Raw genomic sequence first — 72,089 nt, forward strand, 5'->3', positions numbered from 1 at the left:
TTGAAAAGAACAGAAACAGAGGAGTAATTTTATTTTCCAGAACAGAGATAGCTGTTAGAAAAGAGTGCAAGATTTAAATGAAGAGTAGACATAGATGAGCACTGGACCATCCCAGGTATTGTGGACTCTGGTGAGGACGTTTTGCCTTATCTGAATACCCATGAAAAACCATTGTCTGTGGAAGGCAGGAAGGGGAGGTGATGGGGTTTATACTTGTTCACTTTGGTTGCAGATAGAAAACTGGAGAAAGGGCAGAGTGGAAGCAGGTCAACTCATTAGGAGGCTATTTCCCTAGTCCAGTGAGAGAGGACAGTAGGTTGACTTGGACAGGGATAGTTGAAATAGAGAAAAGTATACAGGAAATAGAGAAAACTATACAGAATTATTATATAATTGAGGAAAAAATAGACAAGATAAGAGGAAAAGGATGGTGTCAAGGACAACTTCTGACTTGTGCAGCTAGTAGATCCATTCATTGAAGCAATATTTGTTACTCAAGCTCAACTTAAATTTTATTTCCTACATGAATTTTTCCTTGACTTTCATAGAGCAAATTTAAACATTCCTACCATAAACATTTATCCATAACCTATTACTGAACTTACCACACTTATGAACTTTATGAACTTTGCAAGGCTTCTATTTTATTCTTCTTGATTTTACTGGCACCTCACATATAATAAGTGCTCGATAAGAATTTGCTGAATGAATGAATAAATGAATGAATGAATGAATGAACATCTTTTATGCTTCATATGAAGAAAAGGCTCTTATAAGGATACAGATGTTCAAAATAAGGGATATGGATAAAATCTGAGATTGTGCTAACTTTGTTTTTTCATAGTGAAATAATGGCTGCCCTGGGTTCTTAAGTAATTTTCTCAGTTTTAAATAGCTAGAAAATGTGGATTTAGACTAGGGCCTTTCTCCCACTCCTCTTGTATGAATGACCACTCCACATCCGTCCTTTGTCTTCCTGATGGTAAAGACAACCCTATCTTCTACCTGACTTCCATGGCCACTCCCCATTAGGTTGGGTCACTTTTCTACACTCAAGTATTGTGAAGGCAAGCTCTCAGCAAGGGTAGCTACCCCTTATCTATAATTGTTTACAGGTCAGTTTAATGGTTACAGAAAAATAAAGAAGAATAAAATAGACATGCTTTTAAAAGCATAATGAGTGAATTGAATTAATGAATATTACCAGGGCACTTTATTAATTACAATTTAATATAATATGACAATCACTATTAGATTGTGATGTATGTTTGACGTGGTTTTACAAATTAATTTTGAAGATATATTATGAGTATAATCTGGCAACTTTATTGCAATCTAAATTGTATTTTCTCTTCTCTCTCTTTCTTTCTCTTCATCTCCCTCCCATTTAGCAGGTCTGCAAGAAGATATCTGAAGCACAGTGACACATAAAAAGAAAGGAGTAGGAAGGTTACATACTTTCTCAAATTTGAAGTAACCTACAAATTAGTTAATTTTGTCTCCATATGTGTGTCTGTAGATATAAAAATGTTAAAAATATGCATTCCTCAATAGTGTGCCAAAGAATTCTATATGTGATATATATATATATATATATATATACACACATATATATGTATTTTTTAAGTTGGCCAAAAAACACAGAAAGTGCTATCTATTCTCTTTCTAATTTTCTTATAGCACCAAGAAAACAAACATTTCTCATTCAGATCTAATATACTCTGAGGAGGTATATGAGTACAGAAGGCAGGCCTTGCTATATAAGAGAGTAACTGATAAAGAAGTGAAAACATGTAAAATGTGTTTTGTAGCCCTTTCACAGGATATTACAATGATGAAAATAATTGACTGTGAAAATAAAAGCTATCATTTATAAAATGTTTATTACATATCTGGCACATGCACCACACCTAACAGGTGTGAGATGGTATTGTGGTTTTTAACTTGCATTTTTCTGGTGATAAGTGATATTGAGTACCTTTTCATGTACCTGTTGGCTATTTGGATGTCTTCTTTGGAAAAATGTCTATTTAGGTCCTTTCTCCCTTTTAAAATTGGTTATTTGGTTTTTGTGTTTTGTTTTTCTGTTGTTTTTGCTGTTGAGTTGTATGAGTTTTTTATATATTTTGGATATTAATCCCTTATCATATATATGATTTGCAAATATTTTCTTCTATTCAGTAGGTTGCGTTTTCATTTTGCTCATAGTTTCTTTTGCTGCACAGAAGCTTTTTAGTATGATGTAGTCCCACTTATTTATTTTTGCTTTTGCTGCTTTTGCTTTTGGTATTAGATTCAGAAAATCATAGCCAAGACCTATGTCATGGAGCTTACCACTTATGTATTCTTCTAGGAGTTTGATGGTTTCAGGTCTTACATTCAAGTCTTTAATCTGTTTTGAGTTAATTTCTTGTGTATGGTATAAAATAGGGGTTGAGTTTCATTCTCTTGCGTGTGGCTGCTCAATTTTCTTAACACCATTTATTGGAGACTGTCCTTTCCCATTGAGTATCGTTGGCTGTTTTATTGTAAATTAATTGACCATATATGCCTGGGTTTATTTCTGAGTTCTATTCTGTTCCATTGATCTATGTGTCTGTTTTTATGCCATTAGGATACTGTTTTATTACTATAGCTTTATGACATAATTTGAAACCAGGGAGTGTGATGTCTCCAGCTTTGTCCTTTCTCAAGACTCTTGGATATTCAGGGTTTTTTGTGGCTCCATACAAATTTTAGTATTATTGAATCTATTTCTTTCAAATATGCCATTGGAACTTTGATAGGGATTGCATTAAACCTTTGGATTTCTTTGGCTAGAATGGACATTTTAACAATTTTGATTCTTCCAACCCATGAGCATGGAATATCTTTCCATTTATTTGTGTCATCTTCAATTTTTTTCATTAATGTCTTGTAGTTTTTAATATACAGATTACTTTAGCTCCTTGGTTAAGTTTGCTTTTAGTTGTTCATATTTTGTATGGATAAATTCCTGATCTTATAAGGTCTGTGTTATCTGCTATGTTAACAATTGGATCTCTTTAGAGACCGGCATTTCTAAAAATCTCCGGGATTAACCTTGCTTCAAATATGGATTAACTATAGGGTTGAAAGGTTTGAAAGAAGCTGTTTTTTAAGATGGAATCCTTAAAATTAAAATGTTTCTGATATTATTAGCTGCAAAATAGATCTAGAAGGAAAATAAAATACCCCCTCCAAATTCCACTCAATGAAAAGTAGAAAGCTGCAGATAGATGTTCCAAATGGAAGTGTTTATTTTCAAAAGTATGGCTTTATTAGAAATATAAGAAGTTAAAAGTGACCAGAGAACAATAATAATGTATGTGGATATAAAAGAGTAGAGATAAAAAGTTACAAACCTAAAATTGCTTTCACTTGACTAAGAGACTTGGCAATATACTACTAAATATCTAAATTGTACTCTTCAGTTTTATTTGAAAATAAAAAAAGTTTATGAAGTTCTCAAAAAAGTTCTTTTTTTTCCCTCTGCTCTGTTCCCAAAGTCTATCCATAATGCATTCACTCCAATCTCTCCATCCAATAATAGGAAAGATTTTGACCCTCTTTCTATTAAACAAGTAATCCACTTTAACTTCAAATTTGCATTTTTAGAACTGACCTCTCTAAAGATGACTACTTTAAGTATTACTTTTCAATTGCCTTATGATAATTCATGTATGAAATGACATTCAATTGTTAAATATAATTCTTAGTCAACCATAATTGTTGACTAATTTGCATGTAGCTCACCCAGTGTTCAAGATGATGATACTTGTTATTATGCTGTATTTCTTCTAAGAAACATTTAAAAAAATATGTTCCAGTTTTCAATCAGGACACTCAAGCCCTATCGCCTTGATCATTAGTTTGAGGACAAAATGAGTAAGAACCTACTGATATCTTACCTCCCCCATGATAGGCTCATTGTCTTATTTCATTTTTCTTATGGGTAGTATTTTAATTTACAAATGGGCTTGCATTTGTCATTTCATTTGCATTTTAATTTATATTCATTTTTTTAAAGTGGGAAGCAAATCAACAACTTTGAGTTCCATTGATGTGATTGACAATATAGCAATATTCTGTTTTTATCTAGTGCCCATCTGTTTTCAGATTGTTAAGAATCAGATTAATTAAGCCTTCCTTTGATTCCTTAAATGTACATAAGGGGCAAGTTGTCTTTGAGTTTTATTTAGAGAACTGCTTGATTTCACTTTCTTGTGCAAGGTGAAAGAGAAGTAGAGAGAGACATGAACATACAGAATCAGAGAAAGAGTCTGGTGTCTCTTGCCAACACAGAATGCTATGGATTAGGCATGGGGCACTCACCACTGAGCTAAAAAGTCAGAGGAAAAGCACTCAGGAAAGAATGAACATCAAAATAACTATTTTTCATGAGAAACTGAGAATTGTTAACTTAATCTTAAAAGAGAAAAGTGGGAAATCTGTGTTTTGATTTACTTACTAGCATAATGTCCTATTTTCTTGGTTTCTGTAACTATCTAAAAAGGCCAGACCACTGCATACTTAGCAATTCTGATACCCAGATGGATACTCCTATCTCCTCTGCAACAAAATTGGATTCAGTAATACTTATAGAGCAATCACTAATAATCATCTTTTTCTTTTTGAACTTTAGTTTGGAAATAATCGGCACTTAAAGGAAGATGTATATATTGACTGGACCAATGTCTTTTCCTGGTTGTGACACAGTGTACAATTTTGTAAGATGTTATCCTTGGGGGAACTTGGTGAAGGATACATGGGATCTCTCTGTATTATTTCTTACAGCATGTGAATCTACAATTATCTCAAAATAAATTGTTTAATTAAAAAAATCGATTAGTCAACTACAAATGCATCACATGACATTAACACCAATTTTGTTTCTTTCTATTTCCCTCTAGTTCATATATGTTCACATATAGTATATGTTTACCCAGTTGCCATTGCTGTATACCATTTTATACTGTGTTTACCTTGTTTAACATTAATCAATAACCTCTTTTCCCTGTTACATATCTTTTATAATTATCACTATTATGACTGCACAGTCAGGTTGATAGGCTATAACTATCTATGTTTTTGGAGATCAAATGTCCACCTTTCATGTTCAGTAGGAGAACTCTACATATGAATGATAGCAAAATAAATTTTAAAAGAAAAGTAAATTAAAGACCTAAATCTTTTCATGGTAGGAGGAAAAAGGATGGGGAAATTTGATTGTCTAAGATCTGTAAAATCTGACAGTATGATCTTGCAACAGACTTTCTACCAAAAATGCCATAGTTTATATCCTTATTTATAAATTTAATAGAAATAAAAAGAATTTGTACGTGATGAGTACGTGGAAGCTCATTGTACTCTTGTCTACTTTTGTATATGTTTAACATTTCCAGTATTAAGGTTTTTTTTTAATTTGATGATAGAAGATTTTGCCAATACTCTCAGAAATAGTTTGAAATATCCCTTGGTCAGCAGACCACCATTAGCCCACACGGCACATTTGTGAAAAATTTGATGTAGTGTATTGGATGTGATCCTGAAACAGAAAGGACATTAGATAAAAACTAAGGCAATCTTTAGTTAATAACAAGGCATCAATGTTAGTCAATTAATTGTGACAAATGTACTATACTAATGTAAGACATTAATAATAAGATGAATTGTGTTTAAGGTATTCAGGAACTCTATACTATTTTGCAATTTTTCTATAAACCTAAAACTGCTCTAAAATAAAGTTTATTTAAAAAAGAAGATTAGGGCCTCCCTGGTGGCGCAGTGGTTGAGAGTCCGCCTGCCGATGCAGGGGATACGGGTTCGTGCCCCGGTCTGGGAGGATCCCATATGCCGCGGAGCGGCTGGGCCCGTGAGCCATGGCTGCTGAGCCTGCGCGTCCGGAGCCTGTGCTCCGCAACGGGAGAGGCCACAACAGTGAGAGGCCCGCATACCACAAAAAAAAAAAAAAAAAAAAAAAGAAGATTAAATTTCATGTCAGTGACATTATTAAAATTCAATAATATGTTTCATGGATAATCAAAGTTTTCACTTATGAAACTAAGCTATTACGCACCAAAGTTCACACCGTTCACTGTCTTAAATTTTAAACACACAAAAAAATTTTAGGTGGTCATATACAATGACAGAATTAAAGTAACTCACATCTTATTTCATTGCCTTTGTAACCACTGCTCAAACACAAGAATATGTAGTACCACTGGATGTGAAGGCAGAGTCTGAAGGAAGCTTAAATAATTTCAAATCTCTACTAGCTTACTATCCTAAGGAAACACATGTAGTTGGTCCTCTTTGTTTGAGTCATGGACCAACTATAACCTGGAGATCTCAGAATCACCTTCCATGTAGAATACTATATTTATTAAAAGAGAAATATTTAAAATAATAAAATAAAATAAATAAATTTATATATAGATAAACAACAAGGATCTACTGTATAGCACAGGGAACTATATTCAACATACCATAACAACCCATAATGGAAAAGAATCTGAGAAAGAATATATATATATATACATATGTATATATATATATATATGTAACTGAATCACCCTGCTATACACCTGAAACCAATACAACATTGCAAATCAACCATACTTCAACTTGAAAAAAAGAAAAAAGAAGCCAGAACTTCTAGAGTTAAATAACTTCTGAAAACATTGGAGTAGGGTAGAGTTCCTCTTTCCTACTTCAAATTATACAGAGGAGTCCTAGGTTCTTCAAAGGCATATCACAGTAATAGAAACCAAGTTGGATAACTAAGCTTCCTCTCCACTTTCATCTTGTGTATTGAGGTCCCACATAAGATTTCACCTCAAAAAAAAGTGGCTCTCTACCAAAATTGACATCTTTTCCAGTCCTATGGCTGTAACTCTGTTCCCATTCTAAGGTGCTGCATATGCCTGGGTTCAGCTCTGGATTGTCCCCTGCCATTCTAAAGCCTGCACATCTCAGCTAGTTCTTGGACCCTTCTCTCCACACGAGTCAATGTTAGCACAGTACCTCTTTATTCATTTGTTCTGCAACTACTATGTTTGCCTGAGGTTCCAGAGGAAACGGGCAAAAGGTGTGTATGGGAAGTATACTGGGGCCTGCCCTTGGGATCAACATTTGTGAGGGAGTCAAAGGTAGGATTGGGCAGAGGGAGGAATTGAACTAAGATGCTTTTGCAACAAAGGCCTCTGGAAATCCGGTGAGACACTCAGGAGATAGAATATTTCTTCCATATTCCTTGAGGCCAGGGGGTCAGACTTTTAAACCCTCACATTGTCCAGTTATTGCCCCAGGTGTGGGAGGAGACAACACATGATCTTCGGTGGGCCATTATCTTCCTCTGAGGGCAATTGTTTATCTATTTGTGTATAGTAGTTTGTATATGTTAGTCCTAAACCCCTAATTTATCTCTCTCCCCTTCCCCTATTATCCCATTAGGTAACCATAAGTTTGTTTTCTATGTCTGTGAGTCTGTTTTGTAAATAAGTTCATTTATATCATTTTTTTAGATTCCACACACAAAAATTATATATATATATATATATATATATATATATATATATATATATATACACACAACACTTAATAGTACTACAGCAACTGTTTAGAACTTACACTAAAATATTTTTTAGAGAGAGATGCATTTTATCACTTAAACTGTTTCATATTGCTGGTGTGTGAGTATCATGAAAAGTAAATCGACTTGTACTTGTTTATATTTTTGTTTTTAAATTCTAAGTGTCCTTTCTTGCCTGCACCTAGGGTATGCTGCGCCTAACACCCATTGAGGCAGACATAATTTTAGATACTGGAGTTATAGCAGTGTCCTTCCCTTATAGTGCTTACAGTCAAGTGGGAGACTCAGATGATAAATAAGTAAATAATTAAATAAAGGAGGTAACTTCATATGGTGATAAGTGCCAGGTAGAATTTACTATCACCAGAACGTCAACAGCTGTACCAGGCACTGTGCTTCCTTCTTCGTAGCAGAGCATGCAAGATGCAGGGATTTTTCTCTTACTCTACAGAGGATAGCCCAGGATATCTCTGGCCATCAGGACTTGAAAAACTTTATTGAACCCATAGGTTTCTGAATCTTCCTAGGGTTTATCTCCCACTCTCTGGAAGTGACTGTATCTTACCAGGTCTGCCAGTGTACTAGCCAGTTCTTGTTTGTTTTGTCCATTCAGCATGGTGCCGTTAAGGTAATGGATCACTGTGAGATTTGAAGGGATGACCAGGATGTCCAAGGCAAACTACGAGAAAAGGAAGAGAGTTAATGTCTCCTTGAAGTAAAACTGTAACTGAATGTTTTTGTCATATGAATGTCAATTGTTTCTGATCCTCCTTTTTGATCGTGATTAAAAAGAATGCATTAGATTGGATTAGAAGTTCAAGACATTTATTGGGGAGGACTTGGAGAAGGTTCTTTTCCTTAGAGGAAGGCCAAATGGAGTTCAAAGGCAGATGGTTCAGAATCCAGTGGTGTGGATGGATAATTAGTGTAGCAGATGTGGAAAAGGAAAGCAACAAAAGAGGGACTTTACCCTTTACCAAAGAAGCAACACTACTCTCTCCCATGGCAAGTAGAAGAAATCATAGAGAGAATAAACAGAATTTGAAGGTGACTAAGCTAGGATGTGGGCAGCTATACCAAACAGCAGGATTTTTAACCTAAATTGGCAGAGACTGTCTTGAGTGTAGCAAAGGCCCCACCTGTACAGAATTTCTTATTATACCAATTAAAGTTGTCCTTTGTAGAAACGCCAGGATCCTAAAAATAGGGAATGCCTTTCAAAGCATTTTATCAGATAGCTGATAAAAAAAATTATAGTCATTAAGTGGAAAATCAAAACTGTTTGACTTCCTTAGTCTTAGTATGTGGTTCAGCCAATTTTAAATTTATTATGGTAAGAAAGGAAGACGTTATAAGGATAGCCACTAAAGTCATTGTTTAATAGCATGATTCTGGAATTCTAGTCAAATAAATAAGAAAAAAATATAAAAAATATATAATATATAAAATATATAAGAACAAAATATCTCATTTAATAGAAATGTCCACTAAACAGCTCAAAATGATTAATGGGAAATCAATTAAAACTAAATTCAATGTAAAAATGCTCTGAACTGATATGTGAAGATTATTCTTTACATTATCTAAAGTCATAAATATAATTTGAAAAATTATATGGATATGTGTGTGTTCCTGAATGGAGAATTTCAATATTACAACTGTAGGCATTTTTTCTCAAATTGACTTATATATTCTAACTAATTCAAATTTATATTCCAGTACAGCATTTTGAAAATATTATTTTGGAATATATCTGAAAAATAAATTAACCAAGATAGCATACTGAAAATAAAAAATAATAAGATGGATTCCTATTCCTATATATTCCTGTATATTATAAAATATAATATATTCCTATATATTATAAAATATCATAAAGCCACAGTTACTTAAAAAGTATGGTTTTATTCCTTATATAGACATATAGATTAATGGATGAGACTGTATGGCCAAAAACCAGTGTCAATCATTTCTCATTTTTGGTAATGATGGTGTTCCAAATCAGTGGGAAATATATAACATCAATAAATTGTACTGTGAAACACAACTTTGTGGACTTAAGAGCAATTATTATTCAACAGCTGATGTATCTAAAATGACCAACATGTTAATATTGTAATTAATACCCTTATTCTAGGAACATCCTGCTTGCCAAGAACTGAGTGTGTTCCTGGAATGTGGGACTGTCAGATTTAAAATGGGGTCAATCCAAGGAAAATGGGGATAATTTGGTCATTATAAATGATGTCAAAGTAGGGTACTGGAGGTCATGGTGTAAAGAAGTGATGGGCTAGTTTGTGGAACTATCAGTAGAAACCCTCACAACTCCCTGTAAGAGACCTGGGGTCAGAGGGTGAATAAGCAGTTAAATCATGCAGGGTCCTGTGGGCTGAGGAAAGAATGTTGGAGTTTGCTTCAAGTGTGAATGGCCCCAGAAGGGTTTTTTTGACTGGGGGGTGGGTGGGTGGGGGTGACTCATATGCTTCCATATGGTATAAAGAATTTTTCCAGCTGTCACAGAGGGAATAGAGATGCCTCCTTCTTCCTAGACAACAGATTGGGAGGAACTACACCAAAACATTTCTATGGCTATTTTTGAGTAGTGAGAGGTATTTTGTTTTGTTTTTAGTATTACTTTTTGAGTTAAATTTACTGATATTCATTTCTACTTTAAACAAAACAATTATTTTTATTTAAAAAATAAGCTTTGTAATATGATCTGAAGAAAGAAAAAGATGATGAAAGAACACATTCCCATTTAATTAAATCTAAACGTAATAAAATGTGACTTTTAAATCAAAGTTTATAATTGACTTATGCAAACTGAAGAAAGTAAACATCCTCCCTTACATACTCTTTCTTTTTCCTGGAGGCCAACTCCAGTCTTTGATCTGGAATTTGGAGTCCATTCACCTGAACATAATGAAAAAGGACAATTTGGACTTAAGAAAAACAAAAAAATCAATTTGCCTATACCAGCAAAGAAATCTTTGCTATCTAGTTTTACTTCGAAGATTTTGAAATATATCAGTAATTCAGGGCTTAAAATGATATAGAACTGGACAGATAGCAAATTCAACTCTTCCCTACCTTGGAATTCACAAATGCTAAAGTTCTAATACAGATAAGAAAAGCAAAAATAAAACAAAATCCTTTCCCCAAGCATAAGCACAATAGTACAGCCCTTTTATTTCTATTGCTGGTGTCTTAGGCAGACTCATGAAGACTATAACAGACAAAATATTTGGAAGTGATATCATTAAACATTTAATTGAATGATGTCTTTGATATTTCTAACAATGACACTTTCTAGGGTTTAACATTGGAATATCAATAGCCATGATTCTACACTCTTTCTCTCTCTCTCTCTCTCTCTCTCTCTCTCACACACACACACACACACACACACACACAGAGCTGATTCATGAAAGTCACTACGTTGAAAAGCTTCAGTAAAAATGAACCATAAGTGTTTTCAATGTTAATGACCACCAAATTTTTCTCTTATACTATTCATGGATAATGATAGTGCCAGTGGTATCACTTGAAACTATGAAAGATAATGACTAGGTAATTACTTGTTTTTCTGCACATCCGTGTCATTACAAATTAGTGAAGTCTTCCTCAAATTGTCAGCATCCAGTCCCAATGATCTCTTAGTAAGTTTCTAAAAGCAGGAAGTTACAATGATGTGCAGTTAATGCTGACAGCAGCAAATAGACTGCTTACTGGTCTGTTTTTGTAAAGAAAATTTTCAATTAATGAAAGCCATGGGCATCAGGTTTCAAAAAGAGGAAAAAGAACTTCCCTGTAAATCTTTGATCTTTTCTGCTGCATCATGTTTTTCATGAAAGAGAGTTACACTGCTCCTGCTCAAAAAGCTTCTACAATATAATTTTGTTTTTTAAGCCAGCAAGATTAAAGTCTTGAAATCTTTATTCAAATAATGAAGCAGAAATAAAATGTTAAATTTAGATCATGTTTATAAGAGATTCACTAGATTTAAAATTAGCCAACTAGTAATAAAATAAGTGAAATAACTTATTTCATTCACTGTTTTTGAATTGATAATATCAATATTTCATAGATTGGCTTCACATGATCATTCCTTTTTGATCTTTCTCTGTCTTGTCATCATTTTATGAAACTACTGGTGTTTTTAGAGGTTTCCTTGATTCATGAAATCTCCATTCAAAAATGTTTCCAATCTTTGTTCTCTTCCTGATGGGGGATAACTTTGTAACAGAAGAGAAGGGAGACTCTGGATCTCTTCACTGTTTCTATTAGTCACGCATTTCCATGTAATCTGATGTTTCCTTTCTCACTCCATTAAAGGAAAAAAGTTGGTTCATGTCATCTACAGGATGTGGACATTCAGAAGGTCATACATAGAAATAGATTGTAGTACCATCATGAGAGAAAAGTAATGTGGAATGAAATACATCCCTGCCAAGGTATTAATGAAACACGGGCATAGTTTGGAAATGAGAAGGAAGGAAATTTCTTGGAGCACTTTGACTAGAGTTGTAAATTTTTAGAACAGAGCAATTGCACAAAACAGGCACTGTCTATGGGTTGTTGAGCTGAATTGTTAGAGGGTTTTACCGTCTCTCTATTAAATAATAGATCTATTAAGCCATCTCTTTATTAAAAAAAATCTCTTTATCAAAAGTAAAAGTAGTCTCTAGCTCTTGCCATTACAGGGCTGAATAGTAAATTTCATCCACACTGGTCTACAAACAGTAGCTTTGTTCCTCAGTCTTAAATCTTTCATATGGAGGAAAGAAGGGTAGGGTAGACGTATAGCACTCATTAAGTATGGAGTTCCTAAGGAAACAAGAAATAAATGCTTAGTAAACTCTGATTACTGATTAGATAGTTTTACTTTCTTACCTCAAATATGAGAGACTTTACAAGTGCAAATAGTTAACTTTCAATAATGGTTAAGAAAGTATGTTAGTAATATGTTAAGTAATGCTAGTAATAAAAGAGAAAACTTCAAAATTTGTGTGACTACATAATATAACATTAATTTTAAATCCCAGTAATTCACTTTGACTGCTTATAATTTTTGCTGAGATCTGTAGAATAATAACAATTACACATTACTTAAATTTCAGATTAGCTTTGTTGTAAATTTTATATTATTTAAACAGTAAATCACCTGTATAGGCTCAATATTCTTGCTTTGTCTTTCTGTAATATGATCTATTAATCCATTATGAACAATTATAAAAAAAAAACATCAGTTTGGAAAATTTCTGTGGAATGGCAATTGGGAAAAAAAAGTCTATATAATTTTTAGGGAAAAAATAAACTATGATTTAAAGCTCTGCCATTTCTATCTGTTTTCATCTGTTTAAACAAACAAACAAAATCCTGGATAACTGTTGTAACATGGGACACACAAGAGCTGGAAAAGAAAGTTTTCTTGAAATTAGTGACAAATTACAAACTGAAAGATGGACCTTTAGGCTTAGCCAAAATTTCCCAATATGCATTCTTCAGAAGACAGTCTGGGAAGAAGAACAACAATCCTGCAGCCTGTGAAATAAAAACCACATTCACAGAAAGTTAGGCAAGATGAAAAGGCAGAGGGCTATGTACCAGATGAAGGAACAAGATAAAACCCCAGAAAAACAACTAAATGAGGTGGAGATAGGCAACCTTCCAGAAAAAGAATTCAGAATAATGATAGTGAAGATGATCCAGGACCTCGGAAAAAGAATGGAGGCAAAGACCGAGAAGATGCAAGAAATGTTTAACAAAGACCTAGAAGAATTAAACAACAAACACGTATAAGAATTAAAGGACAAACAGAGATGAACAATACAATAACTGAAATGAAAAATACACTAGAAGGAGTCAAGAGCAGAATAACTGAGGCAGAAGAATGGATAAGTGACCCGAAAGACAGAATGGTGGAATTCACTGCCATGGAACAGAATAAAGAAAAAAGAATGAAAAGAAATGAAGACAGCCTAAGAGACCTCTGGGACAACATTAAATGCATCAACATTCACATTATAGGGGTCCCAGAAGGAGAAGAGAGAGGGAAAGGACCCAAGAAAATATTTGAAGAGATATAGTCAAAAACTTCTCTAACATGGGAAAGGAAATAGCCAGGAAGTTCAGAGAGTCCCAGGCAGGATAAACCCAAGGAGAAACATGCCGAGACACATAGTTATTAAATTGACAAAAATGAAAGACAAAGAAAAATTATTGAAAGCAACAATGGATAAATGACAAATAACATACAAGGAAACTCCCATAAAGTTAACAGCTGATTTCTCAGCAGAAACTCTACAAGCCAGAAGGGAGTGGCATGATATATTTAAAGTGATGAAAGGGGAGAATCTACAACCAAGATTACTCTACCCAGCAAGGATCTCATTCAGATTTGATGGAGAAATCAAAAGCTTTACAGACAAGCAAAAGCTAAGAGAATTCAGCACCACCAAACCAGCTCTACAACAAATGCCAAAGGAACTTCTCTAAGTGGGATACACAAGAGAAGAAAAGGACCTACAAAAAAAAAAACAAAAAACCCATAACAATTAAGAAAATGGCAATAGGAACATACATATCAATAATTACCTTAAATGTGAATGGATTAAATGTTCCAACCAAAAGACACAGGCTCGCTGAATGGATAAAAAACAATACCCATATATATGCTGTCTACAAGAGACCCACTTCAGACCTAGGGAGACATACAGACTGAAAGTGAGGGGATGAAAAAAGATATTCTATGAAAATGAAATCAAAAGAAGCTGGAGTAGCAATACTCATATGAGATAAAATAGACTTTAAAATAAAGAATGTTATAAGAGACAAGGAAGGACACTACATATTGATCAAGGGATCAATCCAAGAAGATATAACAATTATAAATATATATGCACCCAACATAGGAGCACCTCAATACATAAGGCAACTGTTAACAGCTATAAAAGAGGAAATCGACAGTAACACAATAATAGTTGGGGACTTCAACACCTCACTTACACCAATGGACAGATCATTCAGATAGAAAATTAATAAGGAAACACAAGCTTTAAATGACACAATAGACCAGATAGATTTAATTGATATTTACAGGACATTCCATCCTAAAACAGCAGATTACACTTTCTTCTTAAATGCACATGGAACATTCTCCAGGATAGATCACATCTTGGGTCACAAATCAAGCCTCAGTAAATTTAAGAAAATTGAAATCATATCAAGCATCTTTTCTGACCACAACACGATGAGATTAGAAATCAATTACAGGGAAAAAACGTGAAAAACACAAACACATGGAGGCTAAACAATACATTACTAAATAACCAAGAGATCACTGAAGAAATCAAGGGGGGAATCAAAAAATACCTAGAGACAAATGACAATGAAAACATAACTATCCAAAACCTATGGGATGCAGCAAAAGCAGTTCTAAGAGGGAAGTTTATAGCAATAGAAGCCCACCTCAAGAAACAAGAAAAATCTCAAATAAACAATCTAAAAAAAATAAAATAAAATAAAAGAAGACAGTCTGGTAAAATTCTACCAGAAGCATTCTGTGCTAAAATATGTGAAGGGAATTTCATTCCCCACACAGTTAAATATATTCATATTAATATGCTAATCTGAATGTCTAAGACAGATATATCACATGCAGCATTTCCCAAACTGACTTAAATGTGGTAGTTTTTTTCTGCTGTAAAACATTCTTGCGTGTGCTGTGGAACAAAATTTGGGGAACATTTTTTCAGGTAATAATAGATAATGCAGGAGTTAAAATGCAAGATCGCAATTTGTTTAGTTTTGTTTTTCTAATATCTTATAGTATATCTGAGTTGATTTTTTTTCTTTTTTGTCTAATGGTGTTGTTTACCTTACTAACTTTTCAGGGTCTTTGGTTCCAGTTAATGTTTCAAGGGAAGAAAAAAAGATTGAGAGAGGTTAAATATGCTTTATTAATTGTATAGGCCACTAAATGATAGTCTTCATGGTACTGTCAGGATCCTGCCTTGCCACATCAAACATTTCACTGTGTTTAACAATAAATTGATTCACTTCAAAATTATTTTAATGTTTATGTTCCTGGGAGGTTACCATATTGATGCTGAATTTAGTGCAGATATAGCCCAGAACTCATGCGCTCAAGCCATCCTCCTGTCTCGTATAGCTGAGACTACAAGCTGGAGCTATTTCCCCTGACTTATTTTTACATTCTTAATCTGTGTTTAGTAATATTCAGTAATTCCCTATTTTGTGTTTAGTAATATTCAGTAATTCCCTATTCTAAAGAGCATAAGCTTATGTTTCTGAAGTTTGCCGAGCATTTAACATGTGGAAAATTTTACCTGGTGATATTAAAAAACTAAGCAATATGATAATATTTTCTCTGCATAGGGAAACTGATTAAATGTCAAGGCTTTATAGTATTTTATGAATTGATCAAATTGTATCTATAAAATGTATGTTTTCTGGTGATATTAGCTATTCATCTCAAGTATAAAAATATACAATTATTATTCTTTTTAGAATCTAGCCTCTAGACATTACATTTACTCTGTTCACCTTTAAAATCTATGGCTCTAGGTGAAGCCATAAAAAAGTAATTATTTTGTTGATAAGTATAAAATTTTTTTTGTAACAAACTGCACAGATTCTCATAAAACACTTGCATTTTGAAAGCATTTTTGACAGAGTTCCACATCAGCAGTGAATGGCAAAGTGGTAGTTGTGGGAGTCTTGGAAAAGTGAAAAATTGGCTTCATAAATTAGAGACCGAAAGCAAAAAACCAAAAAACCCAGTCACAGATGGATGACACTGCATTGGCAGGAAAGGTGAATGTGTGGAGACTGACAGCCAGAAGTAAACAGATTTAGATCATTTTAAGTCTAATAGACAAAAAAGAAAAAGAAAAAAAGAAACTAGTCAAGGCAGATAAATTAGAATTATGTCACAGTAGCTGTCTGTCGACATTCCTGTTGCCCATCATTCCCTCTTTTTCTGGGTATACCAATGACTGACAAAATGAACTCCATGCCAGTACTTGATGGGCTAGGTGCCAAGCCAGTAGCAATGTTTCTTTTTAAACCATAAAATGCACTTGGCCTTCCTTAGTTACCAAGTAAAGAAGAAGAAAGAAGGAACACTTAGTTGGCACAAAGTGGCTTCATTTAGAAAACACAAATTATTTTTCTGCAAAAACCTTGTCCTATTTGAGTTCAGGCCTTGATAAGGAGGAAGGTCTTAAAGGGCCAATTTTTGGTACCAATATTAGTTTTTGTGCTTTTGCAAACCATTTTCTCAGCAATTTAGCACACAGTATATTTTTTTGAAATTAGATGATGGAGCACATTGTTTTTTCAACACAGATAAGATCTGTTATAATTCACTTGTTATACAATGTCTGAAACTTGGGTTCTAAGCTCTTGGAAATATAACATGATTCTATCAAGAAACTTCTGAAATACAGATTTACTCAGTATACCAGGACAGTGGCAAAGACTAGCTGCATTTAGAATATACATAATTTTAAGTATTTAACCATGTATATAAAAATTCATCAGTTTTGAAGCTATTCTCAACATGTTGCTAAATATTCATCATTGTCTTTGCTCTCAGTACACATAAAAAAATGGGCAGTGCAAAACATGACAAATATGACACCTGTTCTTGTCATTTTAAAAAGCTAATGAAGATATCCCTGAACAAAATTTTTACTTTGATTATCTCTATCCTTTCCCAAATGCTTAGGTTTTGACCAGAAACAATTACTTAAAGCTTTGAAAAAGTAAACTGAGTCCAGAAACATTTTCATTAAAATTGGAAAATATTCCTCAGCCTTATAATTGTACTAATTCCCATTCGTATTTGATATATCTTTGCTACTGAATTGTTTCTTCATAATTTCAAACACCCAGATAATGACTAGAATAAAATCAACTTTAAAGAAGCATATATTTGGTCTATTTCTTTAGAATTATCCAGATATTGACCAAATTTGTTGGATGTGAGGGGGCTGGTGAATATGGTACATTTCCTCTGATCCTAAAATAATTTTAAAACGATATTAACTAACTTTTCTCAGGAGTCATGTGATCATAAACCATGCTCATGTTATCTAATAATTTTCCAATAAGAAAACAATTCTGTTTCTTAGATATAATATTTCCATTTACTGGGTGCCAATTATTTACCAACAATGTGATAGGAGCTTTTATGTGCATCACCTTTCTTAAGTCTTAACAGTTACCCTGGAAAATGGGTAGCCTTATTTTATAGATAGGAACAGTGAGAACGTTCATGTAAATTATTTAGTTAGCTGAAGAATGAAAGTTTAAAGCTGGCACTGGCTGATTCACAAATTTATATTCTCAACTATACTGCCTTACAGGCTCACGTAAAATATTAATAAAGAAATGGGCTTCTTATGTTACCATATTGTCACGTGGTGATTAGCTGAATAGTAGTAAACTTTGACTACATGTTTCATTGATGCACCCTTCTCTTTCTTTCCCCAATCTCTGCTTGATCTAGATAATATTTAGTATATTTAATATTTGAGTTGTCTAAAATTTACTTTGTTATCAGTGTTGGTTAATTTGGATGTTATAAAACTCATTGAGAATGAATGATATAACACTATTGAATAACATCTATATGGGAAAATTATACATTTATTCTATGCATAATTATAAACAACAATCCACAAGTGTCAGATAGCTTGCTTTTGATATTAACTTTCAATCCTTCTAACCAAGGATATAGCAAAAAAAACCCAAAACCAAAAAACACAAAAACCCAAACCCAAACCATTTTTGTTTAGGCTCTGAATTCAAAAGTGTTATGATTTATATTCTGCATATCCTATACTTTGTAAGCATTCTGATCTTATCTATACTACGATGATAATTTTCTTAGAGTCAGTGTTAGTCGGAAAGAATTATATATTTCTTGAATTGTGACGGTCCAAAATTCTTCATTTTCTTATGTATTGAAGTGTTTTTTTTCTCCAAATAGACAATGCAAAAATAGCTATTAAGAGTTGTTAATTCAATATGACTGTCTTTTTTCTACTTGAGTGGCCCTGTTGTTTCCTAAGTCTCTCTGGTTCATCTATTGTTTTGCCTATGGCGATAATAGAAGAATAATTTTAGGATAGTTTAGGAACTGCAGGAAACAAACACCTCTTACTTACAACTGATCCAAAAAAAGCTCCCATATTATATAGAAGTAACAAATTCTCCCAACATTCCTTTCTGAAACTTTACTCTCTTTGATGGCACTGATATGCAGAGTTTTATTCACTAAAGTTAGTCTTTTATTTTTTTAATTGGCATCTTATACACTGTAATTGTTTAGATTTTTGTGGCATCCCAGAGAATTTCTGAGGTTCATTCAGAATGTTTACCGTGGCATCAATCCATGGAAGGTGCCAGACTGTGTTTAGCCTTAGGTGGTGGATCAGATATAAACCCTCCAGAGCCTTCTTGACAGTTCAATTTATTTCACAGTGGTCAGAAATCTGGATCCCACAATCATACAAATAACTGTCTTTCTTTTCAGTTTTTTTTAAAGTCCCCAGTGGTTTAGTGGAAACTTCTCAATATGGTGGTGAAAGTAGAAGTAAAATCAAAAAGAAATAAGAGTTCCAGGTGGAACCACCCCTCAAGTCCCTCCTGAAGAGGTCACAGACTGAAAGGAATCCTAACTCAAGGTTATATATAGAGCGACTTAAGCATAGCTTCATTGGCCTTGTTTCTAATTCCTCCTGCAACCTGCCAGCTTTACCAGTGCATGGTTGATTTACAGATATGGATGAAAGCCAACTGGCCCACAATCAATCTACACAAGAAAAAGGTGATACTGCAATTTAAAAGGAGAGGCAGTTGTGATTTAGGAAGCTTTGAGGAGAACTGTTTGCCCTTAAACTACAGAGGTTCTTAATCCTGAGATGTTACTAAATCATTATTACCTAGAGTTAGATTTAAGAAAATTTTATCTGTGAGCTATTGGACAATACTGAATTGAAGACAGGACCATCAATGAGAGTTATATTAAATCATGATGACATGAACATAGGAGCAAATTCATTAATATTTTAGGAAGTGAAAAAATTCAATAAGAAGAATGTTAATTAAATCATTTCATAAGATAGAATAAAAAACTTGAAATGAAGCCTGGGGAAGATTTTTTTTTCTTTCAATAATAAGCAACCAATATTTATTGGGCATCTACTAGAACCAGATTTTAATGTTGAGCAATTAGGTATTGACTATTCTCAGAGAGCTTATGGTCTAAATCTCTGTTCCCAAATAGAAATTTCTGCAGTGATGCGAATGTTTTTTAATGCACTGTCCAATACAGTAGCAACGAGCCATATGTGATAATTGACGAAAATTCTCTTCTTGACCAAACTCTACTCAGCCTCCTCCAAACTTTCCAAATAGGCCTCAACTTATGGAATTGTGTTCATCTCTGCATTGTCCAATTTTAGCAAAATCCTGCTAAGTTGGTTAGTTAGAATCCCCCATCTTCTATATCTGATCACCCTCAACATCTAATTGGGTTTCTCATCCTCCACAATCCCTAGGGTGACATTTAATCACCCTGGGTTGCCTTCAGCAAGAATCCTACTAGGTCATTTTATCCAGAATCTCCTATAACCCCAATGTTTCCTCTCAGAAATTTTCTATCCAGTGATCCCCACCCTGCTCCTTGGCTATAAATTCCCATTTGTCCATGCTGCATTAGGAACTGAGCCTTGTTCTATATTAAGATTTCTTTCCCCCTATATCAACAGCCCTGATTAAAATCTTTTTACTTTTTACTGTCCAGCTCTGATTTTTCTTTAACACTAGCGAGCACTTGAAATATGGCTAGCATGACTAAGGAAATAATTTTTTTTTAAATTTCAGTTAAATTAGATTACATTTACATACTCATGTGTGACTAGTGGCTAGCATATTGGTCAGTATTAATCTAGACAGACATTAATCTAACAAATTAAGAAAGTATATAATTGCAAATTATGAAAATTGTTTTAAAGGAAAAGTAACAGGAACAATGAAGTTAAACAGGAGGACCTTACTAGCCTGGGATGTGATAGTCTGAAAAGGGTTTCCTGAGGAAGTCACATTTCCATAACATCTTAAAAATGCATAGGAGTTAACTGGTGGAGGACAGGGAGGGATGGGTGGAAGCAATGTGAGCAAGATATGCAAAACAAGAGGAAAGGGAAGTGCCCCATACCTAGAATCAAAGTTATTGCAGGTTTACTTCTCTCTCCACTTTGCCTCTATCACCTCAACAGCTGAATTCAAAGGGGTAATAAATAGGAGAGAGAAGTAGGCAAGCTTCAGTTCATGTGAAACCTTCTAGACCATAATAAACATTTTTGTCTTGGTGGTAACAAAATTGAAAAATTATTGAAGATGCCTCTCACTGTTGTGGCCTCTCCCGTTGTGGAGCACAGGCTCCAGACGCGCAGGCTCAGAGGCCATGGCTCACGGGTCTAGCCGCTCCGCGGCATGTGGGATCTTCCCGGGCCATGGCACGAACCCGTGTCCCCTGCATCGGCAGGTGGACTCTCAACCACTGCATCACCAGGGAAGCCCTGAAGATTTTTAAGCAGGAAAACGATCATATTTGTGTTTTTACAAGATCACTCTAGCTGCAGTGGAGGAGGGTAAGGAATAAGACTGGATGTGGAGAGAAAAGTTTGAGACCGTGGAATTAATCCAGAAATGATATGATAAAAGCTGGACCTGGCAAATGGCAATGGAAATGGAGAGAAGTGAATGTCTTCCAGAAGCTTTAGGGAGTAAAACTGATAAGACGTAATAAGATATTGGATCTGGGGTAAGGAAAAGCCAAGTGTCACAAATAATGCCTGGATTTCTGACTTGCAGGAATGGATGGATGCCAGGGTCTTTCAGTAACAAAAGAAAAATATCCAATCTGGATGTGAGGATGATAATTTCAATTAATGACTTAGTGAGTTTGCAATGTCTTTGTAACATTTAAAGGTGACATATTCATCATCCACCAGAACACAGGCACTAGTCCCCTCCACCAGGAAGCCTACAAAATCCACTAAACCAACCTTAGCCACTGGAGACAGACACCAAAAACAACGGGAACTACGAACCTGCAGCCTGCAAAAAGGAGACCCCAAACACAGTAACATAAGCAAAATGAGAAGACAGAAAAACACACAGCAGGAGAAGGAGCAAGATAAAAACCCACCAGACCTAACAAATGAAGAGGTAATAGGCAGTCTACCTGAAAAAGAATTCAGAATAATGATGGTAAAGATGATCCAAGATTCTATTTCCAAGATCCAAAATCTTGGAAATAGAATAGACAAAATGCAAGAAAAAGTTAACAAGGACCTAGAAGAACTAAAGATGAATCAAGCATCGATTAAAAACACAATAAATGAAATAAAAAATACTCTAGATGGGATCAATAGCAGAATAACTGAGGCAGAAGAACGGATAAGTGAGGTGGAAGATAAAATAGTGGAAATAACTGCTGCAGAGCAAAATAAAGAAAAAAGAATGAAAAGAACAGAGGACAGTCTCAGAGACCTCTGGGACAACATTAAACGCACCAACATTCGAATTATAGGGGTTCCAGAAGAAGAAGAGAAAAAGAAAGGGACTGAGAAAATATTTGAAGAGATTATAGTTGAAAACTTCCCTAATATGGGAAAGGAAATAGTTAATCAAGTCCAGGAGGCACAGAGAGTCCCATACAGAATAAATCCAAGGAGAAATACGCCAAGACACATATTAATCAAACTGTCAAAACTTAAACACAAAGAACTCATATTAAAAGCAGCAAGGCTAAAACAACAAATAACACAAAAGGGAATCCACATCAGGATAACAGCTGATCTCTCAGCAGAAACTCTACAAGCCAGAAGGGAGTGGCAGGACATAATTAAAGTGATGAAGGAGAAAAACCTGCAACCAAGAGTACTCTACCCAGCAAGGATCTCATTCAGATTTGATGGAGAAATTAAAACGTTTACAGACAAGCAAAAGCTGAGAGAGTTCAGCACCACCAAACCAGCTTTACAACAAATGCTGAAGGAACTTCTCTAGGCAAGAAACACAACAGAAGGAAAAGACCTACAATAACGAACCCAAAACAATTAAGAAAATGGGAATAGGAACATACATATCGATAATTACCTTAAATGTAAATGGACTAAATGCTCCCACCAAAAGACACAGATTGGCTGAATGGATACAAAAATAAGACCCATATATATGCTGTCTACAAGAGACCCACTTCAGACCTAGAGACACATACAGACTGAAAGTAAGGGGATGGAAAAAGATATTCCATGCAAATGGAAACCAAAAGAAAGCTGGAGTAGCACTTCTCATATCAGACAAAATAGACTTTAAAATAAAGACCACTAGAAGAGAAAAAGAAGGACACTACATAATGATCAAGGGATCGATCCAAGAAGAAGATATAACAATTGTAAATATTTATGCACCCAACATAGGAGCACCTCAATACATAAGGCAAACACTAACAGCCATAAAAGGAGAAATCGACAGTAACACAATGATAGTAGGGGACTTTAACACCCCACTTTCACCAATGGACAGATCATCCAAAATGAAAATAAATAAGGAAACACAAGCTTTAAATGATACATTAAACAAGATGGACTTAATTGATATTTATAGGACATTCCATCCAAAAACAACAGAATACACATTTTTCTCAAGTGCTCATGGAACATTCTCCAGGATAGATCATATCTTGGGTCACAAATCAAGCCTTGGTAAATTTAAGAAATTTGAAATTGTATCAAGTATCTTTTCCGACCACAATGCTATGAGACTAGATATCAATTACAGGAAAAGAGCTGTAAAAAATACAAACATATGGAGGTAAACAATACACTACTTAATAACGAAGTGATCACTGAAGAAATCAAAGAGGGAATTTAAAAATACCTAGAAACAAATGACAATGGAGACACGACGACCCAAAACCTATGGGATGCAGCAAAAGCAGTTCTAAGAGGGAAGTTTATAGCAATACAATCCCACCTTAAGAAACAGGAAACATCTCGAATAAACAACCTAACCTTGCACCTAAAGCAATTAGAGAAAGAAGAACAAAAACATCCCAAAGTTAGCAGAAGGAAAGAAATCATAAAAATCAGATCAGAAATAAATGAAAAAGAAATGAAGGAAACGATAGCAAAGATCAACCAAACTAAAAGCTGGTTCTTTGAGAAGATAAACAAAATTGATAAACCATTAGCCAGACTCATCAAGAAAAAAAGGGAGAAGACTGAAATCAATAGAATTAGAAATGAAAAAGGAGAAGTAAAAACTGACACTGCAGAAATACAAAAGATCATGAGAGATTACTACAAGCAACTCTATGCCAATAAAATAGACAACCTGGAAGAAATGGACAAATTCTTAGGAATGCACAACCTGCCAAGACTGAATCAGGAAGAAATAGAAAATATGAACAGACCAATCACAAGCACTGAAATTGAAACTGTGATAAAAAATCTTCCAACAAACAAAGGTCCAGGACCAGATGGCTTCACAGGCGAATTCTGTCAAGCATTTAGAGAAGAGCTAACACCTATCCTTCTCAAACTCTTCCAAAATATAGCAGAGGGAGGAACACTCCCAAACTCATTCTACGAGGCCACCATCACCTTGATACCAAAATCAGACAAGGATGTCACAAAGAAAGAAAACTACAGGCCAATATCACTGATGAACATAGATGCAAAAATCCTCAACAAAATAATAGCAAACAGAATCCAACAGCACATTAAAAGGATCATACACCATGATCAAGTGGGGTTTATTCCAGGAATGCATGGATTCTTCAATATACGCAAATCAATCAACGTGATACACCATATTAACAAATTGAAGGAGAAAAACCATATGATCATCTCAATAGATGCAGAGAGAGCTTTCGACAAAATTCAACACCCATTTATGATAAAAACCCTGCAGAAAGTAGGCATAGAGGGAACTTTCCTCAACATAATAAAGGCCATATATGACAAACCCACAGCAAGCATCGTCCTCAATGGTGAAAAACTGAAACCATTTCCACTAAGATCAGGAACAAGACAAGGCTGCCCACTCTCACCACTCTTATTCAACATAGTTTTGGAAGTTTTAGCCACAGCAATTAGAGAAGAAAAGGAAATAAAAGGAATCCAAATCGGAAAAGAAGAAGTAAAGTTGTCACTGTTTGCAGATGACATGATACTATACATAGAGAATCCTAAAGATGCTACCAGAAAACTACTAGAGCTAATCAATGAATTTGGTAAAGTTGCAGGATACAAGATTAATGCACAGAAATCTCTGGCATTCCTATATAATAATGATGAAAAATCTGAAAGTGAAATCAAGGAAACACTCCCATTTACCATTGCAACAAAAAGAATAAAATATCTAGGAATAAACCTACCTAAAGGGACAAAAGACCTGTATGCAGAAAATTATAAGACACTGATGAAAGAAATTAAAGATGATACAAATAGATGGAGAGATGTACCATGTTCTTGGATTGGAAGAATCAACATTGTGAAAATGCCTCTACTACCCAAAGCAATCTACAGATTCAATGCAATCCCTATCAAACTACCACTGGCATTTTTCACAGAACTAGAACAAAAAATTTCACAATTTGTATGGAAACACAAAAGACCCCGAATAGCCAAAGCACTCTTGAGAACGAAAAATGGAGCTGGAGGAATCAGGCTCCCTGACTTCAGACTATACTACAAAGCTACAGTAATCAAGACAGTATGGTACTGGCACAAAAACAGAAAGATAGATCAATGGAACAGGATAGAAAGCCCAGAGATAAACCCACGGACATATGGTCACCTTATCTTTGATAAAGGAGGCAGGAATGTACAGTGGAGAAAGGAGAGTCTCTTCAATAATTGGTGCTGGGAAAACTGGATAGGGATATGTAAAAGTATGAGATTAGATCACTCCCTAACACCATACACAAAAATAAGCTCAAAATGGATTAAAGACCTAAATGTAAGGCCAGACACTATAAAAATCTTAGGGGAAAACATAGGCAGAACACTCTATGACATAAATCACAGCAAGATCCTTTTTGACCCACCTCCCAGAGAAATGGAAATAAAGACAAAAATAAACACATGGGACCTAATGAAACTTCAAAACTTTTTCACAGCAAAGGAAACCATAAAGAAGACCAAAAGACAACCCTCAGAATGGGAGAAAATATTTGCAAATGAAGCAACTGACAAAGGATTAATCTCCAAAATTTATAAGCAGCTCATGCAGCTCAATAACAAAAAAACAAACAACCCAATCCAAAAATGGGCAGAAGACCTAAATAGACATTTCTCCAAAGAAGATATACAGACTGCCAACAAACACATGAAAGGATGCTCAACATCTTTACTCATTAGAGAAATGCAAATCAAAACTACAATGAGATATGATCTCACACCAGTCAGAATGGTCATCATCAAAAAATCTAGAAACAATAAATGCTGGAGAGGGTGTGGAAAAAAGGGAACAATCTTGCACTGCTGGTGGGAATGTGAATTGGTACAGCCACTATGGAGAACGGTATGGAGGTTCCTTAAAAAACTACAAATAGAACTACCATATTACCCAGCAATCCCACTACTGGGCATATACCCTGAGAAAACCATAATTCAAAAAGAGTCATGTACCAAAATATTCATAGCAGCCCTATTTACAATAGCCCGGAGATGCAAACAACCTAAATGTCCATCATCGGATGAATGGGTAAAGAAGATGTGGCACATATATACAATGGAATATTACTCAGCCATAAAAAGAAACGAAATTGAGCTATTTGTAATGAGGTGGATGGACTTAGAGCCTGTCATACAGAGTGAAGTAAGTCAGAAGGAGAAAGACAAATACTGTATGCTGACACATATATATGGAATTAAAAAAAAAATGTCATGAAGAACATAGGGGTAAGACAGGAATAAAGACAGAGACCTACTAGAGAATGGACTTGAGGATATGGGGAGGGGGAAGGGTAAGCTGTGACAAAGTGAAAGAGCGGCATGGACATATATACACTACCAAACATAAGGTAGATAGCTAGTGGGAAGCAGCCGCATAGCACAGGGAGATCAGCTCGGTGCTTTGTGACCGCCTGGAGGGGTGGGATAGGGAGGGTGGGAGGGAGACGCAAAAGGGAGGGGATATGGGAACATATGTATATGTATAACTGATTAAATTTATTATAAAGCAAAAAAAATATTAAAAAAATAAAAAAATTAAAAAAAAAAAAGGTGACATATTCAAATGGATATACAAGCACAGAGATCAGAAGAGATTTCTGGTTAGAAAATAAACACTCGAGGGTCATTGGCATGCTGATCAACAAATTTATGGGCAAAAAAGTAGATTCATGGAGTGAGAGGTGAGAGGACAGAGTAAGAAGGGAAGTAGGCTTAGCACTGAGTTATTCATGATTCCAATGTTTCATTTATTTTCTTTATTATGTTTTTCTTTTTGTCTCTAGGCCATCTCAATTCATCTTCGATGATTCATTTGAAATACCCAATTTTATGGTTTCAATTTACTTTGATTCATTTACTCCCAAGTTAGAACATATAGGAAGTGTTTAATCTAGGGTAAATTCATGTATGTGCAATATTTCTATATATTTCTCTCCCCTCTCTTCTCCTTAAATTTCCAGTCAAAATTCGTATTTACTTAAATTATATAGTTTAGATATGCTAAACCAAGAAATTTACAGACATGTAACACAAACACCTTTTATAATATGTGTTAAGCTAAATATATCTCAAGTTATTTAAATATATAAAAGCAAATTCTTCCCATTAAATTTCTAGAAGAGAAAAGAAACAACCTGAGCTGTTGTAAGGACCCTGCTGCCAATACCCCCAAACATTTTCCCCCCATTGTTCTCTTTCTTCTCCTTTTAAGAGCAAGGGTAGCACTATTTTGCATAAGCTGGGGCAGTAGTGACTAATAACTGGGCACCTCCTTTGAGCAGTTATTCCCCACATACCAACAATCCAAAAGCAGGTCCACATAGCCAGCATGAGAAATACTTCTGTCACCTCTCTAATCTATTTTGGAAGATGCAAATGTTTGCTGGAGCTTCTCACCTGGAAGCTCTTCCCGGTGAGTTGCAAGAAGAAAGTGAATGTAGGACTTCGGGGTCATGTTAAAACTCATATTCCTTGAGCTTCAGGTGGCTTCATCAGAACCAATCAGATCCTTGGAAAAAGGAGTCCAAAAGTGCTTGGGAATCACGTGGTCAAACAGCAAATTAATAATTTGTTACATAGATTATTTATAACTACAAAAGAATTATACAAAATTATAAAAGAATCATAAAAATTATTGTAATTTGTCATTTTATAAGTGTAATTTTGAGTAAAGATTTCAACAAGAACACTAAAGTAGTGTGTGCGTATGTATTTCTATATACATATGGTGTATGTATATGTCTGTATACATACACAGAGACATGTATCTATATGCATTCATATACACATAACTGTCTAAATTTACATATATATAATATACATGCAAATATAAAACCTATAATATGCATACATGCACATAATTATGTATTTCATATCATACACTGTATTATGTTATATAAACATAAAGATATATGTGTGTGCATATATTGTACACACATATACATATATGACAGTGTGTGTATTTATACATAAAATAAGTTAGCTTTTGCTGAGTGACAAACTACTCAAAAAACTAAGTGGCTTAAAACAGTTACCCGTTCATGTAATTTATGACTGCATTTTGGCAATTTGTGCTGGGTTCAGCTGGATGTGTTTCTGGTCTCTGCTGGGCTTGCTCACACTTCTCCAGTCAGTGCTGGGTCAGCAGAGAGCTAGCTGGTTCATGGCTAGGGCACACAGGTCCTCTCCAGCAAGGTTCTCATCCTCCAAGAGGGCTCTCTAGAGCAAAAGGAAGTATGCAAGGTCTCTTCAATCCCAAGTTTAAAATTTTAACGACCCTGCTTCTCCCATCTTCTATTTGTCTGGGAAGTCACTAAGCTAGTTCAAATTCAAGGAGTTGTAAATACATCGGAAAGCAAAGAATCTGTGCCCATTTCTTTTGAAATCTGTATTATACACTTTAAGACAAAATCTTTTTTGCTGGTTACTCCTTAAATTTTTCATGTATTCAATACCCAGTTCATTGTTTGTGGTTTCTGTCCTGTCCCTCCACCCTCATGTTAAGTCAGATTCCGGTCATCATTTCCCTGGGGAAAGACCATGTCTATGTGGGTCTCCCTGTTTCATACTTTACAGAATGCAGATGTGTCAGCTAGCCACGGACTTCTTCAGGAAACTTCTGTAATACACTGTGCAAATTTTCAAAATCATTATATACCTGTTATACTGTTTGCAACTGTCTTTCCTGCTCTTATGTGACCCTTTGAGGACAGTAACTTTATCTTACTTATATTTGTAGTCCTTGCACTTGCCACTGTGCCTGGACATAGTAAAGTATTAATAATTCTTAGTCAATAATTGCAAGAAGGACTGCATGAGTGAATGTTCTAGAACTTAACAAATGTTTCTCAACAGGGAATTAATATTTATTTTGAGTGAAGAAAAAATGTAACTCAATTGTTTTCTAGAAATTATAAGATTTTGTTACATTTAATGTGAATGCAAAAAATTTTAAGACAAAATCATAAATCTAACATGCCCACTTCTCATTTCAGCCTCTCCCCGGGGCCTAGTGAACTTATGTTGACCCACCTAGATTTTCCCCTGAACTGTGCAGTTTTTAAGTAATTAAACCTGCTTTTAGTTAAAAAGGAGCTTTCTTTGGTGGTATCTTGAGATAATTAAGTGATCATATATCCAGTTTGCCTGGGACATACCTGTTTTCTTGGTGTATTTACTAATGCCCTCTTTTCCTCCCAAAACAGTTGTGACCTGGACCATAAATTCTATGATTACTGCAAATTTAGCCCATGCTTTGAATATGATGCCAATAGAAGCCTGAAGGTTAAAAATAATCCTTATTGGGCTTCTCTGGTGGCGCAGTGGTTGAGAGTCCGCCTGTTGATGCAGGGGACACGGGTTCGTGCCCCTGTCCGGGAAGATCCGACATGCCGCAGAGCGGCTGGGCCCGTGAGCCATGGCCGCTGAGCCTGCGCGTCCGGAGCCTGTGCTCCGCAACGGGAGAGGCCACAGCAGTGAGAGGCCCGCGTACTTCAAAAATAAATAAATAAATAAATAAATAAATAAATAATCCCTATTGTAGTGTGATCACAGGTAACTATTTCAACTGGAACCAGACACTAACTCCCTATGCCATTTTTTCACTGCTAGTCAAGGCTGTTGTATTACAGACCTCAGAAAGGACTAGAAAGTACATGAAGCACCTCACTTAAAGGTCACCAGCAAATGGCTTGTGTGTAAATGAATTCTTTTTGTTGTAGATACCATAACCAATAAATAATTTATTAAGTAAATGGGAAACTTCCCCAGAGATTATGACAAAATCACTGGGTTAAAATGCATGATAAAAATGGCATTAAACCTTTTACCTAGGGAGAGGGACCTCATTGGCCTTTCTGCACTTGTGCCTTCTTCACTTTCACAGCTGACCTAGAGTGACACAGAGTCTATGTGTTCCTAATGGAGTTGGGATCTGGGAATATGGTACTTAATCCTGGCATGTGATAATAATGGTGAGTCCCAGTGGTGAATACTAACGGCAAAAGAATAAGTGCAATCACATAGTGGTGTTGACTTTGTATTTGAATATATATTTCCATAGATAGTTTATGCCCTAAATAATAAAAATATTACCTATCTAAGTGAGTATAGGTTACAGGATAATTTTTTAAAAATTAAAAAGAAAGTAAAATTTCTTTAAGAGAAAAAAAATCAGAGTATACAATATTTAGCTCATGCATGTGTCATGATATTTTCCTTTCTTGAAAAATGCAAATCTACACATACAGGGCTTTGAAACAACTACCAGGCCAAAGTTTTATGACATTTTCAAGGACTTATATAGTAAATTCCCCTATAGAATGAGACTCTCTGGATAAATACATATCAAGCTACTTCATCAAACTGACTAGAAAACTTTGCCAAAAATCTTGTTTGACTAGTTTCCCTCATAAACCATGATTTTTGCAATTGCTAACATTTTAATCTTCCTTCCTCCCTCCCTCCTCCCTCCCTTCTTCCTTCCTTCCTTTCTCCCTTCCTTCCTTCCTTCCTTCCTTTCTTTCTCTTTCTCTTTTTTCTTTTTTTCCTTTTGTAGATTCTAGTTAAGTAAATCTATCCAGGAACCTAACTGACAAGAGTCTGAGTGAGGTATAGGTACGTATTCCATGTGAGGAATAATATCTTATGACAATGAAATGAGGCACTGCAACAAATTACACACTTTCTTACAAAACCTTCACTACAATTACATGTATGGCTTTGGCACTCAGAGATATGTGCAGATATTCATAGCTTATAGGTAAGGTAGTTTATCACCATACATAATCAGTATTTTAGCTTCTGTAATCTTTTTGAATACAGACTTCATCTCTGCTATTTTCTTCCAATCTTTCTGTCTTTATTACTGCTTTTCCCAGGAGAGGCACCATGAAGTGGTCTCAAGGTCTCATGCCTCTGGACTGGATATCATTTGTACCTACAGCTAAAGAAAAAATAAGAGCTTAAAATATCAAAAAATATCAAATTGCTTTTTTCCCTCAGTAATAATAATAATAATAATAATAAACTATTATTTTTTTATTTATTTATTGTTTTTCTTGTGTTTGTGACCACCTTGATCTGGGACTCTTTATCACAATGCTTTAAAAAGTAGCAGTCATAACTAATACTTGGAAATTTTAAATATAGGAAACATTTGAGGATTGAAAAGAATACAGGTTGGTTCTGTTCCTGATCTTTAGGTGTACATTTCTATCTATACCTGGCCAGTGACAGCTTCCCTTTCTTACTTAATGTCTGAATCACTACAAGAAATGGTAAAATCCACTCACACAAGGAAATATAAAAATATAAGTCTTTCTATTTGCCATTCTATAAACTTGAAACTTTTGTCTCCCCTGTTTTTGGTAGCTGTTACTTTTCCCCAAACACTGCTTTGAGTCAAAGAAAATTCATGCCTCTGAAACTTAGAAGGAAAAACATAGCATAACTTTGAAAATGGCTTAAAAAGTCCACTTAGGGAAATATCCACCAGCTGTCATTTTACTCTGAAGCACCTTTTACATTCTCTTGTGTCGGTTTGCCTGTAGCAAAACAGTAGGTATTTTTATTTATCAATAAGTGTGAAACTGCACACACATTTTGTCCGTGGATTTTCTTCCCCTCTCTCATTTTTAACTTCAGTTAACTATCTCTATTTGAATGTTTAGTTGGAGGAAGGAGATTGGAAAACATGTCTGTTAGGTAACCTAATACTGAACACTAGGCAATTTAATTCATCTCAATTTTAAAACTAGTTTTCCTTAGTCACCCTCTCAATGCTAATAAAACCAAGAGAAGTAGGAGGGGAGAACATGGAAGCTACTGTTCCCTGGTAACCACAAGGAAAGAAAAATGCTGAGTGAGATGAATCAAATTCCACTACCTCCCTTCATTCATTAATTTATTCTGTCATGAATTCATTCATTGATTCACACATTTATTTGATAAATATGTTCTAGGCACTGTAGACAGAGCAATGAACAAGATAGATATGGGGCTTACAATTTAGAGGAGGTGGAGACAGACACTAAACACTTTATCAAATATACTCCTGGTAGGTGTTATGAAAACAAATAAAATAGGGTAAAGAGCTACAGGATTCTATGAACCAGGAGGGCAGAGGTGGGTAGAGTTGACATTAATTTAGGTAAAGTGGCCAGGAAAGGGCTCTCTGTGCAGGTGACTTTAAGGTAATGTTTGATAAAGTACAGGTGGCAGCTCCATAGAGATCTGGGGAAAATGCCTTCCCAACAGTGGGGAGAGCTGGGGTGATGGTCCTCAGCCAGGATGAAGCTTGGCTTGTTCAGGGAACAATGAGGTGTGAGGCTGGAAAAGGAGTCCCTGAGGGGCCATGAAGGGGATAATGACTAGCATCGTACAGGGCCTTGGGTAGCATCTTGAAGCTGTGACCCTTCCCTTAAAACCTTCAGAGAGTTTTAATCAGGGCCATGACCTGAAATCACATATGTTTTTAAAGACCACCTCCAGCTATTGGTTGAAGAGACATGGGTATCCTGAAGGAAGATCTTGATGATTTGTTTAGTACATATGATGTGTGACTATAATCTGATAGATTTTTAAAATACATGTGAAATCTATATATCCAGAGAGGTGTGGGGTTCTGAATCATAACTGCAAGACACTATGTCAGTACTCCAACAATGTCGCTATTTAAAACAACAAATTTGAAAATACTTTTGGGAGAGATTGAGCCTGTAGTGTACCATTTACTATCTTGAATGATAGCCTCTTTAATTACTGTGATTAGTGAATTTTAAGAATAGAATAAAGGCATTTGGCATCTCATCTAGCAAAAAAAAAATATGGTAAAACAAAAAGGGAAATACATATTTTGGTAATATCATTACTAAGATGATTTTGCTTTTAATGTGAAAACATTTTCAAAATTTGAGTTGCAAATATGTTTTAAGCAATTACAGCATCTTTGGAATAGGTGATGTCTTCTATCACCAGATGGTGATGGCTTCTCCCACCTCTGAACTTGCAGTAGAATTTAATCTCTATCTTCCAAAGGTAATGAACCACTTCAGTGCAGTGTTTTAGTTGTATCCACATTTCATCTTCCTGATGAGACTGGAAACTGTTGAGGGTAGAATCTTGCTTTTTTAACAATTTATGTCACTTGGTCCAGTGCAATTGGTGCTTGGATAAATAACTATCCATCTTTACCTTCCTAAATCCAGTTTCAGTTAATCTTAATAATGGTGTCATTTTCAACCTTAGCCTGGCCCAGGCTTGGGAGTTTTAGTCAAATCTGTATTTCCATGAGTACTATGTAATTTAGTCTTCATTTATAAGATAATTTTGTCTTTGTCTTGAAATTTATTTTGTTATTTTAGTCAACTCTAGTCATATCTTTAAGTTATAATCATTTCTAGTCTTAGCTTTAAATTTCTAATTTGGTGTGTACTTCATATCTGCCAAACCATATTTGTTTAATATGTTGATAAATATATGAGTTGTGGCTTTATTCTGTATCATAATGAAGGTTTTCATTAATGTTTTGATCAGTAGAATAATTTTGATTATCACTTTTTTTTCTCTTTCAACAATTTGCATGAGTGTTTTCTGCCATTTTTGTTGTTATTGCTTATTTTTATGTATCATCGAGTAGCCTGGACCAGCAATAATAGGTGAAATATGGAAAGGGGGTAGGGGCTTGAGTAGTTTACTAGGTTTCTTACTTTAGCTGATCTCTCTTTTATTGATATAGAAAAAAATTGATTTAATAAACTCCACCTATTGGGAGTGGGTTGATGCAGTTTCTGATTCTATGATTTAGTTTTTGTTTCTATTGGACACTCAATAACTATTACTTGCTTTCTTCTTTTCTTTCCCCACCAAATCTCTGATGTACGACATCCTCTTCCAAATTGCTTCCATCTGATCTAGAAGCTTACCTTTTCAAAGTTACCACCTCTGGGCCCATGCACTTTCAAGCCCCTTCCTTTTGTAACAGAGTCCTAATCCTTAAAGGGTCAGACCTGTTCCTGCTTTTAGTATTTTCCGCTAAGGATAGGGCCAACTAATTCTTGAGATTAAATTATCTGAGTTGTGTAACCACTATCACTAGTAATCTCCTCTATTTTGTACTGATATAATGTAAACCTGATTGAACACAGTCAGAAATTATTGCTGGTTTCTGGTGTATATTCTTGCACTTACATATAAATAGAAGTTTTTGCATTCTTTTCTCTGCTTATGCTGTATGTGTGGGTTATGGGTGGCTTTAATCTGCTCTCCTTTTAAAACTGTATGGTTAATGGAAGATTTAGGGACATACATTGAGATACCTGGATTAAATCAGTTATGAGGACCAGCAGTTCAGTAACTTTTAAAGTCATATAACTATTTCTCCTTTATTATTTTATATTCACATTGGGAGTCCAAATTTACCTATTTCACATGCTTAAAAATCCAAGAGATTTTCTTTCTTTTTTTTTTTTTTTGCGGTACGCGGGCCTCTCACTGATGTGGACTCTCCCATTGCGGAGCACAGGCTCTAGACGCACAGGCTCAGCGGCCATGGCTCACAGGCCCAGCCGCTGTGCGGCACGTGGGATCCTCCCGGACCGGGGCACGATCCCGCGTCCCCTGCATCGGCAGGCTGACTCTCAACCACTGCGCCACCAGGGAAGCCCCAAGAGATTTTCTTTATTGCTCTCATCACTTGTAAAATACCTGATTCTATGATTATACATAGGTATTAATTTAACATTAACCTTTAGGAGACCACTAATCATTTTAACTAATTCTTTCATGGCTCAAAATATGTGTTAGTTCCCAGCACATAATGTGCTTGAATAGAAACTGTACTTTTCAGCCAATTATCCATGTCTGAAACTCTTCTAAGTGGGTTTAAGTCAATGATACCTAACTATAAATAACTACATAGCTTCATGTGCCATCACCATTACTAAGGAATTAAATGAATCAAATGTAATGATATTGTAATGCAGGGAGTCAAAGTCTAAGAAGGCAACAATTGTGCAATGCACAGAATATGGTCTTTGGCATCAAATTGATTTTTTCAGATTAGTTTTGGCACTTTCGAGGCTCTCTAAATTACACTCTCAGTTTTTATTTTTAATTGTAAAGCAGATATAATAATACCTACCTCATAGAAAATTTGTCATAACTAAATGGAGTAATGTATTGAAAGCACCTAGCAAAATATTAGTCAGAAAATATTCACTCAAAAATTTGTTTGCACCTTCTTCTTCCCTTGGGAAAAATTAAAATTGCACATAAAGGGCCATGGTTCTACCATTGCTTCTCTGGTTCTAACTATCTTTTAATTTATCCGAATTGTTAGTTTCTCTCATGCAAGAATTAGGGATCACTGTGATTTAAATGAAATATTTATTAAGAATTCACAAACATGGATATTGTGGCAATTGACTATTTGCTGTTAAGATGGTTATTTTCATTTCAAGCTGGGGAAATATGGTAAAAAAAAAAAAAAAAAAAAAGAGGTTTTACTCCCAACTCCAGTCACTGGGTGAATTCCAATTCTTGTGTTCTCTGTGAATTAAGTTGTTATTCACTGAAAATTTATTTTCTAAAAGCTCATCATTACATGCACAAAGGTATAATACTTTAAATGCAGAAATTCTGAATTAAACAAATGTAATAGATCTGCTAGTGGGATTTATAGTACCCAATAACCATCTCAGAATATACTTCACAGATTGCTTCTTTATACTGCAAAATGAATAGGATTTTATATCTGAACATTAAAAAATCAATGTTTCTCATGATACACACAGTATTATTTCAGGGAATACTACAGCTGGCATAACCTAGTTAAAATAGTATAATTTTCTTGACTACATGCATAGTCTTTCTGCAATCAAAACCGCCACTTACAAACATGTAAAGAGGAACAATGACCTTCCTGCTTTGGCAACCATCACAAGTACTTTTTGCTCTACTCTCCCTCAAAGCCCTGATGCATAATCCTTTCTCTTGATACTTGAATGCCTCTTAGATTTGAAAAACAAAAAGGTTTGGAGAGAGTGAAGGGGAAGAGAGGTATAAAGCACATTCTGTCACAGAACCTTTACTGAAAAATCCTCAACAAGCAGAATGGATTGAAAAATTCAAGCATGACTAAAAAGTACGGTTCCCACTAGTCAGTAGATTTTGCTTCCTATTTGTCACTGCCACCTTGAAGAGCGGTGAGCATTAATAATGCATGGATGCTAGGAATGTATTAGCAACTAACCTTGTGAAGAAAATCAGCTGGGAACCCAGAAGAGCTGTAAAATGAAAGAGAGAGAAAGGAGAGAGACAGAGAGAGAGAGAGAGAGAGAGAGAGAGAGAGAGATAAAAAGGCAAAGTGAATATACACACATGTTCTGACATATCCTTCTTATTTATTAAAGAGATTTGGGGAGCAGTGTCAGGTGTATAGGCAACTATGTATTTGTAAAAGAAGGGTAGAAATCCTTGGAATGGGGCCATAATTGAATTCATTAATCAGATTCACAAATTTCCCCACTCGAATCAGGCTTATTGCTTACTTTTATGTAACATAAAGAAATACCCCTGGGAGATTAGTGCATTTATACATTTAGGCAAATATGAAGTTTTAGTAAACAATACCTTAGACATCTTCCTTAAAGAAACATGAACAAGTATATTTCTTAATGTGTTATGTGTAATTTGAGATATACTTTAGGATGTGGTATACATTACAGATAGATTTATTGTGATATGTGAATGCCAGTTCTGACTTCAGAATCCCCACAAAACATACAAGTGAACAACATGCAGAGACATACTAGCTCAGATTAGTACGGTTGCTCATGTTTCAAAAGGAAGTTTTAATTTTGTAAAAATTGCATTTATTTTTAAATTATTATTTTTCAACGATTTTAAATAGAAACAAATTCAGTTCCTTTGTGAAATTATTACTTATCTGTGAGGATGCCACCACGTGACTGCTTAGCCCTAGTGGTTCAGGGGATCAGGTCTTGGGGCCTTCACCCCAGAGAGTGTACCATGTTCTGTCCTTTCTACTTCCCCTAAACCCCACCGCCCTACCCATACCTCCCAATACCATACCCAGCCCACAATGACTTGTCAATTTATTGAACTGATTGTGGAAGATGTTAGATTATAGTTTGTAAAACATTTATATTTTAAGTCCACCACCTTCAATTCAAAATACTAAATTAAGTTATTGCACTGGGATTTTTATTTTCATACCTAAAGATTTTATACTTTAAAAAATGGGAAAGTTTCTTTCACTCATAAAAATATGTGAACATGAAATATTTTTAATTTGTTTACTAAAGGATGTTTAGTACCACTTTCTTTTTTTTCCTTAATTTTATTATAAAAATGTCAAACATACTGATAAGTTGGAAGAATTTTCCATATATTTCAGTATATTTTATGTATTCAACACATAGATTGTCACTATACTTGCTTTATCACATGTCTAATCATCCCTTTCCCATTTATATTTTTACATTTCAAAGTAAGTTGCAGATATTGCTATACTTCTTCCTAAATACTTTGGCACTCATATCATTAGCTAGATTTCAATATTAGTTTACACTTCTTTTAATGTAAAATTTACGTACAATGAAATACTGAATCATGGATATGTAAACCAATGAGTTCTGTCAAATGCATACAACTGTGTAACCCAAATCTCTTTCAAGATATAGAATACTGTTATCATCAACTTATTTACTATTTTCTTAGCCCCCTCACATTTACACTGTTTTGAAGAAAGAGTAAGTCCAAAGACTACAGCTTACATTCTCCCACAAAAAGTACTTATTCAAGATTTAACAAAACTAGATTTTGGCATAATTAGATGATCACATGTTTAAGGTATGAAGATTCTAAGAGAATTGCTTCACTACCACTTTCTCATATTCATTATAATTATTCTCTTGAGAAATGAGCAATTTCATCTTATTATTTTCTTAAGAGTTTTTGTTGAACTTAAGTAATTTTTAAACATCTTTCTTTAATTATTATCTTTATTATCATTATTATTCCTTCACTTAATTTCTCATTTGGGAAAGCATCCCAGAATAATTTTATTTTATTTATCTTCCTCTCCAAAGCTCTTTTCTTCTCCCTCCCCTTACCCCAGTATGCATACATACATTTAAAGAAAACCTAATGGAACAGCTACTAAATTTCTTGATGAGTGAATGAAGAAATGATATGGACATGACTTGAGTCATATGTACTTACATGTTAGCTGGTAATCTTTGGAACAAATTACAAAATTACTGTATAGAGTAGTGTTTTCAGAAGTGCATTTAAAGATTTACTATCAACTTGTATTAGCCATACATAGCAAAGATAGCTCAAAAATGAAACTTATTCAAACTCAAAAAAAATGATATAACTTTACATTTTAAAATCACTTTATTCATTGAAGACTTGCCCTGTCCAATCAATTTTTTTTTCTTATCAGAAGCCAGACCCGCCTTGGATTTAGAGAAATGTTTCTTCATTGTTTCTTATTTATACCCTCATTCCTTGATTTATTGTTTTACTGAGTTCCCCAACTTTTTTTTCCATTGTGAGAAGAGCTTCCCAGTTTGGCAATCTTCTTTCACTTTAGATTTGATAAGTTGAGGTATCCGTGACAGGAGATTTCTGCAACCAGCCATATTCAGTGACCTCTTCCATTCTGCAATCCTATAGGAGAGGAAGCACTAAGGGGCACTTAACCATGCAGGTGGGAGTGGTAGCAGCGACATCCACTGCTGTTTCCTGAAAGCACATTCATTTTATTCAAATCACAGATTCACTCACACTGCTGTTACCTTGATCAGGGGCTCAAGGTAGGTAGGAAAAATGGAGTAATAAAAACCAGGGGAAAGATGACAGAACTTAACCCATTCCAAGAATATTATATTCCTTCATTTGTTTTATTTCAAAAAATAAATAAAACAAAATAATATATAATTTAGTAAGTAAAGTTATTTATTAAAAATGTTTATTTTTTAAGACTCTAGAGAGCAAAAAGCCCCTAAATTTTTGAAAATTTTTCAAGGGAGCAAGTGCAATGCTGTGCACATATTGGATGCTCAGTTAATTATGTCAACTGGTAAGGAAAGGCGGTTATCTGTTTTTATGTCTGTCTGTCAGGAGACTAACATAATAGCTCTTTTTTCTCTTATTATTAACACCTCTTACTTGTTTCTAATGTCAAAAAAGGAGAGCAGCACTAGAATTTGTTATAATGAGAATTGAAAGGAAGGGCAATGAAGCATTTGACTGTTTTGTGGATGAAATTTTGCTTAATAAAGTAGGAAAATATATTTGGGAGAAGGTACACATTTTCCTAAGTTAAAAAGGCTGTTTTTCAACCAAAAGTTATTGACCTTTCCTGAAAACATTGATACACACACACACGCACAAACACAAGGTATTGAGACATCTAATTCCTTGTAACAAAACTTTTCAAAGATGTAAATACCATTTAATATGAACCCATAGAAACAAATGATCCTGATTAAAAATCATCAGTATGTACCCATTCACACTGAATTCTTCTACATTACAAAATAGTGAATCTAATTCTTGAAAAGAAATTAGCTATTGGAAATAACTGATAGCCTTGCACATTTTGTTAACATCTTCCAATATTTTAACAGAAATTCAATTTCTTTGACTTTAAGTGAGGGATTGTAATTAATTCATTCTTCCCATAGGGGTATAGAAATGTATAAAACCTGGCCTTACATTCCCAGCTAGGTGATTTTAGCTGACAGACTAAGATTTCCTTATTGCTGGCTTTAAAAATATGAATACTTTGGGGTTTTCTACATAATCCCATTAGGCCATTATCCAATTCCTCTTAACACATTTTTTTAAAGCTACTAATTGATCCAATCCCAATATTTCTTTTTGGGATATATTTCAGTAAATTTTTTAAACAAGAAAAATAAAACCTCAAGGAAATATTAACCAGAAAAGTTCAATTAAAAAATCATTATGGCAATGTCATGAACCAACAGGAAACCAAGGGATGTGCAATAAATACGAACAAGAGCTGCACTTCTCTTAGTAGCTAAAGTCCAAAATGACCACCTTCCCTCTAGTTACAATGGGCTACTGTGCAAAAGTCCTAACATGTTTTCCTGCTCTACTAAATTGTAGATTGATAAACTAATGGTTTTCTATTAAAATTTTTCCAACAGTCAAATTGCTAGGTAAGACATTACTTCATCAACCTTTTAAATTAATACTAATTCAAATATGTAAATAAGAGCCCCTTTATCAAAATATGGGGCATAAAACATAAAAATAAGCAAATTACATAGCAAGTTATATAAGTATATTATAGTACATTAAAATATGATAAATGGAATGGAAAAAATTGAGGAGAACTAGAAGAATGTGGAGTTCTGGGGGAAGATGCAGATTGCAATTTTAAATGGGTAGTTAGAATATAATCTTGATTGAGAAACTAACATATGAGCAATAAGTTGAAGGAGGTAAGTGATTGAATCATGTCAATATTGGGGGAAGTTCTTCCGAATAAAATCTCTGAGAAGGTCTAGCTTCCAAGTTAATGGGACTGCCAGGGAGCCCAGTCAAGATATATGGAGGTAAATTATACAACTGTACTTGGCAATATGCTCACAACAACTCTTTCTCCTCAGTGCATGAACACACACACACACACACACACACACACATACACCACACAAAGATTTAGATGAGATGAGATCACAGACTGTAATGAATACCCAAGCAAACATCCAAATCTATTTTTTAAACAAATTAGACAAGAAGTCTGAGGATCACCAATATTTCCCTACTGTACCTAAAATAAAGTCCCTTTTATTTTGACATGTATGGTTTTGCAGCCCCAAAGACTGCACAAATGACTGTAGCTCAATGTAAAGCAAAGTGGGAGAGTAAATCAGTTCATGGTTCTCATATACAATGTTCACCAACAGAAGAGACTCAGCAAGAATCTAATGAGCTAACAGATAACTGAAGCTATATTACATCTAGAAAACACAAAAAAAGTATTAGAATAGAAAAAAATGAAATAAGGGCTTCCCTGGCGGTGCAGTGGTTGAGAATCTGCCTGCTAATGCAGGGGACACGGGTTCGAGCCCTGGTTTGGGAGGATCCCACAAGCCGCGGAGCAACTAGGCCCGTGAACCACAAATACTGAGCCTGCGCGTTTGGAGCCTATGCTCCACAACAAGAGAGGCCGCGACAGTGAGAGGCCCACGCACCGCAATGAAGCGTGGCCCCCGCTTGCCACAACTAGAGAAAGCCCTCACACAGAAACGAAGACCCAACACAGCAAAAATAAATAAATTAATTAATAAACTCCTACCCCCAACATCTTCTAAAAAAAATAAAATTAAAAAAAATGACATCAAACAAAAAGAGAAAGCTCTTGTAGATCAAAACAATCCAATAAGACTAGAAAATAGAAAAAAAAGAAAAGAATTCCAAAGCAAAAGAATTGGAAGATATGAAACATAAATACACCAAACTAGGTGATCTGATATGCAATTTCTTCCACAAACAGAAAATGAAAACACTAAAGAATCAGAAGATCTTCAAAACTTGTAGATGAGAAAAATGTTATTTATAAAAAACAAAATCATACTGGAACGGTAATTTTCATCAGTGCCACTCAATGCTAGAAGGAAAACACGTTATGCTTTCAAAATTTTATACCCAGACAAACTATCTTTCAAGTAAAATAAAAGTAGAAGGATTTTTGAACATTCAACTCCACAGAAAATTTACCTCCAATGCATTTTTCATAGGGAGATATTTGAAGATAAATGGCAAAATAAAGGATTAAACCCCAGAAGATGGACAGGAAATAATGACTGCAATTCTTCATGTCTGTGAAGGGAAGGATCACAGTGAAAGCTCTATAGCAAATTAAGAAGTAAATGTTCCACATGGAAGAAGGAGGATTACAGCTTTTAGACAAAAGTTTTATTTTAAAAAAAGAGAACTTAAAGCATAAAAAATTCTGATTGAACGGTTAGAAAAAATTGGGTATCTGATAAAGTCAGATGTCAGATAAATATAAAATTACAAATGCCTAGAAAAATAAACATGCAAGGAAAAGCAAATTAAAATTATGTCTATAATAAAGGTGGGTCCTCAATAAATATTTGAAAAATTAAGAAGTGCATGCATTTTGACAATGGAAAAGTACAGCATAACTGAGAGAAGATAAAATGTAACAAAAGGAAAGAAAGAAGAAAATGTAGCAATTTGAATACCGTGATTTGCAAAATGTAGAACCGTAAAATACTATCAAAAAAGGAAAAAAAAACCTGAGTTTAATTATATCACTTAACTTACAATAGCAACCAATGGAAGAACTAAAAATAGTAAAGTAATTCAAACACTGGAATAAGATTGGAGAATTGTGAATGTACGATGAATGCTCTTATGTCATATCAAGAAGTCAACAGATATTGCCTGACACAGAGATATAAATATACTTTCAAAAATTATGAGGATACTCTCCAGAAGAATTAAAATCAAAATTATTACACTATGCTAAGTGAAAGAATCTAGACACAAATTGTCAAATGTTGTGTGTTTCCATGTATATGATGTATCCAGAATAGATAAATCTACAGAGACAAAACAGTGACTGGCTGTTGCCAGGGCTGGAGAGAAGGGCTGAGTTTCCCTTTAGGGTGATGAAAATGTTTTGAAACTAAATAGAGATGGTGGAGGCACAACATTGTGAATGAGCTAAATGCCACTGAATTGTTTACTTTAAATTGATTAATTTTATGCTATGTGAATTTCATCTCAATAAAGACATCAGCTTCTTTAAAAACCCCAAAACCGTAGGACTGGGATAGTAAGGAAAGAAGCCAGAGACTGGTTATTTTCATCATAAACTTGTTTGTACTATGGGCTGTAATACTTTAAGCATGCATTATTTTGATAAATATATTTTAAAATTATTTTTAAAATAACACAAATTCAGCCAATATCAGAGGGACAAAATTCTGTCACTATACAGAGGGTAGAGGAAATGGAACAGTAAAATGTTGTCCAGTTTATTACATTGTAAATGGATGCAAATGTGCTTGAGACATAATCTTATTTTACTTTCAGATAGTATAAATGGATTTCAGCTATTTGTCTCAATTATACTCTTATGGAATTAAATGAACGCATATATATTTCGGATAAGTATGATAAACAATAAGAAATCTATAAAAGGAGCATCAGATGTACTTCTTTAATTCACCATAATCCTACTGTAATCTGCACTCAAAGCTTTGTGTGTTAATTATGAAGGGATATGAATCTTTGCATTTCCTTTATTCTTGCCTTTTAGTAGTGACTTGGTAATATCTGCTAATGGGCTTTGCTGTCTGATGAACTGAATTACTGTGTTCCCTGTACAGGACTCTGCTAAATCATCTAAGATATTTCAGGAATTAACCTCCATTTAAACCTTAGAACTGGGGACAAAAGCATGAAATGATTACCTGTGATGGAAAAGAAAAATCAATGTTTTGTAGCTTTGCAGGAAGACAAAGCAATCCTAAGTTTCCCATTCATAATTTGATTTGTATTTAAAAGAAAAAATTAAAAAAAAAAATTTTTATGATTAAAAAAAGAAAAAGAATATTCCCTGCCCCTCAGTCTTTGACTATAGTTATTTCCTTTAAAAATAGAATTTTGCCTTCAAAAATGTCATTATTTCAACCTTTGAAAGTTTTAGTTAAGTTACCCAGAGGCATATCGTGGAATATCATTTGTTTTAAAGAAGTAAATTTTGTCCTCATTTATGATGGTGAAATCTTCTAAATATGCACATTTCAATATTCTCAAGATTTGTAAGTGGAACTTAATGAAATGGAAACTTGGTTGGTAATTATACCCAGCTCAGCCAGAAAGTTCATGGTGCTGTCAGCCTGTTTGGTCATGGGTAGCTAAGCAACACAGCCAACTAGCACCTTGGTGGAGGATATTTTTAGCTTCATTGCACATTTTTCATTTATCTATTGGAGATTGATTTGTTTTGCAATTTATTTTGAGATTCCACTACTTAAAGCGAAAGTTATACCATTATACCAAAGGAAACGTACAAATGGGAATTTACAAATGACATGATAATCTCCATGATTTGATACAAACACAATATAAATATTGTTGGAGAGTTAAACGTCATACTTTATTTTTTCAAAAAAGTAGAAATAATTTTGAGGCTTCAAAAATAATTCCTTATCAATAAATAAGTTGAGTTTATCTGTTCATGAGTGAAGACACCACTCACATATTCAAGTTAAATAACTTAATTTGTTTCTAAACTCAAATTAATATCCTAGTGACAAGTCCATGATTGCTTAATAAGTAGAATATAAATTAGACACAAGGATTATGTTCCTTTGGTAAACAGCATTTCAAGAGGAGATGAGAAATGTAACAAGTTGTCAAAAATCTTAAATGTCAGAGTAGCAATGGGCAGAAAGCTTTTGAAGTAGTTAATTGCATTTTCAGACCCCTGCGTTCCTGTGCTGCACCTGGAAGAGAGCTGATGGCCACAAAGCACACTGACTCTATCAACGTCACACTCATCCATTTCTACCCACTAGTCCTGATGGAGAGAGTTTCATTCCTTAAGGTAACCTGCTATTCACATGTCACTGATAGGAAACTTGCATGGCTTAGAGATAAAAAACAACCAGCTAAATAAGTAAACATGATATCTAGAATTGACAACTTTGGAGAGCCTAATACTAGCTCAACAACTAATATCAATGTTCCCGAATCAGATACTTACTTTCCCTCTACTTTGTATCCTCACTTATGTAATGGGATGATACTTTCTACCACTCAGAATGTTGTAAAAAGTGAACAAAGTGCATAAAATATCTAGCATGCATTAGGGTACTTGAATATGGTCCAACTCTGTTCCCACCCTTTGTAACCGGACACAATGATCAACTACCAATAGTGATTTAAACATTTGTCATATCTTACCTGCCACTAATACAATCTAGGAAGCTACCAACTCTTAAGTATCACACTATTTTCTTAAGAGGAATAATCTTTTCAGTGGGTGAATAGGTGGTATTCATATTTTTTTTAAAAAGTGGAAACTGACCTGGGCTAACTGAATGCAAAGAAGGGTTTTATACATGTACATTTCTCATGATTAAAAACCTACTGAAAAATTTAAATTTTAAAACACTTCTAAAATATATTCCCTGCTTCATTTAAATATGACTATAGCTTGTTTAATAGAGTACAATCTCTTTCCAAGGATCCCATTTATAAGGATTTCCTGTGTGACTGATATAAAAGTCTACAATCATGATCCAATTTCCCAGGTTGTGTTCTAGGTAGTGTTCAGTGTGTTTCTTGGATAATATCTTAAAGGAGGGGCGATGCTGTCTTCAGAAACTGAAAAACTTCACGTTTCCTACATGAATTGATTGTGGAGATGGAGTGACTGACACCTTTGAGAAAGTTTCCCATGCTGTTCCATTGTTCATTTTTAGATATGAGCTAAGTTGAATTACAAACACTAGCATTTGTAGTTGGTGACAGTGACCATGTCAAGAACCCTAGGATGGTCATGTAGCCTCTTAGAGGTGCTCAGACCTCAGTCGTAGTACATGAGTGAGGGGACATGCAAGAAATCTGGTTGGACTCAAAACAGTGATGTGAGGAGCAATGATTATTTTTAGCTTGATTTACTCTTGTTTGTGTTCCTTTCTAGTGGATGCTGAATAAGGTAGAACCTGACCTCTGCTAATGGGGACAACAAAGGAAGGAAGTTGCACAATACGCTCCCTTTAAGTTCTGAAGTGGAGATAAGATTAAACAATAGTAATGCTTCTCACTACTGACATAAAAATAAATTGAAAACATTATCAGGAATGCCACTAATTCAGAGCTTCCCAATCACAATCCCAGTGGAGACACCCATTTCCTGGTAGTCTGGAGACCTGCGAATAAATGGATCAAAATGCAGTGACGTAACTATTACACCTATAGAATGATTCATAGGTGGAATAAAAGCCAGAAGAATGTTGATTTACACGTGAAAGTTGGTAATGACAGCAGGCAATTTTAAGCTATGAACTTTTTAAATTTAATGTTTTATATTAGTTAATAATGGAGACAGACTTCTAGATGTTGCCATGCAACATGTATACTCACATAAATTCATATATTTGAGTACTAAGGTATGATAAATACATCACTGAACACAACAGGATGTGTTCAGGTTGTATTTTGTATACAGCCCCTCATATGTCTTTGAGGAGTTGTACACAAAATATATTGCACATTAGTGAATAAAAGATATAAGTATTAGTATCAAATATATATAGGGGTTGGGAACACCTTGCTATTCTGGGCAGACTACTTACTTTTATTATTGAGTTAGCTACTCTCCTTAAGATAGTGTCTTTATCTGTGGTTCATTTTTCAGTCTATTCAGTTTTATTTATATTTGTTATTTAATTATTTTCCCATGAACATTATTGGTCATCATATAATTTCAAATCTACTTTTTTTAATCTTCTATTGCCCTAAACATTTGTTCTCAAAACATCATCTTTTAAGTATCACTTTATTTTTAAAGTTTAAATTTTGACCTAAAAAAGAAAGCACAGGTAATCTTCTCATCATTTTAAATGCAGCTGTTTTTTCACCTTGAAATGATATTGATGCTTTTAAAGTTTTAGGTCATTTTCTTTCCCTTTACTTTGGACTGGCATAAATGTTTAAATAGCTAATCTTATACAAATAAGATAAAAAAGCTGCCCTGACCAGGACCTCCTTTATTTCATTTCCTCCTTCTTTCTCTTTTTTTACTTAGCAGGATATACCTTATTAAAATGACTATTCAGTTTTTCCCTAATACCTCTATGTTTAGCAAATTATTTTCTTGGTTCTCTATTTTTGGAAAATTTTAATTATTCAATTTAATATTCATGATACTATCTGTCAATAATGTTAAACTATTACAGATATAATTTCTGAAGAATGTGTGTGATTAATTTTTTTTTTTTGCGGTACGCGGGCCTCTCACTGTTGTGGCCTCTCCCGCTGTGGACCACAGGCTCTGGGCACGCAGGCTCAGCGACCATGGCTCACGGGCTCAGCCGCTCCATGGCATGTGGGATCTTCCCGGACCGGGGCATGAACCTGTGTCCCCTGCATCGGCAGGTGGACTCTCAACCACTGAGCCACCAGGGAAGTGATCAATTTTGTGTGATTAATTTTGTGATTAATTTTGAATATAACTTTATTGTTTTTGTTTTATAATTGATTATATCAAACTGTTTTCACCTGTAAATTTTGTTTCACATCCTTAAAAACAAATAAATAATCCCATGCTGTAGTGTAGTTAGGCATTTATTAATAGGTTGTATTAAATAAGAATACTTTGTAGATTAGAAGCAATTTCCAGCGAGTTTATGGAATTTCATGTCAGAATATAAAGTCTGATAAGATATAAAACACAACTGGACTTCAGTTTTCTTGTCTGTAAATACGTATAATTATACAAACTCTTGATAATGCTAAGATATAAATAAGGTTTGCATGTGAAATGCCTAACATACAGTTTATGCCATTGATGCTCAAAAAAATAGCAGCTATTATTATTAAGTATATGCTGGACTTGACTCTAAATTTTTCATTATATGCTAATTGAAATTCTTTCAGGAAATAAAGCAGAGATTTTTCAAGTGTGTTACCAACCAACAGCCTGTTCTTTTTTTTCTTCCGGGATATTTTGCAACTGAATAAAATTATAAAGCTTAGAGTAAAAAACGGATATGAATCTTTTTTCTAAAGTGGATTAATTAAATTTTGTTATTTGAAACTTTGTGATTATCTTCACAAAATCTTGATTTTGGAAAAACATGCATGTGGTTTTTAAAAATCTGACTATTTCCTTCACTAAATGCGGGTGGGTGGCCTCAGTTTAAAGATTTATACGAGGAAGCAGGAGACATGATCCAGAATATATTTCAAGGAATTTAAATAGGGATATCCAATTAATTAACATCTGTATTCATTTATGCCTAGCTTTACATTGGATAGATTCTATAGTCTATATCCTGCCATGGTTCAGAGCATGAAATTCTTTCTAACTGAAAAGATATATGTAAAATAATCAGTGTGAGAAAGATTGTTCACTTTACCTCCAAGAAAAACTTTTGGCTTCTTTACTTTAATGTTAAACAATAGACATTTCTTTCATTGGCATTTGTGAACTCTATGAATAACTTGTGGGGAGGAGGATAGATCTATAAATATTACAAAAAGTTCTAAGCTAGGAAAGTACCTTTGATGCTTCAGCATTGTTATATGATACATATGATCTCATGAATGTGGACAAGGGAAAGCAATTGAAATGAATACCTTTACTGCCTTTTGCCCAATATGAGTGATAGTGTAAATGTGGCCACTGAATAAAATCAGTCATATTTAGGGAAATTGGGGCTCGGGGCTGTGTTTTTTAATATACAGAAATGTTGTAATTTAATAGTTCTCTAATACTAATTACCTCTCCTGATATTTTTTCTGAAGTCTCTTTAGACAGATCTAAGTTGAACTAGATTACTTTTCTTTCTCTCTTTTCTTATCTAGAAACCTCATTTAAACCTCAACATCAGGTATGAGATGAATGTACCTCGTTTTCACATTGATGCTCTATAATGAATATATTATCCCAGGAGCCTTTCTGGCTTACCTTTTGCTGTTGAATAACACCACATTTTATTAAATATCTGTGAAATGTTCCCTGAGATGTTACATAGCCTGTTCTCTTTAGACAGTAAGTTTTGCAAAATCTTCTTGGCTTTGTATAGGTGATAACAGAAAACAAGAATAATGAGATAAAACCTCTTCTTTCAGGTTTTTTAATTGAGGAACAAATTATTTCATAGTTTCTCATTAGTTATTCCCATGGATTCTAATGACAAGGTGCCAACTTTCACACTTTAAGCAGGTTAATTAATCAGGTAGTAATGAAGTTGTGTGATACCTGAGTGTTGGTGTGCTGAATAATCACAGTTCCTAATAATGTGCTTAAATGTCTGTAAACCTGAGAGGATAAGATGAAATTCAGATCTTCTGAGTTCTGCATAAATAAACATATGCTAGCTAATGGGAAAACTAATTTTAACTTAGTATTCTATGTATAATTTTAATTTTGTTATATATATGTGTGTGCATATACATACTGCATATATATACCCATAATTATATACATATATATGTTGTTTTCATATGCTTAGGGGTGCATGATCACACATCAATCTTCACATTTGAACAATTTGTGCTTTTTTTAGCCAATCCATAATATTATATATTTTAAATCTCATGGTTCAATTGTGATTTCACTTATGAAACTAGGTAAGAGTGAAATTTTAGGTGAACTCTCACAATATGACACAGTATGTAAGTGTGTCAAATAAGATATCATTATCAGGGAGACATCACTAAGGTGTAAATAGTCTTGAGGACCCTCAGTGTCCACTGCTCAGCACAATATACTGGAGAGGTCTCCAGTCCTTGTCACCTAGATTTCCTTCTTTGACCACCTCAGGAAAGATCAGCATATGAAAAACTACGTATCTAATATGGTGAATGTCACTTTGTTTATAATCACAGAAGACTGAAATAAAATTTTAAAGTAGACAAATTATTTCTTTTTTTCCCTAATGATATTGCAGACAGGTCTATCTCTAAGGAAACAGAAGGTTCAGGATATAAGATGAAGTGCCTTCTTTCACCAACCAGTGTTTCATCCTTGTGAAATCCATAATAAAGTAAAAAATGTGCTTCCTAAGTGTAGTATGTGGAGCACCTATATTGCCCTGTTAACAATTAAAATATTGATGGGGTGATAACATATATAATTAACTCTCAACTAATTAGGATTAAAAATTAGAGGGTGGGTCAGGGAAGAAAGGGTGTATTCAAATCAATATTAAAATAATTCTGCTATCAATGTTCGATTGTCAAAGTAAGTTAACTGTAGTTAGGAAGCAGTAAGGAACTTGAAATATCTCACACTTCTAGGATGAGCCTGACCAACAGGCAGTTAACAATCAGATCATGATCGCAGCTCCCTCAGCACGGAAGCCACGCAGTCAAGGCATAAGACTGGGTCACTAAGGAAAGGAGGGGCTGGCAGTAAGGAGCATGGAGGGAGAAGGAACAGGGCTCCCACTCACATTCCCACCAAATCATTAGGTGGTTTGAGACCTGTGACCACAACTCTGCTCCATGGGGACCTAACAGGTCCCTCTACTGCCTTCCAGAAAGGGGGCACTTGGTTTGCTCCTGCTGCAACTTAAACTCAATTTATAAGCTGGTAAGACCTCTGCCTTTGAATAAGTCAAAATCCTCTCATTCTACTTACTTATCTGTCTATCTACACATATTTGTGTGTGCATAATATTTATTCTTTTGCATAATATTGTGCAATCTATTGCATAATATTTTAAAATATTTATCCTGTATATGTTTATATACAGGCTGAAGGATGTGTATACATAAAGCATACATGTCTGCATATTTACCTATACTTAGCTAGCTTGCTCGAGAGGTTTTATTATTTCTTTATTTTTATTTTGACTTTTGCTTGTTTGCAGATTTGTTTCATAGAGAAAGTACTTTTTATATTTGTTCTGTTTGGGCTTGAGCTAAACAGGATTCAGCACCCCAACTCTCTGAATGGTCGCATCCTTCAACCACTCACTGACTCATCTAGCAGTACAATCTTGGGACCAGAGTCTAGTTACCCACCTTCCAAGAGTAAAAAATAAGCCAATTAATTAGGCTTTAAGTAATGCAGCAGGTGGAATTCAGCAAATTAGAACAATTAACTGATTGCATTAAGAATATCAGTATTAAACAATACATAATCATGGACTCAGGGATTTCAAAACACTCATTTTTAACAAGAAGGAGAATGACAGATTTTCTTATTATGCTTGAGATTTTCTTATTATGCTTGAGTTTAAACCAAAGTTTCCTAGACCCTATGTGGTCTAACAATTAAATTTTTCTCTGCTGGGACATAATAAATGGTGCTTCAGCTACTGAAGTACTTACATATTTTTCTTCTTATTTTTGCATTACACTTACAAGCCATGATCTTTATTCATAGTTTATTATGAGTGTCTGTCAATAATACTCACCGATGGAAAAATAAAATGAAGGAAACAAAACACAATCTTTCAAAATATTCCAATGGCACATAATATTATGCAGTTTTTCTCCTTCTCCAAAAAGCAGTATATGGACAAACCAAACCCTCCATATGCCCTTAAAGCTTTTGTTTCAAAATGACATGGTTTTGATAAGTTGTTGTTAAAAAGGAAAAAAATACAGAAATGCATATATTATTAGCACAACTGCATCCCATTATTGTCTTTTTCAAAATAAATTACATAAATGGGGTTTGTATTATTTGCTATACTTCACCCAGAGATTGGGATAATTAAGTTTCAAGAACTGAGATGCTTTAAAACACATTTAATTTAGTAAAATTGGTAAGGAAGCTACTGCAATTTAAAAAAAATAAACAAAAAAGACAAAAGTGTCCTATGTCTTACTGGGTAATTTGGAGTGAATTTAGACTCTGGTATTAGAAGTACAAAAAGGTAACTAAAAATGACATTAAATGAAATGTTCCAAGTCCAAGCAATTTCCTTCTTAACAGAAAGTAAAATGCAAACAGAGATTACTAAAACCCTGCTGTGTTTAATTTAAGTGTATGTAAGCCTTTTACTCACAGTCATTTTGTCTGGAGATAATCACGGCCATCCACAGTGGTCAGGGCTGTGGAGCATGGGTTGTCGAAAGTTGCCCACTCTTTGATTCCACCTTGCTTGTGTCAGCTAGGGTTCATGTCAGGCAGTTCAGCTTATTCATCTTCTGACAGAGTGGGATTCTCCTATTTCTGCCGCCATCAATTTGGTTTTGTTGCCTCCAGACTGCTTGCAGCAACATGGAATCTTCTGTGTAACTGCATGTCCACCATTGCAAGGTGTCAGGATTGGCCGTATAAAGACAAAAAGACCTCTGTAGCTGTGTGAATATAAAATAAATTAGATATATCTTCATCTGTGGACTATTTATGTATATATACATAGCTTATTCAGTATAAAATTCCCAATGACAAAGCTTGCAAATATGAAATCAACATTTTTACACTATTCAAGCTGTCAGGAATATTTGTTACACAGAAAATCCATTTTGAAAAGTAAGCAAAATCTTGGTACTGGAGAAATGATTAAACTCATCTTTTAAATATATAGAGAATAAAGAGGTTAAGAAATAGGTATACACATTGGGTCTGCCTAATAAGAATATTTTTCATTGGAATGATCGTTTTTTCCAATATTTAAAAATATATTTCACAATTTAAGATAAGAGTACTTTGAAGACTAGAGAATGCCATTCACAGAAGAGATGCCCAATACTGTTTTGCCATTTCATATTCACCTTCTGCTAGTAATCCCAACGACGAGGAGAGAGTTTGCATAATATGATGACTGGGTCATTATTTTAATTTTTAAAATTATGCATTAGGTATTTATTAAGCACCTAAGTGTGCATGAATCCCTGCTACTACGTTATATAGACAAACAAAATGACAGTGAATCAAGTAACACAGTTTCTGTCTTCAACATAGAAGATGAGGAATTGTAAAATTTACAGAAGCGGTGTGTGTGTGTGTGTGTGTATGTGTGTGTATCTTCTGCAACTTTTCAATAGAAAAAGGAAAGATTCTTAAACATCTGGATAAGTCATTTCTTAACATGTGAAACACTCATGAAGTATCACAAGGAGCCAACTCTTTTTTTAGCATGGTGTAACTAATGTCCCCCCCAAACATTTATTAATATGAGCCAGCCAGGACTGGCATATAGGAATTCCATATAATTAAATAACATAATCCAACAGGCAGTAAAAAATGGTAGTCACCTGAAGATGTGATACAAAACTATGGGAGTGGCCTCTGCCATGTAACAGACAACCACAATACCAGCTGAAATACTGTATAGTCTTTGAGCACACAGGGGCATTAGATGTCATCAATAAGCCTGGGTTGTGGTCAATAATAAGCAGTTTAGGGTGTCCGGGGAAATTTAAAAGCAACTTAATGTCCTCTGTGGTGATGTAACTAGATACTGAAAAATTATTATTTAAAATGTACAGTCTTACCTCATTTATTTAGGCAGAATTTTTAATGGAAGCTAATATAATACTTCCAGTAATGAGGTGTGTCTATATGTAACTGTCCTACACAGGTTTTTCACTTCTAAACAGCATTAAAAGATCTTGCTAGAAATCAGAAATGGCATAGAGTCTTAAGGCTTTTGAGATATTCTAGTCTAAACCACTGATATTATTTATGAGAAAGTTAATGCTCAAAGAAGGTACACTACTTCATCAAGGATATATGTAGTTGGCAGGACCAACATATGAGGCCATGTAGATTGAATACTGTGTGATTCCAAGGATCACCCTCTCCACAGAATACAACTGGTAAAGCATCCTCTGGAGTTGTGAAAATTGGCAGAGTTATAAACTTAAATATGAAACAATGCAAAATAAATAACCTTTCATGACTTCAATGAAATAGAGGCATGATTAGATACTAAGATTACATCAGCTTCACAACAAGCATAGAGCCCCAGGCAAACTGGAAAGTAGGAAAACTGTATCTTTAATGCCTCCACATTTCCACCATTATGCATGTCGTATCCACTTAAACACAACTACAAGTATTCTAAAACAGTGGTGTGTTAGTTATCAATTTATTGCCACTCAACTCCAAGTTGAAATTCAACATTTTTACCCGTTCTATGAAACTGGTTTCTTTGTCAACTGACCAGGTGTTAAGTTTGTCAGCTGGGGGCACTGGAAAGAGATTGAAGGAGGAAAGGATTTTGCTCCCTGGTTCTAGTGTGTTTCTTTGGTAGTCTCTTACAACTTACCTTGCTTCTTCAGCCTGGACCACTACTCCAGGTCCAGATACTGCCCTGCATGCAGATTCTCCAGCATCACACTTCACACTGCATCACACTGCAACATTCACAGCTTCTCCAACAATCAGCTCTAGTGGTCCCCAGCACGCAGCAGCATCCCCCAGAAATTCTCTTAGGTGATTCTGTAGCAAAGTGCCTCTGCTGAGACAATGCCCTTTGAAAATCTTTCCCCAGCACCCTAAAGGAAGGATTTCTAACAAGTTTCAGCAAACTCCACAGGTGCAGCATCACAGTGAATTCTGTGTCACAGCCAAAACTTTCTCATGAGGTCTGCATCTCAGCCCTAGGGGGAGGGGTGCTATCACATTGCTATGGCTTGTGGCTATATTACACATTACATTATATTTATTATATTATATGATGCAATTATATATTTATACTATATTATATTTTATATTCTATTATCTGCTCTTACAGTATATATGTCATTCCTATATTGCTTACCATTCTCTTAACTTCTTACTACCCAATTCCTCAATTTGCCGGTTCACTTTTATAGATAATAATTCATTATATTCAACTCTCTCTGTTTAAAATACCATATAGTTTTACTAATTTACAATTCCAAGAGGATTATATGAAGCTCTTTGGGTCTCCTGTTCTTGACATTTTTGGCTATTATGTTTTAAAAATTTTATCTTTTAATTATTTTGATAAAGTAAAAATAAAGTATTTAGCTATTCTACTTGGAGATTTTGTGTTTCTGTGTTTGTGTATTTGTGGGGGAATTAATTACTCATGGCCTTAAATACTTTTTTATTGCAGTGCAGTTCTGATTTTAAAAATTGTGATAGGAGGGGCTTCAAGATGGAGGAGGAGAAAGACGTGGAGATCACCTTCCTCCCCAAAAATACATCAGAAACACATCTACATGTAGAACAACTCCTACAGAACACCTACTGAACGCTGGCAGAAGACCTCAGACTTCCCAAAAGGCAAGAAACTCCCCACGTACCTGGGTAGGGCAAAAGGAAAAAGAAAAAACAGAGACAAAAGAATAGGGATGGGACCTGCACCTCTGGGAGGGAGCTGTGAAGGAGGAAAAGTTTCCACACACTAGGAACCCCCTTCACTGGCGGAGATGGGGGATGGCAGGGAGAATGCTTCAGAGCCACGGAGGAGAGTGCAGCAATAGGGGTGCAGAGGGCAAAGCAGAGAGATTCCCGCACAGAGGATCAGTGCCGACCAACACTCACCAGCCTGAGAGGCTTGTCTGCTCACCCGCAGGGGCAGGTGGGGGCTGGGAGCTGAGACTCCAGCTTCTGAGGTCGGATCCTAGGGAGAGGACTGGGGTTGGCTGCATTAACACAGCCTGAAGGGGGCTAGTGAGCCACAGCTAGCTGGGAGGGATTACAGGAAAAATTCTGGACCTGCCTAAGAGGCAAGAGACCATTGTTCTGGGGTGCACGAGGAGAGGGGATTGCTTCTCTGTCTGCCCACAGAAGGCAGAGCACCGCCTAAATGAGCTCCAGAGACGGGCGCAAGCTGCAGCTATCAGCCTGGACCCCAGAGATGGGCATGAAATGCTAAGGCTGCTGCTGCAGCCACCAAGAATCCTGTGTGCAAGCACAGGTCACTATCCAGACCCTCCCGGGAGCCTGTGCAGCCTGCCACTGCCAGGGTCCCGTGATCCAGGGACAACTTCCCGGGAGAACACATGGTGTGCCTCAGGGTGTTGTAACATCACGCCGGCCTCTGCCACTGCAGGCTTGCCCCGCATTCCGTGCTCCTCCCTCCCCCCGGCCTGAGTGAGCCAGAGCCCCCTCATCAGCTGCTCCTTTAACCCTGGCCTGTCTGAGTGAAGAAAAGATGCCCTCAGGCAACCTACTTGCAGAGGCAGGGCCAAATCCAAAGCTGAACCCCAGGAGCTGTGTGAACAAAGAGGAGAAAGAGAAATTTCTCCCAGCAGCCTCAGGAGCAGCGGATTAAATCTCCACAATCAACTTGATGTACCCTGCATCTCTGGAATACCTGAATAGATGACGAATCATCCCAAAATTGAGGCAGTGGACTTTGGGAGCAACTGTAGACTTAGGGTTGGCTTTCTGCATCTAATTTGTTTCTGGTTTAATGTTTATATTAGTCCAGTATTTAGAGTTTACTATCATTGGTAGATTTGTTTATTGATTTGGTTGCTCTCTTCCTTTTATATATATATATATTTCTTTTTTCTTTTTTCTTTTTGTGAGCTTGTATCTGTATGCTTCTTTGTGTGATTTTGTCGGTATAGCTTTGCTTTTACCATTTGTCCTAGGGTTCTGTCTGTCCATTTTTTTTGTTTTGTTTTGTTTTTTAGTATAGTTTTTAGTGCTTGTTATAATTGGTGAATATGTTTATTGGTTTGGTTACTCTCTTCTTTCCTTCTTTCTTTTTTTATGACTTTTAAATTTTATTATTTTTAATAATTTTTTGTATCTTAATAACTTTACTTTATAATTTTTCTTCTTACTTTCTTTTTGTTTTTTCTCCCTTTTCTTCTGAGCTGTGTGGCTGACAGGATGTTTGTACTCCAGCCAGGTGTCAGACCTGTGTCTCTGAGGTGGGAGAGTCGAGTTCAGGACATTGGTGCATCAGAGACCTCCCAGCTCCACGTAATATCAAACAGCAAAAGCTCTCCTAGAGATCTTCATCTCAATGCTAAGTCCCAGCTCCACTCAACAACCAGCAAGCTCCAGTACTTGACACCCTTTGCCAAACAACTAGCAAGAGAGGAACACAACCCCACCCATTAGCAGAGAGGCTGCCTAACATCATAATAAGGTCATAGACATCCCAAAACACACCACCAGACATGGTCCTGCCCACCGGAAAGACAAGATCCAGCCTCAGCCACTAGAACACAGGCAACAGGCCCCTCCACCATGAAGCCTACACAACCCACTGAACCAAGCTTAGCCACTGGGGGCAGACACCAAAAAAAACAGGAACTAAAAACCTGCAGCCTGCAAAGAGGAGACCCCAAACACAGTTAAGTTAAGCAAAATGAGAAGACAGAGAAACACACAGAAGATGAAGGAGCAAGGTAAAAACCCACCAGGCCAAACAAATGAAGAGGAAATAGGCAGTCTACCTGAAAAAGAATTCAGAGTATTTATAATAAAGATGATCCAAAATCTTGGAAATAGAATGGAGAAAATAAAAGAAATGTTTAACAAGGACCTAGAAGAACTAAAGAGCAAACAAACGATGATGAACAAAACAATGAATGAAATAAAAAATTCTCTAGAAGGAATCAATAGCAGAATAACTGAGGCAGAAGAACAGATAAGTGACCGGTAAGATAAAATAGTGGAAATAATTACCACAGAGCAGAATAAAAAAAAGAATGAAAAAAACTGAGGACAGTATCAGAGACCTCTGGGACAACATTAAACACATCAACATGGAAATTATAGGGGTCCCAGAAGAAGAAGAGTAAAAGAAAGGGAATGAGAAAATATTTGAAGAGATTATAGTTGAAAATTTCCCGAATATGGGTAAGGAAATACTCAGTCAACTCCAGGAAATGCTGAGAGTCCCATACAGGATAAACCCAAGGAGCAACATGCCAAGACACATATTAATCAAACCATCAAAACTTAAATACAAAGAAAGAATATTAAAAGCAGCAAGGGAAAAACAACAAATATCATAAAGGGAATATCCATAAGGTTAACAGCTGATATTTCAGCAGAAACTCTGCAAGCCAGAAGGGAGTGGCAGCACATATTTAAAGTGACAAAAGGGAAAAACCTACAAACAAGATTCCTCTACCCAGCAAGGATCCCATTCAGATTCAACAAAGAAATCAAAACGTTTACAGACAAGCAAAAACTAAGAGAATTCAGCACCACCAAACCATCTTTACAACAAATGCTAAAGGAATTTCTCTAGGTAGGAAACACACGAGAAGGAAAAGACCTACAATAACAAACCCAAAATAATTAAGAATATGATAATAGGAACATACATATCGATAACTACCTTAAATGTAAATGGATTAATGCTCCAACCAAAAGACACAGACTGGCTGAATGGATACAAAAAGAAGACCAGTATATATGCTGTCTACAAGAGACCCATTTCAGACCTAGAGACACATACAGACTGAAAGTGAGGGGATGGAAAAAGATATTCCATGCAAACGGAAATCAAAAGAGAGCTGGAATAGCAATTCTCATATCACACAAAATAGACTTTACAATAAAGACTATTACAAGAGAAAAAGAAGAACTCTACATAATGATCAAGGATCAATCCAAGAAAAAGATATGATAACTGTAAATATTTATGCACCCAACATAGGAGCAACTCAATACATAAGGCAAATGCTAACAGCCATAAAAGAGGAAAGCGACAGTAACACAATCATAGTAGGGGACTTTAACACCCCACTTTCACCAATGGACAGATCATGCAAAATGAAAATAAATAAGGAAACACAAGCTTTAAATGACACATTAAAAAAGATGGACTTAATTGATATTTACAGGGCATTCCATCCAAAAACAACAGAATATATTTTCTTCCCAAGTACTCATGGAACATTCTCCAGGACAGATCATATCTTGGGTCACAAATCAAGCCTTGGTAAATTAAACAAAATTGAAATTGTATCAAGTATCTTTTCCGATCACAGTGCTATGAGACTAGATATCGATTACAGGCAAACAACTGTAAAAAATAAAAACACATGGAGGCTAAACAATACAATACTAAATAACCAAGAGATCACTGAAGAAATCAAAGAGGAAATCAAAAAATACATAGAAACAAATGGCAATGAAAACATGATGACCCAAAACCTATGGGATGCAGCAAAAGCAGTTCTAAGAGGGAAGTTTATAGCAATAGAATCCTACCTCAAGAAACAAGAAACATCTCAAAGAAAAAACCTAACCTTACAACTAAAGCAATTAGAGAAAGAAGAACAAAATCCCCCCAAAGTTAGCAGAAGGAGAGAAACCATAGATATCAGATCAGAAATAAATGAAAAAGAAATGAAGGAAACAATAGCAAAGATCAATAAAACTAAAAGCTGGTTCTTTGAGAAGATAAACAAAATTGATAAACCATTAGACAGACTCATCAAGAAAAAAAGGGAGAAGACTCAAATCGACAGAATTAGAAATGAAAAAGGAGAAGTAACAACTGACACTGCAGAAATACAAAGGATCATGAGAGATTACAAGCAACTATATGCCATATAATGGACAACCTGGAAGAAATGGACACATTCTTAGGAAAGCACAACCTTCTGAGACTGAACCAGGAAGAAATAGAAAATATAAACAGACCAATCACAAGCACTGTAATTGAGATTGTGATTAAAAATCTTCCAACAAACAAAAGCCCAGGACCAGATGGCTTCATATGTGAATTCTATCAAACATTTAGAGAAGAGTTAACGCCTATCTTTCTCAAACTCTTCCAAAATACAGCAGAGGGAGGAACACTCCCAGACTCATTCTGTGATGCCACCATCACCCTGATACCAAAACCAGATAAAGATGTCACAAAGAAAGAAAACTACAGGCCAATACCACTGATGAACATAGATGCAAAAATCCTCAACAAAATACTAGCAAACAGAATCCAACAGCACATTAAAAGGATCATACACCATGATCAAGTGGGGCTTATCCCAGGAAGGCAAGGATTCTTCAATATATGCAAATAAATCAATGTGATAAACCGTATTAACAAATTAAAGGAGAAAAACCATATGATCATCTCAATAGATGCAGAAAAAGCTTTCAACAAAATGCAACACCCATTTATGATAAAAACTCTCCAGAAAGTAGGCATAGAGGGAACTATGTCAACATAATAAAGGCCATATATGACAAATCCACAGCCAACATTGTTCTCAATGGTGAAAAACTGAAACCATTTCCTCTATGATCAGGAACAACAAAAGGTCGTCCACTCTCACCACTATTATTCAACATAATTTTGGAAGTTTTAGCCACAACAATCAGAGAAGAAAAAGAAAAAAAAGGAATTCAAATCAGAAAGAAGTAAAGGTGTCACTGTTTGCAGATGACATGATACTATACATAGAGAATCCTAAACATGCTACCAGAAAACTACTAGAGCTAATCAAAGAATTTGGTAAGGTAGCAGGATACAAAATTAATACACAGAAATCTCTTGCATTCGTATACACTGATGATGAAAAATCTGAATGAGAAATTAAGGAAACACTCCCATTTACCATTGCAACAAAAAGAATAAAATACAAAGGAATAAACCTACCTAAGGAGACAAAAGACCTGTATGCAGAAAACTATAAGACACTGATGAAAGAAATTAAAGATGATACAAACAGATGGAGAGATATACCATGTTCTTGGATTGGAAGAATCAGCATTGTGAAAATGACTATACTACCCAAAACAATCTACAGATTCAATGCAATCCCTATCAAACTACCAAGGGCATTTTTCACAGAACTAGAAAAAAAATTTCACAATTTGTATGGAAACACAAAAGACCCCAAAGAGCCAAAGCAATCTTGAGAACAAAAATCAGAGCTGGAGGAATCAGACTCCTGGACTTCAGACTATACTACAAAGCTACATTAATCAAGACAGTATGGTACTGGCACAAAAACAGAAATATAGATCAATGGAACAGGATAGAAAGCCCAGAGATAAACCCACTCACATATGGTCACCTAATTTTTGATAAAGGAGGCAAGAATATACAACGGAGAAAAGACAGCCTGTTCAATAAGTGGTGCTGGGAAAACTGGACAGCTACATGTAAATGAATGAATTTAGAACACTCCCTAACACCATACACAAAAATAAACTCAAAATGGATTAATGACCTAAATGTAAGGCCAGACACTATAAAACTCTTAGAGGAAAACATAGGCAGAACACTCTATGACATAAATCACAGCAAGATCCTTTTTGACCCACGTCCTATAGAAATGGAAATAAAAACAAAAATAAACAAATGGGACCTAATGAAACTTAAAAACTTTTGCCCAGCAAATGGAACCATAAAACAAGACAAAAATGCAACCCTCAGAATGGGAGAAAATATTTGCAAATGAAGCAACTGACAAACGATTAATCTCTAAAATATACAAGCAGCTCATGCAGCTCAATATCAAAAAACAAACAACGCAATCCAAAAATGGGCAGAAGACCTAAACAGACATTTCTCCAAAGAAGATATACAGATTGCCAATATACACTTGAAAGGATGCTCAACATCACTAATCATTACCGAAATGCAAATCAAAACTATAATGAGGTATCAACTCACACCAACCGAATGGCCATCATAAAAAAATCTACAAACAATAAATGCTGGAGAGGGTGTGGAGAAAAGGGAACCCTCTTGTACTGTTGGTCGGAATGTAAATTGATACAGGCACTATGGGGAAAAATATGGAGGTCACTTAAAAAACTAAAAATAGAACTACCATATGACCCAGCCATCCCACTACTGGGCATATACCCTGAGAAAACCATAATTCAAAAAGAGTCATGTACCACAATATTCATTGCAGCTCTGTTTACAATAGCAAGGACACGGTAGCAATCTAACTATCCATCGACAGATGAATGGATAAAGAAGATGCGGGACATATATACAATGGAATATTACTCAGCCATAAAAATAAACAAAATTGAGTTATTTGTAGTGAGCTGGATGGACCTAGAGTCTGTCATACAGAGTGAAGTAAGTCAGACAGAGAAAAACAAATACTGTATGCTAACACATATATATGGAATCTAAAAAAAAAAAAAAATGGTTCTGAAAAACCTAGGGGCAGGACAGGAATAACTATGCAGACATAGAGAATGGACTTGAGGACATGGGGAGGCAGAAGGGTAAGCTGGGATGAAGTGAGAGAGTGGCACGGACATATATATACTACCAAACGTAAAATGGATAGCTAGTGGGAAGCAGCCAGATAGCACAGGGAGATCAGCTTGGTGCTTTGTGACCACCTAGAGAGGTGGGATAGGGAGGGTGGGAGGGAGGCGCAAGAGGGAGGAGATATGGGGATATCTGTATATGTATAGCTGATTCACTTTGATATAAAGAAGAAACTAACACACTATTGTAAAGCAATTATACTCCAATAAAGGTGTTTAAAAAAAAATTGTGATAGGGACTTCCCTGGTGGTACAGTTGTTAAGAATCCACCTGCCAATGCAAGGGACGTGGGTTCGATCCCTGGTCTGGGAAGATCCCACATGCAGTGGAGCAACTAAAACTGTGCGCCACAACTACTGAAGCCCACACGCCTAGAGCCGCACTCCACAACAAGAGAAGCCACCCCAAGCCCGCACACTGCAACAAAGTGTAGCCCCCACTCGCCACAACTAGAGAAAGCCCGCACACAGCAACAAAGACCTAAAGCAGACAAAGAAATAATAATAATAAAAATTTAAATAAGGGCTTTAAAAAAAATTGTGATAGCTCCTTATATACTAAGAATATGTATCCTATATCTAATATGTGTTTCCAAATTTGCTCCTCTAGTGATTCAACTCTCATGCTTATTTAAGCTTCATAGGTAGATACATAGATAGGATCTATATAAATATTAACATTTAAATTTTTTTTTTCAAATCATGATTTTATTCGAATATGATTCCTGCCTTTCATATTCTGCATGGGGATTTTTTCCACACTTCAAGTTTACATAAATATTTATTTATTTAAACATTTCTATTATTTTACTGTTTCTGTTGTATCTAACTCTTAATCCCCATGAAACGAAGTAGGTTTATCATGTAATCTATCTTTATTATTTTCCCCAAATTGTTAGTAAATATTCTGTACAGTGTACATTAAAAATTATTGTTTTCATCATTGAGCTGAAATTCAACTTCAATTGTATTCTAAATTATTTGAGTTGTTTCTACTCCATTAATTGTCTTTGTATTTCTGTACTAGTTCACCAGTCTTTGATTATTGTAAGTACCTTTATAATAAAATAATACATATTATAATACAGTATTTAACATGGTGGGTCGTCTTTTCATTATTTTTATTTTCCAAACAAGCTTTTTAAAATCTGTATCTCCTGTTTTTATCCAATGAACACCAGTGCCATTAATGAAGAAAGATTTATTTCTATTTAATTTTAATGTTGAATTGTAAATTCATCAAAATAAAATTATCCTTTTAGCCTTGTCTCATGCTTTTTGTGAACAAGTCTAATGATAATATTATGTCTTGTTTTCTTTTTGCTTGAAATTTCCTGATAAACTTTTGCTTAGTCTTTTACTTAAAATTTTATTATGCTTAACACGTTTCCTTTGTCTATTTTATAAGTAGCATGCACTTGAATATGATTTTGCAGTTAACACTTCTTGTTTTCAATAATAAAATTGATTTCATGTCTATATATTGTTATAATGTATAAAGTTGGTCTTACATCTACCATCACTGTTTTATGATTTCTATGTTTTTCTACGTTTCCTTGTATTTTATCTTTTGCTATATTGACTGTTTTGTTTTTTGTTTTTAGTTTTTTGTGGGTTTTTTTGCGGTACACAGGCCTCTCACTGTTGTGGCCTCTCCCATTGTGGAGCACAGGGTCTGGATGCGCAGGCTCAGCGGCCATGGCTCACGGGCCCAGCCGCTCCGCAGCATGTGGGATCTTCCTGAACCGGTGCACAAACCTGTGTCCCCTGCATCAGCAGGCGGACTCTCAACCACTGCACCACCAGGGAAGCCCGATTGTTTTTTTTTTTTTAATTGTTTTGTTTTGCTTTTTTTTTTTCTGTGCCAGAGAATATTTATTCTAGATTATGTTGTTAGTTCTACCAAAATTTTTCAAAATGTTTTAATCCTGTAATTCTTATATATGGACCCCCTTCTCAGAAAAAAATGCAAATGGTCTCACACTTTGAATATAACTTCAGGAGAGACAAGGAGCTTTTATGCAAATCCATGCATTCAAATTTAAGGATCTTTCTTTTTAAGGCTGTTTGCTTATAGGTATAAGATAATAGATGCAGCAAGTCAAAGTTAGTGCTACACAAATTAGAAAAAAAAATCATAGGGATTTGTAAATAAAGAGATCTAAACAAACTAAATTTCCAGAGATAGAAGAGCCTGTCTTAGATTAGCTGAGATCTCTGGCAGTTTTTTCTCCTGAAGGCATTTGCTCCTGTGTCTAAACCAAATACATGATCATAGGGAAAAACAAAAATAGAAGAGCCTCTGATGACCACATGTGATGGCATAAAGTGCTGAAATGTAGAATATCTCCAAACTGAGAGCCGATTTTCCCTATGAGACATTTTTGGAGAGCTGTATTGGCATAGATATCATGAGAATGTGGGCAAGAAAGGAAGAGTAAAATCACTGATTTAGAGCCTCTACAGGATTTTTATTAATATTAAAGACATGTGAAGATGCAGGTAAATGTGACAAATAAAGAGAAAATCAAGAATTGGATAATTCAAATATTGGACTTAGAACACAGGAATATCTGTATCTATGTTTTATATATATATATATATATATATACACATATATATGTATATATACTAGAAACACAGAAAATGAAATATTTCTAAAAAATTGATTTCAAATATTGAATGGATATTAGAGTCAATTAACTCAAAGAGATATTAATAGAAAATAAAAAATATATCAAACAGAAGCAGAAAAAAGGTTAAGTGAACAATAACAACAAAAAAAAACAGAGCATAAAAAACATAATGGCCTAAATTATGTGTAATCAGAGCACCAAAAGAAGAGGAAAAAGAGAATGGTAAGAAAGAAAATTTTAAGAGATAAAGGTCAGAATTCTCCAAAACTGATTAAAAACAACAACAACCTAGTTTCAAGAACTTCAATCAGGATAACATTACTTTAGTCTGAATTTCTCTCATTTTCTTTATTTATATAAGGTATTTAGAAGAAGTATTTCTGGGAAGGTAAAATAAGAAACTTCAAAAATCTGATTTTCCATAAAAACAATGAAAACACTGGCAGACGTGATCAAAATCAGTTTTTTCTGATCTCTAGAAATTAACCAAAAGTGTACAACAACTCAAGGAACATTTATTCAAGACAAGTGACTGGATCTCAATAAGAACTGTGAGATTTTTAGTATTTTTTACGTACACAATCCCCTCCCCCTTATTCACAGGTCTAAGGTAGCCCTGAGAAAACAACACCAGAACCACAGTAGCTGTGAAACCCAGGTACCAGGTAGAACAAAAAGGGTTTAGAACTCTCTTAAAAGCCCTATTCTCAGAGAATTGTCACTATTTGGCCTATATGGCCACTCCCTGAACAATTCCCATTTAAGAACTTATCTTAATTTGTCTTGACTTAGAGCAATAAATGAGGAAAGCTTTATCCCAAGAGGAGTTTGTTAAAAACAAAAACAAAAACAAACAAACAAAAACCCAGTAATTGTTAAATACCGCAGCTGCCTAAGGCAGCAATACCAGTTGGGGCATACAAGAGGCTGGCCAAATATCTTACAAGGAATATCTGTGGAATGAGATGTCTATAACAAGCTTTAAAAAGTTCCGTCATATTTCTGAAGATATAGAAGGCCATATACATATGCATGTCTTTGGCTGTGCCTAAGCAAGATTTGAGAAGGCCCTAAATTTTCATCTTGACCTGACCATGAGACTCCACAAAAACATAAGTAAAGGCTAAGGCAGAGCTTTAAACTTCCAGAGCAATAAAGGCATCTCCTAAAATACACACAGTCACTTGGAAAAGGTAGGTAGACCATGATTCAAGGCATTTAAAGAAATCTTTGTCCAATCATCAGATGACCACGAAGCTAACTGAGCAGAGACTTCAGTGGTCACACACTGTAAAGAATAGAATCTTTACAGAGAAGTCCAGGAAATACATTTAGAAAACAAACAGCAGCAGCAACAACAAGAAGTGACAATAAACCCTGGGAACAAAGAAGAATCTGATTTCCAGAGTTCTCAAATTATATCAGTTGAACTCTCCAGTTTTCAACAACAGACAAATTCCAAGATGTGCAAAGAAAAAGATAAATATGACCAATACACAAGTGACAAAATAAATAAATAAAAACTGTCTCTGAGGAAGCCCAGATGATGGATTTGTTGTACAAAGACTTGAGTTAGCCATTATCAGTATGTTCAAAGAACTAAAGAAAACCATATCTATACATTCTTTTAAAGTACAAGAATTTCTTAACTAATAAAGAATATAAATACAGTGAAAGAAAAATGTTTAAAAGAAACCAAATAGAAATCCTAAAGTAGAAGGTACTAAAGAGAAGATTTTAATAAGCAGAAGAAAGAATCAGCAAACTTTAACATAGATCAATATTTTTTTTAAAATATATTTATTTTATTTTATTTTTATTTTTGGCTGCATTGGGTATTTGTTGCTGTGCCCAGGCTTTCTTTAGTTTCAACGAGCGGGGGCTACCTTCGTTGCGGTGCACGGGCTTCTCATTGCGGTGGCTTCTCTTGTTGCGAGGCATGGGCTCTAGGCATGTAGGCTTCAGTAGTTGTGGCTCACGGGCTCTAGAGCACAGGCTCAGTAGTTGTGGCGCATGGGCTTAGTTGCTCCAAGGCATGTGAGATCTTCCCAGACAAGGGCTTGAACCCATGTCCCCTGCATTGGCAGACAGATTCTTAACCACAGTGCCATCAGGGAAGTCCTAACATAGATCAATTTGTATTATGCGGTCCAAGGAACAGAAAAGAACAAGAGAATGAAGAAAACTGAACAAAGCCTCAGAAACCTGTGGGACAATATAAAGTATAGCAACATGTACATAATGGGAATTTCAGAAGTAGAGGAGAGAAAGGTCAAAAGGGAATGTTTAGGGCTTCCCTGATGGTGCAGTGGTTGGGAGTCCGCCTGCCAATGCAGGGGACACAGGTTCGTGCCCGGGTCCGGGAAGATCCCACATGCCACGGAGCGGCTAGGCCTGTGAGCCATGGCCGCTGAGCCTGCGTGTCCAGAGCCTGTGCTCCACAATGGGAGAGGCCACAACAGTGAGAGGCCCGCATACCGCAAAAAAAAAAAAAAAAGGGAACGTTTAAAATAATACTAATTTAAAACTTCCCAAGTTTGATGAAAAACATTCATGTACCATCCAAGAAGCTCAACAAACTCCATGTAGGATGAACTTAAAATTATGCACAAATAAACAGAACACAATAAAACTGCTGAAATCAGAAAACAGACAGAATCTTGAAAGCAGCAAGAGAAAAACAACATACAAGGAATCCTCAAATATTAATAGCTCATTTCTCAGTAGAAACTATTGAGGCCAGTAGGCTGTGGTATAACATATTCAAAATGGTTAAAGAAAAAAACCTTTAACCAATACTATATCCAGCAAAAGCATCCTTTGAAAAAAATGAAGAAATCGAGACACTTCTAGATAAACAAAAACTGAGAGCATATATCTCTATCAGACTTTCCCTACAAGAAATACTAAGGGAGACTTTCATGTTTAAAAGACAGGACACTAAACAATAATTTAAATCCATATGAAGAAATAATAGCACTGATAAAGTCAATTACATAAAAAATATGAAAAATAGTATAAACATGACTTTGTTTATAACACTTTCCCTATTTGATTTGAAAGACAACCACATAAAGCAATATTTTTAAAAACTGCACTGATAACCTAGTAATAAATAAAGATTTGATTTTTTTATAACAATAGAAGAACTAAATAGGGGAGAAAATGGAATTCCATTGAGGCCATATTTTTGTAAATAGAGAAATTGATTAGTTTAATTCCAAACTAAATTGTTTTAAGTTGTCTATTGTAAGACCCAGAGAAACCACTAAGAAAATAAAGCAAAATAAACAAGGGAATTACAATAGTGCAATAGTAATAACTACTTAAGACAAAAATAAGGCAGTAATGGAGGAATAGAGAAACACATAATATATGACATATAGAAGAAAATAGCAAAATAGAAAATGCAAATCATATTTATCAGTAATTACATTAAATATAAACTAATTAAATACTTCAATCAAAAGCAGATATTGACAGTAGATAAAAATCATCTGATAAAATGGATTGAAAACAAAGAATGGAAATAGGTATACAATGCACAAAAGAGCACTGGAGTGTCTTTAGTAATATTAGAAATAAGAGAAAAATTGTTACTACATATAAAGAACATTTTACAATGATAAAATGATCAAAGCATTAGAAAGATATCTCAAATAGGTAAAGCAAAAACTGACAAAAAGCAGAGAGAAATAGACAATTCAAAATAAAATTTGGAGATTTCAATACCTCTGACCTTACAGAAAAAAAAAGGGTATTCAAACTCAGAAGCAAAGAGTAGAATGGTAGTTTCCAGGGGCTGGTAGGAGCGGGAAATAAGGAGTTGTTGTTCAATGAGTAAAAAGTTTCAGTTAAGCAAGATGAATAAGTTCTACTGATCTGCTATATAACATAGTGCCAATATTTAAAAGCTATATGACATAGTGCCAATAGTTAACAGTGCTATATTGTGCAGTTAAAAAAAGTTAAGAGGGTTTGTCCCAGGTTAAGTGTTCTTACCAAATGCAAAAAAACAAAAAACAGAAATAAAAACAAAGAAGAAAAAAATTTTTGGATGTGATGTATATGTTTATTACACTGATCTTATCACAGTGATGTTTTCATGGTTGTATGCATATGTCCAGACATCAAACTGTATATATTAAATATGTGCAACTTTTTATACACCAGTTATACCTTAGAAAGACTGTGGAGAAAAAGGATGCACATACAGGTCAATGTAATAGAACTGTAAGTCCAGAAATAAACTTTCACATTTTTAGACAATTTATTTTGATGACAAGATCATTCAATGGGTAAAGAATAGTCTTTTCAGTAAATGGTAATGGGACAACTGTATATCTATATTCAAAAGAATAAAGTTGAACTACTACCTCATACCACATACAAAAAAGTAACTCGAAATGCATTGTAAACCTAAATGCAATAGCTCAAACTGTAAAACTCTTCAAATAAACTGTATAAGTAAATTTTCATGAGTTTGTGCTATTTAATGGTTTCTTAGTGATGATACCAAAAGCATAAGTAACAAAAGAAAAAAAATAGGGACCTACTGTATAGCACAGGGAACTCTGCTCAATATTCTGTAACAACGTAACTGGGAAAAGAATATGAAAAAGAATAGATACATGTATATGTATAACTGAATAAATTATACATATATAATGTATATATGTACATTATATATGTACATCTATATCTAAAGAATAGATACATGTATATGTATAACTGAATCACTTTGTTGTACACTTGAAACTAACACAACAGTGTTATCAACTATACTCCAATATAAAATAAAAAGTTGAAAAAAATAGGTACATTGATTTAATCAAAATTTAAAATTTTGTGCTTCTAAGAAAAGTGTCAAAAAATAAAAATATAAAGGCAATCTACAATAGGGGAAAAATATTTGCAAATCATATACCTGATAAAAATTTCATCCAGAATATATAAAGCATTCCTAAAACTCAACAATAAAAAATCAAATAACCAATCTATAAATAAGCAGTTTTTAATAGACATTTCTCCAAAGATACATAGATGACCAATAAACATAAGAAAGTATGCTCAAAATCACGAATCACTGGGGAAATGTGAAAGAAAACCAGAAAGAGATGCTGTTTCCTACCTAATAGAATGGGTAAAATAAAAAAAAAAAAAAGACAACAACAAATGTTGATGAGGATGAAGAGAAATTGAAATCCTCATTCATTGTTGTTGATATTATAAAATGGTACAACACTTAGAAAACAGGGTGGCAATACCTCAAATTGTTAAATGTAAGCCATCTGACAAAACAATTATAATTCTAGTTATACACAAGAGAAATTAAACCATATATCCTGGCAAAATAAAATTGTATACAAATATTAATTGCAGAATTATTCATAATAGCCAAAAGTGGGTAAACCCAAATGTTTATCAATGGACGAGTGTATAAACAAAAATGTTCTATACTTATATAAAATATTATTTGACAATGAAAAGGAATGAAGTAGTAACACATTCTACAACATGGATGAACCTTAGAAACAATATGTTAAGTGACAAAAGTCAGTCCAAAAGACTATGTACTATATGATGGCATCAATACAAAATGTCCAGAATAAGCAATTCCATAGGCAGAGAAAGCAAATTAGTGGTTTTCAGGGCCTAGAGAGAGGAGGGAATTGGGAGTCTTTGCTAACAAGTATGGGATTTCTTTTTGGGGTGATGAAAATATTCTAAAATTAGATAGCAGTGATTACACAACTCTGTGAATATACTAAATGCCATTGAATTGTATACTTTAAAAGGGTTAATATTATGATGTATAAATCACATATTAATAAAGCTGCAAGAAAAATGTTTATTGAAAGTAAAAATGTTGACATGTTAAAAAGTTTTTTTAAATAACCTCCACCTTATTTACCCCAAACTTCTTTGATTTAAAAAATATAACAGGACATCATGAATTCAGAAATATTAATAACATTTTTATAATAAATGCTTATCTTTCAATTACAACATTTACTAATTGAATGTATTTTATAACCACATGTCTCTAGCCTTGGATTTCTGGAAAGCAGAAACTAGGGCAAGGATTATGATAGTGATGTTATCTGGGTAATGTAAGTAAAAATAAGAAAAAAAGAAAGTGGGTCAAAGAAAGATGCAAATCACAATAACGAAATATTCTTCTACAGTAGGTGTCTGGAATTGTCTGTCAGGTAATCACAAATGAAGTTTGACCTCACAGTGGAGAAGACATATTTCATCAATTGCGGTGAGGGGTTTGGGAAAAAAATTAGAGGGAAAAAAACATAAAATTTAGAGCTGCCAGAAATACAAATGTGGATATTGTAGGAGGATGAGACCAAAGTAAATACACAAATTTTTTAAATTATTTAAAATATTTACTTTGTTTAAAATTTTATTTTAATATATTTAATATTCCCTATAAGGGTATTATATATATAAGAATATTATATATATAAAGATGTATTATATATGTATATATATATTTTTTTATATGTGAAGGATTATCTAGTAGTGCAGAGAACTGGCTTGTACTAGTTCAAGGGCCGATTGTTAACATTTTCAAGTATTTTCAAGACATCTGTTAAACCACTGATAGTTTGAATTTAACAATGGTGGTAGTATTTACACCATGAAAATTGGCAAATGCTACACATCAAAGCTCTTTCTTTCCCCCCAAAGCTGGTTGCTAAATATTTACTAGCACACTGCAGATATTAGCTTTCACAATGAAGAGTAAAGAAACAATATTTAAACTCTGTTTTCTTCAAAGTGTGGCTGACAAAGTGAAAATTTGTTGGCCAATTTATAGGTTAAGGTTGATGACAAGATTGATACAAAGGACAAAGAGAATTTAAAACAAGTTCTTGATTGTAGGGTATTTTCATTTACATATATATAAAGTATTAATATTTTTCTGTTATATATATTTGCAAAAAATAACAGGTATAAAGGAAAAAAAAAGATTTCATCTGTATATGTTATTTACAACTTCCTCTTTATCCCCCATCTCCATTATTAGAAAAGTTGTAGCACAGAAATTCTAGTGTTAGTCATATTATGTTATTATTTCTTGAATTGCTATACAGAATGAC

The sequence above is a fragment of the Hyperoodon ampullatus genome (assembly GCF_949752795.1).
Source record: "Hyperoodon ampullatus genome assembly, chromosome: 8".
NCBI lineage: Eukaryota > Metazoa > Chordata > Mammalia > Artiodactyla > Ziphiidae > Hyperoodon > Hyperoodon ampullatus.